We start from the raw sequence: 72,089 nt of genomic DNA, 5'->3' as shown, positions 1-72,089 counted from the left end.
TACTGGTGATTGGGTTATGGTGCATAGCTGGATCTAAATCAAGGAGGAAGTTGAGCGCTAGAAGAAGGATAAGTTCTATTGATGGGTCAAGATCTTAAGGCTTGATGAGAAGTATCTTTGTGTGGTTTTGATCTTTTATATTTGGTGCATGTATTGATCTGTAAATCTGATAATCTGGGTATAACTGATGTCTGAATAGTTGAAAAGGGTAAATTATCTTTTACAGATCTGTACACAGGTTCAGTATAGAAAAGGTGCATATACATGCTGGTGCGGTAATTCAAAACTGCGTATACACAGGTTTGCCTTCATATAGAAGCGTATGCACGCAGGTTCTACATATTGAAGTAGCGTACATCTCATGAAATATGTTTTAGCTACTTCTGTTTACTATTGCAGTGTTCTAGGTTTTGGTTGGGTTCTGGTACTGTTATTGTATTCTGGTTACAACATTCAGAGAAGTGATTGTTGATTCAATTTTGGTTAGTGTAAGGGAGATTGGTTGATGCAGATATATTTTGATGTTTGATTGATGCTATTGATGGATCCAGTCTGAAAATTTATGAAACGTGGTCCCTATAAGAAAAGAGAAGGTTGTAGCCTTTTGTAGGTCAGCACCTACGTACTAGTACATCAGCGAGTACAAGAGCTAAGGGGGTTGTAGCTCCCTTCTAGGAGAATCTGGAGAACGAGAGAAGGTTGTAGCCTTCTGCAGGTAGAAGCCTACGTACTGGTATAAGACTGCACCAGTACAGAAATATTGTAGAAAGAAGTTTCTTATTTAAAGAAGATAGAGACGAATTGCAGCAGGTGGTGTTCACCCACATTGGATTTCCACCTTATATCTTGTGTTCTTGGTGTGATTTCCTGTACTATTTACTACACTTGATTACTGTTTTATGGTTCTGATACACAAATTAAGATCAACTGACTAAATTATAAGTCTGTAAGATATACACAGTTTTCTCTAAACACAGTTGCGTATATACGCAGGTTGAATTAACAGAAGTAGCATATATCAATCTGTTTATGGAAATGAAAAATTGTTAAATTTCTAATACTGATTCACCCCCCTCCCCCCTTTCAGTATTATTTCCAACAAGTTTAATGTTTTCACAAATGGTAAGCACGGAGGAGCCAGAGAATTCCACCCACCAAGAGTAGAATTTCCGATATTTTGAAAAGAGTATCCTGGATTTGAAGAGGAACCAAGTTTCCATGGATTTCTTGTAGAAGGAGCTGAACCATAAGGATATCCTTGTGGCCTGGAAGTATTCAGAGGGTATCCACCCCTTGCTGTAGGGTTACCATACATAGGATAGTTTCCACCTAGCGGGACATTGAAAGAAGGGGATAACCCCTGATAAGGATTCCATGCACCAACTAATGGAGGAAAGACCTGTGAGGTCTTAGTGAAAGGGAAGGGCATACTCCCCTGTTGAGCAAATAAATGGGATAAATTCCCATCCCCTAACCCACTAACGGAAGGATTTGGCCATCCTTGAGCTCCTTGGAAAGGATTAACATTCTGAGCCTGCCCTAAGTTCAATGATGGATTGGAAGGAGGTATATGACCACTTCCAAAAGAAAAACCTCGAAAGGATGTTGAACCACTTGCAATGAAGTCATATATGTGGAAACAACAAATGGAAAAGTTGAGGGAACTGAGGGAATCCCACTATGTGACATCCCATAAGGATAGGTACCAGTGAAAGAAGCGAAAGGTTGGGTGCCCCCACTCGAAACCGGAATGGAGGTAGAGCCAACAACTATTGTACTAGGTGTAACAATAGAGATAGCAATAATACCCCCTCCTACAACTGAAGGATGGGTTTGCACACCAGAAGTATTTGCAGCCATGGTTACACCACTAACATTGGCCATCTAGAAAAAAGAAGGAGAGTGAATAGGGCTTGCCAGCCTATGAGTCGGGGTGCCCACGTATGATACAACATACGAAATATGAGAAGGAAGGGGTGTTGAAGGAGTCACGAGGGACTCAGGAATGACTTCAATATCAATATCGTCTTTCGATTGGAAGAGCACCCTGCAAGGACTGAAGTGTTTCCATCCAAATTACGAACCACACTAGGTTCATCCTATTAAATAAGAGCCCCTAAAGCTGGATTAATATCCGATGTGTCCATTTCTACTAGTTGAAAATAACTAGCAGAACTTATCCTACGCCTTCTAGATGAAGGCTCAACACTCGTAGGTGAAAGCCCACGAAGCCTCCTAGACTAATGAACATGTTGATAAACCACTTTTAAATATTAAGAGAACTTTTTAAAGACAAAAAATAAAAACTTATGGAGAAATCTAGGAGCAGAGAGCACTCACTAAAAAAATCCCTAAAGATATAAACAAACAAGCGGCTTCCAGGTATTTCCATTCTGAGTGATTAGACTCGGACACCAAAATACAAGAAAATGAAGATAAGGACCCCCGTTAGATATTTTGTGATAATTACGGCCCAAGCCTACCAGCGAAGGTATCTGAAACAATTACGCTTGCCTCCAGACAATAACCTTTGTTGGTGCAAGTACCCAAGCTTTGAAAGGGAACCCTTCAGAAGTACTATGAAAGTGATACAACATCTGTCTTAGGTATCACGAGTATCCCCCCCCACAGTCACCTGTGTGGTCCCCAGGATAGGTAACTAATATCACTAGTTCGTATCGGAATCCGGGCAAAACGGTCATGGTTGCGAGATCCAACAAGTAGGAGAGGGGGTATCTCTCTTTCCCTATCTTCACTCGTCCTTGTGCTTAACTCATGTGTTAGAAGAGCTTTCCCGGAAAACTTAACGAGATTGGATTTTTCACTCTTTAATCAACTTCTATGTTTCATTTTAGAGTGGCATTGGAGAGTTAACTCTCCACGCACCTATTCCAAGTCCTTGAATGTCCTAGACTAGTTGATGTATCTATGACAAAAATAAAAGTCTAGTTCATTTTAATTAAGCACTTATTTTAAGTGGTTGTTTTTTAAGTCAGGGGTAGCGGAAGTGAAACTTATGATGTTTTGACACAAAAGAAATCAATATAAAACTAGGCTACATGCGATATGCAACTTCTTTTTCTTTGATGAAAAGTGATCTCTACAGGGTTCTACGAGAAACTTGTGAAAACAAAAATTCTTTTTCTCTTTTTAAACACGCTCACACATTCATCATATATCTAAAGAGACTAAAAAGAAATGCCTATAATGTACACTACTTAATGCATACTAGATTGCCTAAGTGCAAGATTATAGGGAATGCTTTTAGAAACAACAAATGTATTATCCTAAAGTCAAAATTTTTCCGAAAGAAGGAGAACCAAACATCCAAGAAAAAGGACTCTCAAGAAAAGAAAATTTCAACTTCAAAGCATGATTCACACATTTATTGGCAAACAAAAGATCAAAACAAAGAAAAGGAAGACACGAACAATGTTTTTTTCTTTTTCTTTTATAATGATTTTGAATAAAAGATTCAAGAAGAAAAACAACTAATGACTTTAAAATCAAAATCAAGTGAAAAGGTGCCAAAGATCATTGGCCGCAACCAATCACTGAAATGATAAGGCCAACAAAAGGGGTAAAAACACTTGAAAGTTCTGATTACAAAGACACACAAAAGATCGAGCAAACAAAATATCTCAGAAAACCTGAAACCTTTCACTGAACCAAAGTTGCAAAACTTTCTCAAATCAACAAAAAGAAGCAAAAAGAGGCAACTTGAATATTGCAAATGAAGTAATGAAAAAATTGAACCTTAAAGCAAGTTGGAAAACAACTGTATGTTCGAGATGTATGGAACAATCAGAAACTTTGCCAAAAGGTTTGAATCCAAACTCAAAAGCACAAAACTTCACCAAAGAGCTGCCCAACGCCATATAAGAGCATCATAACTACATGAGTGCTGAATAATGCTATAACAATATTTCCATTGGTTTTGGGCATAACTAGAGTTTGTTTGCATATTATTGTTTCCACTATTTTTAAGGCTAACTCTGATTCTGTTTTCTATTATAATAGAGATTTCCGGTTAAAGCCAGTATTGAAACAGATCTAGTCTATCGCCAACAAAATTCCTCCATATGGTAAAGGGACATCATAATAAAAGAAAGTTGTTGAATCAGATGTTCCTCACCTATTGGTTTAGAACAAGTAGGTAACAATTGGGGCCATCCTTATCTGCGTAAACTAAACTGGGCAATCCATTTCACTGTGCTCATCTGCATTTTGGCCATGATTCCAATTAAAGCCATCTATGTTATAATTAACTCGACTGTGGAGAGATTTGGGGAAATTGTTAGTATTTTGACCGTGTATAAATACCCATATCTGATTGTAAGAAAGTGGGTTCGAATCTGAGAGAAAAGAGGCAGAGTAATACTTAGGCTTACAACTTATTTGTAAGGAGGGAGTTTGTGATTTCATTTACACTATTGTAGTGAGAGCCGATCCACCTTTGCAGGCAGGGAATTGAGTTGGAGGCATCATAGGACTTGCACTACTGTATCTCTCTATTGTTTTTTGTAACTTGATTAATCTTTATAATAATATTTATTTCTATAATTGGTTGCATAGCACTATTGCTTGCTATGTTATTGAAAATAAATGCTTCAACTTTCAAATATCATTTCTGGTGTATGAATATGTATGTGGCTTTTTCAGCAATACTGATGACTATTTACTGAAATGCTCATTTAGAATATGGTCAAGCTATCTTGCAGGGTTAATCAGAAATGAGATTCGAAATTGGAACTTGTATAAGGACATACCTTTATCTCCTTGAGCTGCTAGCTATCTAACAATTTAATCTTATAGATGTCTTGCTTTCTACATGTCATGTATTTGAACTATTTCAGTATTGTGGCATGAATATTTTTGTCCTTATGCATATGTTTTATTAGGAATTGGAGATGTTTGCAGTTGGATGTCTGTTAACTATTTAATAGGCATTTATTTGTATACATTTGCTCGAACAAGGATTATATATTGGAACTATTTCCCTGATCTATTTCCTTTATCTTATTCCAATTTCAACATACTTCTGTTTCTTTTCCTGTCCTTTTACCTTGCTCTTGATTGAGAGAAGGACCAATCCTTCCTTTAATTAATATAGGTCTAGTATTAGATGCATCTTAGATTATACTTTGCATGTAGTTCTACTTTCTGCATCCTAGAAGTCCTCTTATCAAAGAGGCAAACTTTAGTTGTGGCTTGGCTGAGCCCCAGATCAGCTTAAGGATCACTTTCTTTCCTGATCAACAAGAGGTTTGATTTGATGTCTCTTCTCTATTGGTAGATGAAAGTCATATTTTAAGCCATTGGAGATAGAGAGAAGGTAACGAGACCTAGTTTAACCAGTCGGAGCCACAATTTTAATGGAAGAGGAGTTGCTCTAAGTTCTCGATCGAGTGGTCTCCATTATAATGTTGTAGACAAAGATTTTCAAGCCTTCAACATAGACTTGTAATTTCAAACCAGTACAAACCAATGTTCACGAACCAAATTCAGACTTGTGCGAGCCAAACTAAAGAAGAGAGAACAAGATAATGCTTAATGATGATCTCCAAATGAGGGTCACTTGACTTGTACTTATAACAATCCAAGGTGTCCAATTTCCTTTGGGTCAACTTGTCCTTTTGTGCACATGTGGGTTTCCATATTAAAAAGATATATTTCCTTAACCAAATTTAATTCTTCCAAGGGCTAGAAAGGGTCTTCCTTGATGAGGAAAATTGTCCAATGGAGGGAATTTGTCCCTAAGCTGCCAAATTAACAACTCACCCAAAAGGTTCTCCAAATCCTCTATGGTTAGAGTAGGGGGTTCACAATCACCAATAAGTGTAGGTTGATTGCTTATAGTAGTGGGGATTTTAGGTAGAAATTTCCCTAAGTTGTCCCTAACCCTATGAGGCATGAAATAAATGTGTTTTTATTAGATCTTTTTATATAGACAAAAAAATTATGCAAAATATTTTGTTTTTTTTTTAGGAAATAAAATGGAAAGAAAAAGCAACCCAAACCAGAAACAACACCTACTTTGGCACCACCCTCACAACAACAAAAAAAAGAGTCGAGTCTTCGTATTACAACAAGAATGCTACAACTCCCAGGGCTACCAACTTTAATTTATCAATATAGAGTTTGTACAAATTTAAGAGGCGACAATGTTGTATGCACAATAAGTGAGATTCTACGTAAGCTGCTCCGAGGCAGTCAATCAAACCGAGAAGTACAAAGACCATTTTTTAAACTTAAAGAAGGTAATTTATTGAATCCAACTTTGCAAGGAAGGAAATAATTGAAACATTTCTTGTCCTACTACATGAGAGAAACTTTGATCTACTTGCAAGGAAGGAAATGTTGGGAAAAGAAACCCTAGTCTATTGCAAAAAATAAATGACATGAAAATAACCCTAATCTAGTTGCATGAAGTAAATACCATGGAATCAAGCTTAAACTATTGGATTTGAAGCAAAGTCTATTCTACTTGCAGAAACCAACAAGGGCCCAAGGAAAATCAATGTGAACTATTTCTATGCTATTGAGTTCATAATCAAAATGACTAACCCTAATTATATAAATAAAATCACGGTGATTAAAAGAAGATTTCCAAGAAGTCTCTCATCTCCTCAATCTTGTTTCCAAGGCCTAGAAGACGTTGTGGAAGCGTACGAAGCACAAAATTAACTCAAGAAGCAATTCTGGTCAAATTCTGATGGATTCTGTGAGGCACTACCAGATGCCCTATATTGCTACAAGATTGCATCTGAAAGCATTCTAAGGGATCTAAAAGCAATCTGAAGGTGGGGAAATATGGTAGAAGGTTGGGGGAAGAGTGTGGGGGACCTTTCCAAGCTTATTCCTACTCAATAACCCATCTTGCACAAGGGAAAAAGTCAAACTAATTGTCTCTTGTAAACTTGTATTGTAAGTTTCTATATGCAGACGGTTTAAAGGAATGAATGGAAATGAAAAGAGGGTTCTATGGAAGGCGGAGTCTATGAAATGGAAATGATGTCACTATTCCCTACCAGCAATAACTTTCACCTACACACAAAGGGATTATTCAACTAGCATAAACATCATGATCTAAATATTGTTAAAAATATTAATTGCAGAAAATAAAAATGGAAAGGAAAGAATGAGTTGAATTTAAACTAAGATATAACTATTGCATAAAAAATAAAGACTATAATTTTTTGCTTATCCTTACAGATCTTACAAATGAAATTCTCAAGAGGAATGCTTGATAAATGTGTAGAGGCAAAACTTTTTCATAAAAATAAATTTTGTAAAAAGAGACGCAACTAAGCTAACTACATAAAAAGAAATGTGTAACAAAAATATGCAAGAGAGAGGCTTGAGTTCTTCGGTTGGGCCCTAACCCAAGGGAACTCAGCTCCCTTAAAACACGGTCACTCAAAATGAAGGCAACAATATTCTTTTCATTGATCTAGAAATTGTTCAAATACATAATATGGTTATGGAAATAACATGTAGAAAGCTATAGCTCTAACAATCACTATCTTTCTCCAAAAACTTGAATCCTATGGAGATCATAGGCTCCTTTATTTAAATAAAAATGAGTGAGGGGGCAACCTCCTTGGAGGGATGGTTTCTTCCCTCCAAAACCGCTATAAAACTGGATATAGTCTCTTGAGATTCTCCCAATGGCTGAGTGTAATAATTACCCAATAGCCAACCAAGTCCTATGTGAATTATTGCAGGGAATGAGCCTCCTACATTTCCTCTAGCTAGTATCCAATGTACTCCTGCACGATAAATGCTCCTTGTATTGCATATTTAACATGTTAGGCTAAGGGATATGACAAATATTCCTTAATCTTCCTAAGGAACACATTATAGCTAAAAAATATGTCACCAAATGAAAAGAGAGAGGTTCAAATATGTTGAAGAATGACCATATGGGCTTTGATTTGTACCTATTTAAGAGGATCATCACAAAGATCATACATGTAAGTATGGTTTATTTATTTTCAATTTTGAAATGCTCCAATTCATTTTACTGATTCGGAACTTCTTTGTATTTGAAAGATTAAAGTTGACTTGATGGTTACATTGGATATATGACTTGATTTTGTAACACTAACTGGTTTAGAGTAGGTTAATTAGGTTAGTGTTGTTGTTGTATTAGATTGTTTTCGTTCTCTTGCTTGAATAATGTAAGTATGAAAAGCATGAGATGGATAAGAGCCATTGTCACGACACTATTAAGGGAGTTTACTTAGCTTTCTTTATTTCACTCTCTATATTCTTAATGCAATTTTTATCCTAATATTAACAAATAAGAATACAATGAGTGAAATAATATCGTGAACTTCTCGCTAATTTCATATAAGTGTAATTTTCATGGTTCTCTTTAGTTTTAAGATTAACATCATACTTGTGCATTTGCATTTTATGATTTATTTAATAAAAGCTCAAATCATAAAAACACCTCGCACAATGTTTAATCAAAATTTTACAGTTAATTACATATTTTCATCAATGAGAGAATGAAGGCATACAATGTGTAAGATTTTCAAAATTCGACTTATCCCTAAGAAATGACCTTTCTTATCATTCTTGACTTTTGATTTGATTATGATATTGTCTAATGTTCATTAGTTTTTGACCTATTTTTGCTTTTCTTTGATTTGACATTTGTAGGTTTCCTTGGCCCTTCTCTCTTTGGTTTGAATGGGTATATATTTTAACATTTTTGGGTATGCTTGGCATGAATTAGGCAAACAATATATTCTCTATTATACATAAACATAATTTTATCTTTAATGAACTATTTTATGTGAAGAAGTTTTTCTTGTGTTGTTACTCAATCCTCCTTATAAGTTAAGTTTTTGATTTTGTAAACTTATTATTGGATAATATTTAATGTTTGTCTTAATCTTTCCACCATTATTCAAAAGTTGACTTAGACCAAATAAAAAGGTCTCGACATGATAATTTACTTGTGAGTGTTTGGGGTAACAAGACTAACCAGTAAATATTAGTCATTGAAAAATTTTCATTCCATCCCTTGCTCTTAAGGAGCAGACTTTCCTCCCCATCTATTAAGTAATCCATTAAAGGTTAATTATAATTAGAGTTTATTTTAACATAACAATATTAACTAAGGGATAGGAGGTGTTATCACAAGCCAACCTACCATGATCATGGATCCTAAAAAAAGTGACATTACCCCTATTGGTCACCAAGCTAGGGTAATTGCTTTTGGTTGCAAGACTGAAAGACAAGAGGTCTCATCACGTGCTAACCTATTTACTTTTATTAGTTCTTGTGAATGGTGCTGCCATTTGCCGGTTACGAAGCCAAGATAGTGAACTTCGGTTGGTTTCTAAGAAAACTCACAAGTAATGTAAACATTATAAAAAACTATAAATGTATATCTAGTAGATGGGATAAAGGTATTTCATTGGGCTAAAAGGCATCGTTGTTGAGGCTATATACGCCTACTATCAGTGGTGGTCATGCCCTTGGTATTGAAGTTGATTAACAATATGATTTACTTGGTTGCCTTCTCTTTCCCTAAAATCATTTCCGATGAAGTTTTTTGATCACATTTTTGGGTTTATACTTAACAAGTTTTGAGTTATGGTGGAAATCATTTAAGCATGGTTAAGATTTTAAATTGTCAATTATATAAAATCATAAATGAAAATTTTCGGGTTGCTTGAGGATCAACATTCCACAACGTATATTTTTTATTCCTTGAATTTTATAGGTTTTGATTTATTTTCCCATAGATAATTGGTTCATCCCAGTGTGTCGCCATTTGTTTTCTCGCCAACAAGCCCCCTATATTTTGAAGCCCAAATAAAGGGGCCCCCGTTATAAATTTTGGAAAATTCCACTTTTAATGATACTCAGAAATAAAAAAATTCGAGTTGCTTGAGGATCAATATTCCACAACATCTATTTTTTATTCCTTGAATTTTACAGGTTTCGATTTATTTTCCCAGAGATAATTGGTTCATCCTAGTTTGTCGCCATTTGTTTTCTCGCCAACATGCCCCCTATATTTTTAAGTCCAAATAAAGTGGCCCCCGTTATAAATTTTGGAAAAATCCCCTTTTAATGATACTCGGGTGGTTGATGGATCCTTTTATCCTCACTGTTTGACTTTTGAGCTTCTTGGTCCTTTTGGTTTCAATCATGATTTGCAACATTTCTTTTGTTGTGATCATTAGGGTCATTGCTTTGATGACTTTGCCATGTCTAATTCTCACACATTGATCATGATCACCCCATTGGGTTCACCTTTCCCACAACCTTCGTGACCACAAATTTAATTAGCTTCCTTCGACAATCTTCTAATGAACAAATCTTGATGCATTTACTGACTATTTCAAAGTTTGACTACTTTCGTCACTTTAACATCTTGCTTTGACAAGTTCCTCCCTTGAATTGATTCACGAATTTGGTTTAGCTTAGTTTCTCACAATACCTTCATAATCCAAACCCCTTTAAATATATATATAAATTATTAAATACCGTGCAATAAATTGTAAACACATAAAATACATATATAATAATTTTTTAAGTAGATGTTATACACACAAAAACACACAGTTATATGCACATAATATGTATCATATAACATAATGTAACTAAAGGTGCCTATATATATAGTGAATACAAAAACAAAGGGGTGGGTTGAAAAGTAAAGTGATTGGAACTATGTGAGGAAAACATATTGTGTAATGTTTAAATTTATACTACACCATGTGCATTACGACATCGTCTAAATAATACACAGATTTTGGACTTTATGTAGCAGTGGAACAAATGGTCATGGGGATATAAAGAAATGTGAATTTAGTAAACCTTCATGCAATGTTTTTATGAAATCAACTCCATACAGGTCAATATGTTGAATTCCTATGCAACATAATTAAAACTATAAATCCCATTCTTCGATAAGAAGGAACACACCCACTTCACATTTGTTTATATTAAACAAAAAAAATTCAATTAAAAATGCACATATGCATTTAAAGCATATCCAAAGTTGCAGTATTTAATGAGGCTCAACCAAAGTTCTACATCTGCAACCAAAGAAAGCCTAAAAAACACCACTTAAACCCACTAAAGTTTACTTGGTCTAATTAATTACATGGTTTATGAAGGAGATAGACAAAAGATGGATTTCATATTTCTGTACTCTTGTTTCAAATATCTTTGGTTCGAACTCCCAACTATTTTGTGGTTACTATGAAATATAAACCACACTTGGAGTCACATTATGCGATCAATCCGGAAGAAAAATATAAGTGGCATATTGACATGTTGCTTGGCGCTTTCTACACACAGTCAAACCATGGGATTCAACTACTCTATCGCATATTTGATTCTAATTGTCGTTATCACAACAAACTTATTTCCAGGGGTTTCCATAGATTAGTTTCCAGGGATCTCACCAACCACTATGTGGGTGGAGATTGTTGTCAGGAATGTCAAATATTCACCATAGATTTGAACGACTTATTTTGGTTAGATTTACAAACTGAATTCGATATGCTGAGGGAAAATTTTATCTCAATGGTCTTATATTTTATCGTAAGGATCTTCGATTTCTCAGAAATAAGAATATAATATTATTATTATTTTTTCTTTCCTCGAAAAAAACAAATAGAGCATTTTTATATTGATAGGATTGTTTTACATGTTTGATTGGTCTTTTACTAATGGTGTCAGCACAACTTATTAATGTCTAAAGGGTTAAAAACAACATAGATTTTAGTGACAGCAAAAATACCTTGTCTCCCCGTGAGGTTACATTGCTAAGAGACCAACCACATAAGTATGAAGACAAAGAAAACAGAGGAGTAGTTTCAGCTCAAGCAAATATTCTAAATGGAAAAGAAAAATTAGTAGAGGGCAGAGTTTATAGCTCAAATAACCTTTGTCCGCAGATCGCTCCACTTTGGAAGACCTCGAAGAACATATACCTAGGAAGCATGGGCACCCCACGTTTGGAAAGAAGGTCTGCTTCAGAGTTTTGCTCCCAGTAGATATGTTGGAAAGAGACCTCCATGAAAGAAGACCTCATCTCTGTGCCTAGTTGCAAAGTGAGGGAACATCTAGAGAATGTCGGCCTTGAATCCATCTGATCACCAAGAGGGAATCTCCAACAACCTTGAGATTGTCTAAGTCCAGCCATTTGCAACATTGGAGGGCACCCCATAAAGCCAACAACTCAGCCCGACAGTTATCCCCAGCACCAGCGGACCAATAGAATTTGTAGTGGGCAGAGGGATCCAATTTGAGTAAGACACCACAACCACAACCACCATTCGAGGAAGCACCATAAAAAAAGCAAATCGGGAATCTGCCATCCAAGTCAATGAATGAGATGGATTGGATGGGGCTTTGGGGAACTAGGGGCCGACCTCCATGAAGAGAGTCATGGCATTACTTATGACTTTACTTATCTTAGTATTTATTTGTTTTTGTGGGATTTGATTCGATTGCAAAGGGAAAAAATTAAGGATGGATCGAACTTGGTTTGTTCCCTCGTAACGGGATGGCCAATTCTTTTATCGACTCCTCAAACATGATCGAATGATGATTTAGTTTTCTAAAAAAAATGGGATTCAAATTTCTTTTGGGAAGTAGAGTGTAGATTGTTAAACATAGTGGAAACCTCTTGCACATGGAGTATTATAGAAATTTAGATGGAAAGTGTAATTAGGTGGTGGGATCAATGCTTGTAGGAGCTCTGTAGGATAGGATAGCGCACATAAGAGGTAACAACATCCCATACATCATTTTTCACAATCAATTCATATTCCTCAGCCATAGCATCCTTCCAAACTTGTTATTTTACTGCTTCTTGAAATGAGGATGGTTCGTCTTGAATCGTAGTGCTCATGGCTGCAACATATCCCTAATACCTGCACGGTTGCTTCCTTTCTCTGAATGATCTACACATGGGAACATATTTCTTTCAACATTTTGTAGAGTATTGCATAGCCAAAGGGTTCTCTTCCTAGTAGGAGGATCACTTGGAGGAGTATCTAACTAATCCAAAGGCTCCATGGGATCATCATCAATATTAGACTCGGGTACAGAAGGACCATCTAGAATATCCCAGTCATCATTCTCTTCCTTGGGAGGAGGGGGTAGAGGAAGATCTCTTTCTTTTCTAAGAATTGCATCTTCATCGAATGTTACGTCCTTGCTAATTTCGACCTTCCTCTGACCAGGAATATATATTATATATGCTTTATAATTTTCACAATAACCCTCAAACATACTATTTCTTTCTTTAGCTTCCAATTTGTTCCTTTTGTCCTTTGGAACATGAAAATATACAAGGCATCCAAATACATGAAGATGGCAAATATCAGGCTTGATACATGGGGTCTTTTTTTCTAACGCTTGATGAGGCGCCCTATTTTGAACATACACAACAGTACATGTAGCTTCGGCCCTACTGTCACTCACTACTAAATGTGTTTTCAGCTATGAAAAGGGAGAGAAAGAGCAGTGAATTTTGAAGCCATATCCCAAGCCACAAAAGCTCTAGAAGCTAAGTCGGACCCTCTCCATTGCATAGCACTCATGATAAATCAAAGAGGAAAAGACCAAGAGAAGGCTAATCACAATCGTAGTTTCCTAAGAGAAACGACGGGGGAAAGATAGGGAAACTTGCGATCAGCGATCACCGATATCGGCAATTGCAAACGTCATACGTCCCAAGCTCATCGCGAATTGTAATTGGCAATCAGAGGTCCCAGCACTCAAGACATATTGCGGGGTAAAACAACGATCGTCGATATCGCACTCCAGGAGCGCATCGCAAATCGAAATTAGCGCTCGGGGGTTTCAGGGTATCGCACATTGGCGAATTGGCGTGACAACGGGGTTACAACTCCAAAACATTGCGACATCGTGATGTTGCGATATGATAGTGTGAAGCGTCCGGAGGGCCAGAAAACGATTAACAAAGAAAATTAGCGAAAAACCAAGGGCAGGTAGACCCCTTTTCTCTCTCCTCAGGGGGCCACGTGGCAGAGCACCATTGGATCCAATAATGACATGGGGTAGTTGACGTCAGTATGACGTGGCAGTATGGTTATGGTGTGGCGGTACAAAGGATGTGTGGCATGTAGATTCAGCGTTTTAATGGGTTGAAAGGGGCCAAAATAGGGTGACACGTGTCACCACTCACAAAGAGACACGTGGAACTAATGACATCATCGATCCTGTAGATCGGTTATCGCACAGGCCAAAGTTACTCCTTCGCTGTAATCCCTTCTATCTTGCAATTGCGATATGCGAGAACTCTCTCAGATGTGATATTCTATAAAATAGACTTAAAGGATTGTCGGGTCTGTCCCTTTTCAAAGGCTACATATTAACGAAACACCCCCCATCTCAGGACGACCCGGATTGAATTCGCTCAGATCGACGGCTCCCAGGCCTTTTCGACCGCCCGCCATGTTTCGCTTTATCAGTGGGGGGGGGGGGGGGGGTGGGTCTAAAAAAACGGTTTCCCTGCCAAGCCCCACCGCTATGTGTCCCTCTCATATCATTTCACACCCCCCCTCACTTACCACTTACCGCTCATGCCCCCCTCTGAAAACCACTCATCCTCACACTCTCTCTCGCCAAAGGCCCTAGCGCCCGAGAACTAAGCACCTCGTCACAGCCCCCTGGTTATACAAGAAGAAATCTAGATAGGGGCTAAACCAAAGGGGCCTAAGGAGCATCAGAACCCGCTGTTTTGCAACGCCTTTAAGAGTAAAAGTCCTGCTGCCGTAAAGCCCCGATAGTATGGTACAGGTTTTTGAAGGTGGATTGGTTGGAAACTAAAGCAATGAATGAATTATGGTGCAACAATAAATCGGTATGGGTGGCTCAAGAGGATTAATGGCTCATCATGGAGCTCCAGTCAGATACGAAATGAGGCACTATTTGGACTAACTCTGTTTATGCTCAGTGACATGCAAACACAGTTGATCACTATCAGCTACAAAGAGTGGGGAAGTCAGGCAATTAAGATGAAAGCGATGGGAACCATCCAAGTTGCAAGAAGAGGCACATTAGCATGGAGACATGCCCTGATCAAAAGCCTTCACAGGAACAGCAGAGGGACACTTCCTCCCATCATCTTTTAGTTTTCTCTATTTTACAGTTATTCTGTAATTTCTGTTTGTTTCCAAGAAGGGAAACAAATCCCTATGAAATCATTTTGGGGCAGCAGAGCCTTACACGTTGAGACAACTAGTCTAGAAGACAGCTCAAGCTCGAGCTAGGATATTTGTTGTAATTGTTAATTCCAGCTCCCCCTCTTCTTATAAATAGGGGGAAAAAGACTTAATAGAGGTTTCAAAATTATACACCTACAGATCTGATTACTATGATTCCACTTTTGGTTCTACATGCCTGTCCATGAGGCACTTGAGTGATATCTGGTTTAGTGTAAATGAATTGGTATGTTGGACTCATATTGGATTAATGAAACTATTTGGTGATTCCAATCAGAGCAATGCACAATATGTTTTCCCCTCTATCAATCTCATTTTCATATATGTTTTCTTCTTCTATTGAAATTGTGTAATGAAGCTATCGGTCTCATGCTTTCATGTTTGTATATTTTGCTTCTATATAGAGAACAATACCTGTGCGTATTACAGATTTACTTGTGTTATTCAATAGCCTACAGTACCTGTAGTAATTACAGATTTACCTGTGTTATTCCATAGCCTGTAATACATGTATGAGTACAGATTTACTTACACTATTTAGTGATAAGTGTACTCATGATATATAGATTTTGGGACCTTAATTAGCGCTCTACTGTTTTTGTCATATCATCTCCTTAGTCTTCCATACTTTTGATCAAATATTGCTGCTTAGGATTGTGTCTTGTTTATAGCCCTATGCATCAGATTCCCCTCCTCTTTTTCCTCCTCTTCATTTTACTACAACACCAATATTGAGGCTGCCTGTTGTTGTGTGTTGGCCTCCATAAAAGACATTTCTCTTTGAGGTTGCCCGATTTACCCCCTAAAAGTTTGGATCCATGTATTGGCTTGAGTTTACCTTATAGAGGGACTATTGAAACAAACCCCCTTTGTAATATTTTAACTACATGACAATTGGAATGCAAGAGAAACCCCACTCATAATCTTCCATGCACTCCTCTCTTTAAGATGTCCTAGGCACTGGTCTACAATCAACCCAAAGGTTGTCTCTGGGAAGCTTTCTATGACCCCTGAAGCACTCGTTTTGTAGGTGCCATTAAAAGCCACAATAGGCCCAAAGGAACTTTGGCACCTTTTGATCATGGAGCATAGCACGAGCAACTTTTAATATAGACATGTTCTTCCTTTCAACTAGACCATTATTTTCAGAGTATATGGCACACTTGTTTCCTTATTGATCGCTTCTTTCTTGCAAAATGCTATGAATTCGTTTGATATGTATTCCCCTCCATTGTCGGATGTGAAGACTTTTATTCTCTTTACTGGTTGATTTTTTATCAAGGCTTTGAATTCCTTGAACATTTCAAAGGCTTCATCCTTGTGCTTAAGGTAGTATATCCATGTCTTTCTTGACAAGTCATCAATAAAGGTGATGTAATAGAGATGACCACCAACAAAATGTATAGTCATTGGACCACATATATCATAATCAACAAGATGGAGGATGTCATTTGTCCCGTTCTTACTAGAGGGAAATGGTCCCCTTGTTTTCATTCCACTTGCACAACTTGGACAAACTCCATCATGATGAGCTTGAACATCGGGGATACCTAAGACCAATTTCTTCAATTTCGAAAGTGCATCATAATGTAGATGAGCCAGCTTGTGGTGCCATAACTCGCTCAAATAATTGATACTACGAACCAATTTTAGAAGAGGTCTTCCAGTGACTCTATAGAGTCCTTCAAATATTGATCCTAATGTGAATGCATTTCTCATAGGTGAATCAGTAGGCCAAGCCAATAATTTTCCTTTGATGAAGGCAACCCTCATCCATTTATCTTCCAATGCGGATATAGATACCAGATTCTTCATTAATCCTGGTACATACATAACATCATGTAGCAGAACTGATTCCCCAGAATTCAGCTGAAGTTTGATGGACCCAAAGCTTCTCACGGGATGAGTGGAGTTGTATCCAAGGGTGATCTTCAACTAAGTCTCCCTCTCTACCATATTAGAGAGGACTTCCTTATATCCAGATAAATGATGAGTGGCCCCACTATCATCCAACCAACTATCCCACAAATCGTGGAGAATAACTAGTAAGGGAAAAAATAAGAATGTATTCATATTTATTTACAACATTACTTTCATACCTGGGAGCCCTTGAAATCTTTTGAGGAGGGTGATCTTCTTCATGGTCACTTGAGGAGTCTCTTCTCCTTCTTTCATATCTTCTATCACAGTTATTCCTTTGATTGTCTTTTCTTCTTTTGTTATTGTTGTAGCTTCTATTGTTGTAACGTGGCCTCTTTCTCTTCTCGAGACAGTCACGAGCATAATGACCTTTCTTGTGGCAATTGAAGCATGCAATATGAGATAATGATCAGTCATTCCTTCCTTTAATGTTTTTAGAAGAAGGCTTCCTTGATGGAACTCCTTTTGCCTTCTTCCTTCTATCATGAGTAATATATGCAACGAGCTCTCCCTATTCATGCTTTTGAATCCTTCCTCTTGCTATCATCCTTGATTCTTCTTGAGTAATCTTCCCAACAATTTCATCAAATGACAGAAGGACATTGTTGTTGCTGATTGTAGTAATGAAGATTTCCCAAATAGGAGGGAGACCTCTAAGAGTCACAACTACTAGCTCCCTGTCAGGCACATTTTCTCCAACTCTCTGCAATTGATCTCTAAGACGAGAGATCCTCATAATGTAGGATTGAACAACTTCTCCTTTGTTCATCTTGGTTTCCTTGAGTTGATATTTCAAGGTGATGATCTCATTCAAGTTGTTGATTTCATACATGTCGGATATCTTGTCATACATATATTTAGACTTTCTTAAATTCCCAACATATGCAAGTAAATGATCTTGTAAACCATCAGCTATAATTTGCTTTGCTTTGGACTCACCTTTCTTGTACCTGTTCTTGAGGGAAGCGGAAGCATTTTCTGGAGGCTTGGGCATCCTTCCTTGAATGTATTCTAGCACATCATTGTTGTCAGCTATGATCTCCAATCTGACTTTCCATGCATAAAGTTTGATGCATCACCCAACTTTTCATGCTCCTTGAAGGTAGAGGACGAAATCTTGACCTTGACTAGGCAATTTGCTTTCAGAAAATGAGGGCTTCAATTATTGTCTTATTTTGGGTTTTTCTTTCACCTCAACTCTGATACGATGTTAAATTTTCTTATTGTTCTATGCTGTATGAGTTAATTTAGCCCAATTTACTTCATTAACAATGCATCCAATTATTAGCAATATAACCAATCATAAACGTAATTGAAGAAAGAAAAATATATGCGGTGACAAATAAGACAACAACATAACCATAAGAGATAGAAGATTGGTCCACGACCAGGGAAAAATCCCACAAGGGGGAAACCCTTTCAAATCTTCTTTAATAGATCGTCATAAAACGCTTTCAGCAGAGAGTACAATAAGCCCAATACATATGTTTGCAATGTATATTTACAAATCAGATCTATAGATCTATATAACAAAAGAGAGAAACCCAGATCCACTGAAGCCAACTGAATCCAACTAGAGCCAAAATGTCAAACCCTAGATCTGAACCCTAGATGCTCTCATCAAAACTGACTGCATGCATGCGAAACTCCCTGTACGGTCTCTCAGACACTTTGTGAGGACGTTTGTGACTGCTCGGACGCTCTCAAGAAGACTCTGTGCAAGCGTCCCAGGTAAAACACACCAAAAACCCTTGGACACTCCCTTACAGTTGTTGTGCGTGTGTCTGTGACTGCTTGGATGTTCTTAGGACCACTCTGTGCGATGGTCTGGGGACTAATGCAGCTCGATTTGTCTGCGAACCCCTAGATGCTCCCATAAGCCTATGTGCTACCATATGGGGTTCTCTGGACGTTGTCTTGACCACTATGTCCCAGCATCCAGGGACTAAAATGCCCATTTATATGCCAGTGTCTAGAAATCAGAAAACTCTAATTCAGAGCGAGCCTCATGCCTGTGATTTCAGACCCTTGCACGAACTCCTTATGTCGAACTTGTGCAAACCAAATCAAAAGAGAAGAATAGAAGATGGCTTGATCATTGTGATGAAGTGAGCTTGATGTCGCTTCGATTTATAGGATTTATTAAGGGTCCACTTAGGGTTAAGGCCGACCTAAGCAGTTACACATGTGGTTAGGGCCGACCCTTTCCATAATACATGTATGAATAAAATAATTCAAAACTTAACTTCCGCTTGACCAAATTAGGTGATCTTTAGGTCGCTTTTGGTCCTCTCAAAAAGATGAATTTAATGCAAGCATCATTTTGGTCATCTAAGCTGTCTAATGTGGAATTTGACTCTAGTTGCAAAAAGTAACGGGGCCGAAATGGAAAGCCTGCTTCCAGGCACTCCATTGGCGAATCATATGCGCCAATAAGGCAGAGTACGCCTTCAAGGATGTAGCCTCCTCATAGTACTTGATGAGGCCTACATTCCTTAAGAGCGCTTGGGTCCCTGTAGTGATAGAGCAAGGGTATAAATCCCTCTCCCTCTCTCTGGCCTCCCATGTTTGGACCATATTGTATGGGTTCGCTTGCTGCTCCTGTTGCTACTCCCTCTACTGACGTCTCTACTACATGATTGACATATAAAATATATCAGCCTCATACATAAAATACAATATTTTTTATTAAATGAAACATGTATTTATAAATATGGAAACATAACTTTCAATTATAAAAAAAACAAACCATTGGTGCGCTCAAAACACAGTCATGCACTGGCTCCGGTGCGATACCAAACATAACTACACCGACATCGGTGCGCACATAAGTATGGCGCACTGTTGTTAGCTCATAAATTTATTTTTTCATAGCGGGGCGTCACACTTATGCATCGATGCGAACATATAGCCATTTCACATTGACACATAACGTTCAGGTTATCAAATGCACTGAGCTATAACTATATTTTTAAATATATTTTCGTTGTGTGTTTGGTAAATATAATCGCACTGGGAGTAATGCATCGACATACAATTTATCATATTCTTGGTGATTTTTTATTTACGAAATGCACTGCAACAATTGCGGTGTGTTATGTTCACGCACCAAAATGCAGTGCACCCTGTAAATTTATAGGGTGCACAACTATCTGTGCAAGACAAATATATTGAACGCATTATGCAGGGAGATTTGTTTTTCAAAAACAATGGAAAAATTAACCTAAATTGCAATTTTAGTCTGCTAAAAAATTAAATTAGAGAGAAAAATAGACATTACCTGGACATTTGGTCATCAGGGAGACATTGCGGACATGTTATGGAGAAAAATAATTTTTAGCAAGGTTTGAAAAAATTAGAAAGTCAGGCAGTGAACATAGTACAGAAGGATGGTGAGCAAGAGAAGCACTAACGTTAGTGAGCTTGCATGAGGCAAGAGTGGCACTGGTGCTTCAAAGCTCTCCAGCATTGTAGATGGTAAAAATGAAATTTACGACCGGGAGGGCTTTTTTTATTTAACCCTCCTCTGATGCGTTATGCTAACCGCACTAGTGCAAAATAGATCGAAGAGCACCGCATTTTTTTTAAATTAAAAAATCTTTCTCAATGCTTTTCTTAGGACGCCCTAGGGTGTTCTAATACAGGTACCACATCGGTGCTTTATTTGACTTAACAACTGCCTAGCACTGCTCTTTTGTAAATGCCCCAGGGCGTTTTAGTACCTTTATCAGACCGGTGCAAACTATAGCAGTGCTACTTAGTGGTATGCACCAGGATGTTTTACTACGTGAAGGGCATCAATGCCATCAATTATTCAAGCACTGATTCGTGGTGTTATTTAGCACACCATGTTTTTATTTTATTTAAAAAATAAAATAAAATAAAATCTACAGTGCACCATGTTATATGTAGCACTGACGATTTTATTGATAGTAAAGCTTCGGTGCATTTGTATATGTTAGACACACTGTCCAAAAAACATCTGCTAAAACATCCGGCCATCCACCTACGCTAGTGACCTCCGCTACAAACGGATTTTTGAGTTATTTTTATAGGGTCTTCCACAAAAACCTCCGCTAGAAGGTCTTTTCCTTGTAGTGAGATGTCCTCACACACAAAATGTGCTTCATTTATATCTTTCAACAATGTTCCTCTTCTCTTAACACCTTCATGAATTCTTCTCTCTTTCAATAATGCACTATATCCCTTTTTCTCCTTTAGCATACTTAATTTGCTCTCCTCTATCTTTGTAGTGTCTTTAGAAACTCCCTTTCTTTAACTCTTTTCAACGATCTTCTCTTCTTCATCTCTCAATAGTTTCTACCCATTTTGGTACCAAATTATGTTGACGTGGCTATAGGGTTTAGAGTGTAGTTCTTCTTTTGATTTACATAACTACCCCATGCTAAATCACCTGCTTATTTTGATGCCAACAATATTCATACATTCTCATAAACCAACAATATTCATGCATTCTTTCTTCTTATTGTACATTCATAAAACCTTATCATCTTAAAATCACTTTTCCATTTTTTCTCTTTCTTTAAAATACAATCAAATTCCAACATGCATGGTTGACCTCCCATTATTTCACCCTTTTTATGCCCATATGGTGAACCATGACCTTCTTGATGGTCTAAATGGTACTCTTACATTAGAGGCTATAATAAAGTTGTTGGGGATAACCAAAAAAAAGTTAAGCATTACAAAAACAAGCCATTTATATTTCTAAGTCGAATCCCAAAACAAAAAGAATCACTTCTCTTACCAGTAATATATATATATATATATATATATATGATCCCATAGATAATAAATTGGTTTGATCTTTTATCTTTCAAAATTTCACTATCCTAACACTCAATCAAAACGCTATCTTAGTGAGGCCATAAGTCAAACTAGATTTGAGTGTTTTGTTTATATAATTCCTGGTGACCCTAATGCAAGGACAGCACCATGTAAACATTAGATATTTGAACCGAAATGCAAGAAATTCAACTTTGAAATTTTACCTAATTTGCATTTTTCAACAGACATATATATAATATGTATATGCAAAATATAAAGAATAAACCCATTGAATAATATACGTTGGTGATAGGTTTTCCAGTCTAAAAAATTATATACTGTCTGCCTTTTTTCTACGTGTTGTGGACTTGCATATTCCAGGGGTTCTTGGATTTTGGGATCCAACAAAACGGTAATTCTGAAAATGGGACCTATTATTGTATTGGGTGCATAATATGGGTCATAGCGGGCCTTCAAAATAAGTATTCGCCTTGTGAACTACTAAAGCACTCAAGCTGAAAGAGGGATCCGTTGTATTCTTGTCCCGTGAGGCACTGAAAACAGTTGTTGGATGTATATTGCTGTCAAGACAAATGAGCATTAGGGTTGTCTCCTTCGTTTTGCTGGCCTTCTTGGCTTCCAACATAACTGGAAGCAAAAGGGAATGCAATGAAATATGTGGGAATGTGTCAATTCCGTACCCTTTTTATGTCAATTCATGGCGTTGTGGGCTGAACAGATTCAGATTGCAATGCTATAACAACGATACTGTGAGGATAGAATTGAACAAGCTTTACTATAGTGTCCTCTCTTTCGCTTCAGATGGGATCATCATCGATCCTCTCCGATCTTCCTGTTCGCAGAATCTCAAGGGCTTCAGTGTGAAAGGCATGAGCAATTATGCAATTTCTGTCAGCAACTTTGTGCAGTTCTCCGACTGCAAGAACACAACTGGTTGTCTGTTGAAGTGCAATATCCCTAGGCAGAGCAGGAATGAACAATGCATATTTGGCAGGACATGCTGCTATCCGCTTCTAAATGAGACGATATGGCACCGCGGAGATGACGACTTTGCTCACTTCTCCAAGTTGCAGTGTCAGGGTTTCATTAGCTGGGTACTTACGCCCACAACCTCCCGTTTAGATGCAGAATATGGGCTGAAGCTGGAGTGGGGTATTTTGGGCTCCTGTGATCATGTTCTCTGTCACCCTAATGCTGTCTGCCAGCACGCAGTAGCTGTAAAAGGCAGTGTGAGGTGTTCTTGTAAGGATGGCTATCAAGGGAACGGATTTGTTCAAGGCACCGGATGCGTAAGAGGTATTATTCCTGGCGACTTTTCCTTTGGTTTTTTGGGTTTTGGTTTGTGTGTTTTTGTTGCATGATTCACCTAGGTACATAAATTAAGAATTTTGAGGTTAAAAGTAGAACTTGGGCGTAAATCACATAAAGATAGACATTTGTCGACACGTTTCAAACCAACCAGTGTGGTTCATCGTCACTATAAGTTGAAGAAACAGATCCAGGGTTGCATGCTAAATAGTCTGAGCAGAGCCTCCAACTGCTATCTTGACCAATGGCTAATTTTGACCAACGGACCGGAGTCAAAAAGTCAAATTGATAATTTAATGGGAGTTAGTTATCATACCTTAAATTATATAAAAGAAATAGTTATAGATGGTTTACAGTATTAGTTAGTTAAAAGGTAACATTAAAAATTGTAAATTATATGGGAATTATTAGATAAAGACCTAACTTCTATCTATCTATATAAATATATATAAGGTAATTTAGGATGATAGTTAGTTAGAGTAACTATATATTACTAGAAATTTAAAATTAAATAGATAAAGATAATTTTAGATGGTGTTTAAGTTATTAGTTAGTTAAAAGGTATAATTTAAAAATGTAAATTAATGGGAATTAGTTAGATTAAAGACCTAATATATATATAAATATATATATAAGGTATGATAGTTAGTTATAATTACTAAAAAGTTAAAAATAGATAAATATATATAAAAATATATAAATGAAATAATTTTATATGGTGATTACGTTATTAGTTGGTTAAAAGGTATAATTTAATACTTAAAAATTGTAAATTAAATGAAAATTAGTTAGATTAAAGACCTAACTTTCATATATATATAAGGTAATTTTAGGATGATAGTTGGTTAAAATAATTATATATTACTAATAAATTAAAATTAGATGGATAAATAATTAAAAGATACATAAAAATAAAAATGAATAAAACTCAATTAAGCCTGACCTTTGTTACAACACTGACCTTCCTAGCCTTTTACAATGCCAAAATTATAGTGAACTCGGGAGGCTTCTCTCCAAGCTTTTTGAGCATAGGAATAAAATCTTAAATCAAAATAAATAATTTGTCTTTTTAGGTCCGACCTTCCTAGCCTTTTACAATGCCAAAATTATAGTGAACTCGGGAGGCTTCTCTCCAAGCTTTTTGAGCATAGGAATAAAATCTTAAATCAAAATAAATAATTTGTCTTTTTAGGTCCGATAGATCATTATTTGGTCTCAGCGGATGTTAACCATCATCATCATCATCATCATCATCATCAAGAATGTAAAAAAAATAAAAATAAAAAAATAAAAATAATAATAATAATAATAAAAATAAATAAATAAAATAAAAATTAATAGAACTTTAAAAATATATATATATAAATAAATAAAATAAAAATAAAATTAATAGACCTAAAATAATAATAATAATAATAATAATAAATTAATTAATTAATAATAATAATAATATATAATAGTTACCATTATAATCATTAATATCTATCAGAAAGAAATAAATAGAAAGAGTGACCTCAGAGTATTTTGTAAATAGAAATTTAGAAAAACAGTTTGCTTCTCCTAGAACTTAACATGTATTAATATGAAAAGACAAAAAGGGCTAATGAGTCATAACAACTATTGAGCAAAATCTCCAAACATCTAAGTCATCTGGAAATCACCCTCATCCAAAAAATAAATAAAATTAATATTGTAATTAATTGTAATTTTTTTCTTCTATTTATTAGGAATTTTTGTTTTTAATTTAAAATTTATTATAATAAGAAAATTAATCAAAATAATTATTAAAACTAAATGGTTTAACAAATACATCAACAGAGATTTATTTTAATTATAGATTTATTATGGATAAAAAAAAAATCAAATCCCAACTTTTACAATATAAATATTTGTACTTTGAAAAAATCTCTCTGGTTAAAAACACACATATATATATAATCCCTTTTTATATAGAAACATATATTTTATTTAAAAAAGATATTGAATTTATATGTAATATTAATTTTTTTGGTTATTAATATTTTTTTAATATTACTTATTATATTGAATAATGAGGAAATTACATCTCATATTTGCATGTATAAAATAATTATTGACAATAGTTTTTTTTCAAATATTATATATTATTGAATATTAAATTACATACCTCTCTGATACAATGATATACAAAACAGCTCTTGAAACTATTAAAATCCTACTTCATACTAAGGATTGTGGAGCACATCTTTATTTTTTAAAACAAATAAAAGGTCATAAGAATATTTACAAAATGATTTTCCACACTAATAGCATTTTGTAGCAAATCCTCGTATTTCAAAAACAAATAAGGGGGCATGGGAATTTTTTCATGCTGCTTTTGGAAAAGATTTTTTGTGATATGAACATTGGTACATTGATAGCTTAAAAGTCAACCTTTCACCGCGAGTCCCTTTGCTTAGCCACTCTAAAAAAAGAGAGAAGAACGTATGATCTATGTAATTGGACACATTGAGCAAAATAATGAATGTGCAAAATAAAATAATAAGTGTGGTTAGAATTTATATTTATCTTCACGAAAGAATTAAAAATTTAAAAAAAAAATGTTTATCAATTAATATAAATAACCATCATTCAAACATAGTATTATAAATAAATAAAAAAGTGTGGTTAGAATTTATATTTATCTTCAAGAAAGAATTAAAAATTGAAAAAAAAAAGTTTATCAATTAACATAAATAACGATCGTTCAAACATAATATTATAAATAAAAAAAATTATTAAAAATTTCACCAAATATTTTTTTAATAATTATATTATATTAAAAATAAATTAAACATATATATTTTTAATATTTAAAAATATTTTAATGAAAACCATTTTTTAAATTAACAAATTGATAAAAAACTTAAATATATTATTTTATTAAATATTATTTAATATTTAAAAAAAATAAAAAAAATATTTTTTAATATCCCACAAAGATATAAACCGACAAACAAACATAGTATTATATGAGAATTACACTCCAAATTTAAAATATATACAACTTGTGACTTTTAAAATATATGAAACATGAGTTGAGTATTTTAATAAAACATCAAAGTTAATATTACTCTAAACCTCCCAGTGTTTTTTTTTTCATTTCATTAAAAAACATAAAAATCAATTTTAAATTTTTGTAAATGAATTTTATTTGGAATGTTCACCTACACTACTATGGTTTTACTTTCTTCTACTATTGACATTTAATTTTTATACAAAAATTTAAAATGAATTTTATTTGGAATGTTCACCCACACTACTCTGGTTTCACTTTCTTCTACTCTTGACATTTAATTTTTATACAAAGATTTATTAATTTTTTAATATTAATTTGTAAGTTGTTCCTATTATTACAATTAAAATTTTAATTATATGATTGGATTATTGTCATTGATTTGTTTTTAATTTTAATTTATATGATCAAATTTGTGTTTTTGTAAATGGTAATTTTTTTTTTATAAATAAAATTAATTTATTAAAAATATTAAACACAATATACTAAATCAATAATTAATATAATGCTTTTCCATTTGATTTGATGAAAAAATTAATTCAATAAACAAATTAAAAACTCAAAAGAGAGTGATCCATCATCATTAATTTACTACATAGTTGTTAACATTTACACACTCACTAGTTAAACCAACACACTAGACTTTCAGTTTCCATATTCTAGTTACTTTAGGGTATGTTCACTCATTATATTATTAGTGGTTTCTATATTTTCTTTTCCCGTCTCTGTTTATCTGAAGTGAAGTTATCTTACTCTATTGTTTCTGTTTCATTTCTGTGAAGCAATGGGAAATGTAAAGACTGTATCTGCAAAAGCTATAAAAGGTAAATTGCTTAACTTAAAACCAGATCCATTCGGTATCTTTGAATTTTTTTAATACTCAGTTTTCTAATTACCTTTTTCAACATTGAGTCTAGAGATATCCATTCCAGTGTTAGCCGTGATCAGCATAGTAGTGGTTTCTTGCATATTGGTTCGGCGTCAAATGTGCTGTAAGAGGAGTGCGAGTGAGGACCAGAGCATTCAAGAGTTTATGGACCCCGTCGATTCTGGATCTCCGTCAGTCGAAACTTTCTTAAATTATTATTCGTCACAAGTACCCACCAGATATTCCTATTCTCTCATTAGAAGATATACAAACAATTTTGCAGACAAGCTTGGGAAAGGCGGTTTTGGAACAGTTTATAAAGGGAAGCTCCCCAACGGACGTCTCATAGCTGTGAAGATTCTGGATGAATCAAAACAGAGTGAACAACAATTCATTGCAGAAGTGGCTACAATAGGAAGGACCCACCACGTTAATTTGGTGTGTTTATTGGGTTATTGTTCCAGTGGATCCAAAAGAGCTCTGGTGTATGAATACATGGTTAATGGCTCTCTGGACAAGTTTATCCATGGAGACCACCAAGATAAGTTGGATTGGAAAGAGTTGTATTCAGTTGCACTAGGTACAGCTCGCGGCATTTTATACCTGCACGAAGACTGCAGTAACCGCATCTTACATTGTGACATAAAACCCCACAATGTTCTACTTGATGCAAATTTTTTGCCTAAAGTTGCAGATTTTGGTCTAGCCAAAACAACGAATAGAGAAGAAAGTCATGTTTCTGGAGCTCATGGAGGAACACTAGGCTACGCTGCCCCAGAGATGTGGTCAAGAATGTATGGACCTGTGACCGATAGATGCGACGTTTATAGCTATGAAATGTTGATTATGGAAATGGTGGGAGGAAGGAAGAACTTTGACCTTGATAATAAAGAGAGCAGATCAAGCCAATTCTTCTATCCAGAGTGGGTGTTTAAACGAGTGGAAAAGGGTGAATTTGGAAATTTGAGAAAAGGAAAGATGTCGGAGGAAGATGAAGAAATGGCCAAAAAGTTGAGTTTAGTTGGACTGTGGTGCATCCAGTTCAATGCTTCTCGTCGTCCTCCGATTAGCAAAGTAGTCCAGATGTTAGAAGGACTAGTAGACATTACCACTCCTCCATTTCCATTTCCAGTTGATACACCTCTGCAGCCATCTGCATCCCACCCATCTTCTTCTTCATGTCTTGCTCTGGAGGTTTAGATCAGAAACCCCACAAGCAGGCAGATTGACAACAAAACCTTCAGGTAAGCTAATATAACTTTAAACCAGGGCAGAAGTACCACATTTGTTTTGCCTGCTCATGTATCTCTCTGGAGTCTCAATTAGGGAATTGAAATACTTTCTCATATTAAATGGTTTATAGATTAGAAATCCCACTGCCAGGAAACCCACAGCAAGGCAGCTGGACAAAATCTTCAGGTAAGGTAATATAATTTTAAGCCAGGTCAGAAGTACCACATTTTTTGTAAATGTAAAGACTATTCACTTTAAATAGTTTTCATATGGCAAATATTTGTTGTGTTTACAAGGGTTTCATTATAATCCTCACTCTGTTCCTGCGTATCTGCTTCTTATTGAAGGGCAAGCTGTAATTGTTGATCGGGCAAATCTGTCTGATTAGCGTAGGAATATTTATATCTACTTGCAACTCTCTAAAGTTTTCAATTTAAAAAAAAATTAACTTAGCATATTGACGGTCCGTAGATACAATATTATATATCATGGATAAGTCAAAACAAGAGTCTTGAAATTACAATGCAATGGTTAGTCTACAAGCTTTGAATTTGGATCTCGGACTGTACATATGTGCGTCCTCTGTGCTTATATTTGGATCTTGGACTGCACATATGTGTATGTGCATCCTCTGTGTTTCGCTCAACTGTTTAGGCTGAGATGGAGAACAACCTCTGTGCTTATATTTGGATCTTGGACTGCACATATGTGCATCCTCTGTGTTTAGCTCGACTGTTTAGCCAATATTTTACTTGCTCAGGCTACCTAAAACCAAGAATCTATCAACTCTGATTATGAATTTGATGATTTATGCTCTGGAACACTGTACTTCAATCAATGAAATGAAAAGCGATTTTTCTGTTTTTGAAAAACATGACGTTGTCTTTGAAACAGAGGCTACATGTGAAAATGTGCAATTATTGCAATCTAGTAAAATCCTTCCACAGTGCGCATCGAATTCCTGGCAGAACAAAAGCAAGCAAAGAGAAAAACATGCCAGAATTGCGTGGTGCCAGTGTGAAAGTTATTTTAATTTTGTCTCATCTTAAATTATTATGGATGGTTATTTCAATTTTGTTTGTATATGCTAACTGATTTGTTAGGGTTAAAAAAAAATCATGTAAGATTATTTAAAATGTTCCACTAAATTTCCCATGTGCTTCATAATATATACCAATTACCACTCCATAGCAGTGGAGTAGCGATCTCCATTGTGCGCGAGAATACGTCCAATTGAGTTATTAGTTTTGGAGATAAATTACACAGAAAATTCTGTACCGTTCTACCAAATAATATTTCGTTCGTTTAAAATATATGACTACCTGTATCACCACTTCTGGTGTAGCTAGGCTCTTCTAAATAACTCTGGAGATAAATTATACAGAAAATTATGTAACTAGGCTCTCCCAAAAAATATTTCTTTCGCTTAAAATATAAGGATCTACGACCAGGATAACCACTTCTGTTGTAGCTAGGCTTTTCTAAATAATTCTGCTTTCATTTAAATGACTAACCGGATAACCACTAATACACAGTCCAATGAAATATGCAGAAAGTGATTATCCCCATGAAAATGAGTGCATTTTTTTTTTCAAAAGAAAAAATGGGCCATCTTTCATTAGAAACAAAAATAGCTACATTCTCTACAAGTCTGTGGATCCCCAAATTATTCGGGAAACAAAAAGAAACTCTAGGAGGGAAGAAAAACAAGTAATGCAAGAGAGGCATCACCATTTAACTCTCAAACTGGAAGAGACCAGAAACACATAAGGACTTCACAATTCTTGATATTTGCCAACTGATAACTAAATACCAAAAACAGAGAAAAAAAACTGGTTACATTTACAAAACATAGTCTGAAGACAAAGAAACCAAAAAGAGCCTACAGTCAAGGGTGGACCGAAATCGCAGCCAAAGCAGAAAAGGAAAAAAACCACCACTAATCTTTAGAACTTTAAACTCCAGGAGCTGCAGGAAGATCCATCGACGAAGGAGATGAAACAAGTTTCACCCAGCGGAGCACATCTACCCCGCTTAGAGAGGTGGGTGGTCTGCGACCATGTTCTGCTGTCGGAATCTACGAGAGAAAGTGATGCTCTTGAACGACTCCAGTAGGGCTCAAATTTGTTGCTTCCAATGATGAAGGGAAGGCATGCGAAATGAAGAGAGACCCTGTGCCCACTCAATTGCACTCAATAATTGATTTAGAGTAACCAAAAACTATGAACTCCTCAATAGCCAGCCAATAAGCACACCGCACGATACTCCAAAGAGTTAATAATTACGCCCTATTGTTAGAACCCTCACCCCATGCCAGAGGAAACTATAGGATTGGCCAGTATTCAAGACTATATATGTCCCACATCCGCATATCCCTTCTGAGGACGCACCATCATAAAAGCCCACCAGCGAGGATGACTCAATAACCTCGCAATGACAAGATCTGCTTTGTGGCTTTGACCTCCAAGGCTTGATCTCCTGAAAGTATGCCACATTCTTCAAGCTAACAAACCTCACATCAGGGACAACATGGTCCAAAATGGTGTCATTAATGCACCTCCATATTCCCCAATACATATAGAATAGGAGCGAACTGAACTCTTTTTGTCCCTCAAACCACTACGAGAGACACAAGTTGATGGAAGGTCTATCCACATCTGCTTGTAAGGTGAGAGACTTAAATACCTCTTTCCATATTGAAACTGCAAATTTACAAGAAAAAGGTGCACCACCTCTTCATTCTCCCTTCCACACAAACAACATATGCTAGGCCCTTGGAAACCTCTTTTAATAAGGTTCTCTGATGTGAGAATTCGATTGTCCAAAACCAATCACATGAAACACTCCAATTTCAGGGGACTTCCCAACATCACAGTGGTGGTAACCATGAAATGATGATTAGTGATCTCTACCCCTTTGTGATATATGCATATGCTTCTTTAACTGATATTGTCCATGTACAAGCCCAAACAAACTCCACAATGAAAGAGCATCGTATGAATAATAAAATTACTTATTTATACATGTGCAATCTAAGTACGAGACAATTGTGGCTCGGTAAGTTATTAATTGTAAAAACAGAATGTAAAACTAATTTCATATTGTAAAATAAATTAATTTTGTCTCATCTTAAATTATTATGGATGGTTATTTCAATTTTGTTTGTATATGCTAGCTGATTTGTTAGGGTTAAAAAAAATCATGTAAGATTATTTAAAATGTTCCACTAAATTTCCCATGTGCTTCATAATATATACCAATTACCACTCCATAGCAGTGGAGTAGCGATCTCCATTGTGCGCGATAATACGTCCAATTGAGTTACTAGTTTTGGAGATAAATTACACAGAAAATTCTGTAACGTTCTACCAAATAATATTTTGTTCGTTTAAAATATATGACCCCCAGGATCACCACTTCTGGTGTAGCTAGGCTCTTCTAAATAACTCTGGAGATAAATTATACAGAAAATTATGTAACTAGGCTCTCCAAAAAAATATTTCTTTCGCTTAAAATATAAGGATCTACGACCAGGATAACCGCTTCTGTTGTAGCTAGGCTTTTCTAAATAATTCTGCTTTCATTTAAATGACTACCCGGATAACCACTAATACACAGTCCAATGAAATATGCAGAAAGTGATTATCCCTACGAAAATGAGTGCAATTTTTTTTTCAAAAGAAAAAATGGGCCATCTTTCATTAGAAAGAAAAGTAGCTACATTCTCTACAAGTCTGTTGATCCCCAAATTCTTCGGGAAACAAAAAGAAACTCTAGGAGGGAAGAAAAACAAGTAATGCAAGAGAGGCATCACCATTTAACTCCCAAACTGGGAGAGACCAGAAACACATAAAGACTTCACAATTCTAGATATTTGCCAACTGATAACTAAATACCAAAAACAGAGAAAAAAACTGGTTACATTTACAAAACATAGTCTGAAGACAAAGAAACCAAAAAGAGCCTACAGTCAAGGGTGGACCGAAATCGCAGCCAAAGCAGAAAAGGAAAAAAACCACCACTAATCTTTAGAACTTTAAACTCCAGGAGCCGCAGGAAGATCCATCGACGAAGGAGATGAAACAAGTTTCACCCAGCGGAGCACATCTACCCCGCTTAGAGAGGTGGGTGGTCTGCTACCATGTTCTGCTGTCTGAATCTACGGGAGAAAGTGATGCTCTTGAACGACTCCGGTAGGGCTCAAATTTGTTGCTACCAATGATGAAGGGAAGGCATGCGAAATGAAGAGAGACCCTGTGCCCACTCAATTGCACTCAATAATTGATTTAGAGTAGCCAAAAACTATGAACTCCTCAATAGCCAGCCAATAAGCACACCGCATGATACTCCAAAGAGTTAATAATTATGCCCTATTGTTAGAACCCTCACACCATGCCAGAAGAAACTATAGGATTGGCCAGTATTCAAGACTATATATGTCCCACACCCGCATATCCCTTCTGAGGACGCACCATCATAAAAGCCCACCAGTGAGGATGACTCAATAACCTTGCAATGACAAGATCTGCTTTGTGGCTTTGACCTCCAAGGCTCGATCTCCTGAAAGTATGCCACATTCTTCAAGCTAACAAACCTCACATCAGGGACAACATGGTCCAAAATGGTGTCATTAATGCACCTCCGTATTCCCCAATACATATAGAATAGGAGCGAACTGAACTCTTTTTGTCCCTCAAACCACTACGAGAGACACAAGTTGATGGAAGGTCTATCCACATCTGCTTGTAAGGTGAGAGACTTAAATACCTCTTTCCATATTGAAACTGCAAATTTACAAGAAAAAGGTGCACCACCTCTTCATTCTCCCTTCCACACAAACAACATATGCTAGGCCCTTGGAAACCTCTTTTAATAAGGTTCTCTGATGTGAGAATTCGATTGTCCAAAACCAATCACATGAAACACTCCAATTTCAGGGGACTTCCCAACATCACAGTGGTGGTAACCATGAAATGATGATTAGTGATCTCTACCCCTTTGTGATATATGCATATGCTTCTTTAACTGATATTGTCCATGTACAAGCCCAAACAAACTCCACAATGAAAGAGCATCGTATGAATAATAAAATTACTTATTTATACATGTGCAATCTAAGTACGAGACAATTGTGGCTCGGTAAGTTATTAATTGTAAAAACAGAATGTAAAACTAATTTCATATTGTAAAATAACAATCCCGAAGGATTAGTTAACATTCCCCCCTTAATCTGAAGGAACATCTGACATGCCGAGTAACATTCTAAACTTTTCAAACTTTTTACGTCCTAGTGGCTTTGTAAATATCTCTGTGATCTGTTATGAAGTAGGAAAATGTGTCAGATGAATAACTTTGGCCTCTACATAGTGTCGAATCAAGTGATATTTGGTGTTAATATGCTTTATTCGATCATGAAACTTGGGATTCTTGGCCAACTAAATTGCAGAAGAGTTGTCAACGAGCAGTGGAGTTGAATCCTTTTGTTTCTCCTGCAAGTCTTCAAGTATTTTGCGAAGCCAATGATTTCTTTTGTAGCTTGAGCTGTTGCAACATATTCGGCTTCGGTGGTAGAATCAACAGGAACATATTTCTTGCGTGATCTCCAACTGATGGCTGCTGATCCAAGACTCATCAAATAACCAGAAGTAGAGACTCCATTCTCCTTATCTCCATCAAAATCAAAATTTGAATAGCTGGTGAGATGGAAATCTGCAACTTTGGAATATTTGATGCCATATGTTTGAGTGTCTTTCAAATACTTGAGCACTCGCTTTGTTGCATTCCAATGACCTTCACATGGCTGATGCATGAACCTGGAAAGTATCCCTACAACAAAAGTTATGTTAGGTCAAGTAGTAGTTAGAAAATTCAAACTTCCAACAAGTTGCTTGTACTTTGTTGGATCTTCAAACATACTTCATTCAGTGGAAGTAAGCTTCAAATTTTGCTCCATAAGTGTAGCGACAGGATTACAATCATGCATTCCAAATCTTTCCAATAGCTGTCCAATATATATTTTTTGAGAAATGAAAATGTATTTGGCTTTTTGATTAACTTCAATCCCTAAATAATAATGTAATAACCCCAAATCTGTCATGTCAAAAACTTTCAATAATTCTCTTTTAACAGACGTTGTATAGTCATCATTGTTTCTTGTGATCATCAAATCATCTACATACACAACCAAATATACAACTGACTTTCCAATTTTCTTAACAAAAAGAGTTACATCATCCAGATCAAATAGGAGCAAATGTGTGTGTAGCCAACACCTTCCTTCTGAGCGTAACTTTTTGCTACAAGCCTTGCCTTGTATTTATCAAGCGAACCATCTGCCTTGTATTTGATCTTATACACCCATTTGCAACTAATAGGTTTGACACTTGCAAGAGGATCCACTAACCTCCAAATTCCATAAGCGCATCATATTCCTTTTTCATTGCATCCTTCCATTCATCACAATTAGCAGCGTCTTCAAAACAACTAGGTTCGCTAATTGTACAATGACTGAATTCACAGTCATGAGAACCATTACCTGAATCACCTTTAGAATACATTCTTGTTTCAAAATCATCATACTTGCTTGGAACTTTTTGAGCACGTGTAGATCTTCGTAAAGGTTGTTGAAGTGGCTGTGATGGTTGCTCATCCAAAAGTACAGGTTCTTCAGGGACACTTTCTGACCCTGCAGAAACAACACTATCCTCCAAATTTTCTTTAGCAGTAACATCTTCATCATTCTCATGAGTCAAATATGGAAAAACCACAGACTAATCCAAAATGGAAACACCCCCTTCAGTATGTGGAACATCATTATCATATTCAAAATAGAACTTTTTAGATGCAAATTTCTCCAAATGAGTCAGTTGCATATCAACAGTGGAATTATCTTTTATCTAATTCAAGAAAAATAACATCTCTGGAAAGAATGAACTTTTTATTTTCTTCATCATACAATACGTATGCTTTGGAAGTACTAGAATAATCCAAAATATACATTTTTGACTTCTTGCTCCCAATTTATTTCGTTGTTGCTTAGGAATCAAAGCATGCCATTTTGATCCAAAAAATCTTAACTGTTGAACAGTTGGGAGTCTCTCATACCAAAGTTCAAAAGGAGTCATGTTGTTAATAACAGAAGAAGGACAATGATTTCTAATATAAGCTTCACAAAGAATTGCTTCGCCCAAAAACATCAATTTCACATTCTTAAAAAACATCATAGATCTAATCATATTAAGCAAAGTTCTATTCATTTGTTCTACGATGCCAATCTGTTGTGTATTATAAGGTATGGTAGTTTGATGTTTGATTCCATTGTCCTTCAAATATTTTTCAAAAGAATGAGAAGTATACTCGTCACCATTATCAGTTCTGAGAATTCCTATATTCTGCTGAGTTTCAGTTTTAATCATCAAATGAAAAGTTTTAAAAACTTCAAACACTTGTGACTTATCCTTCAACAAATACACTCAACACATTCTCGAGTAATCATCAATAAATGTCAGCACATATTTATTTCCATTGGCAGTTGCAACAGGCATAGGTCCACATAAATTTGAATGTATAAGACCTAATTTTCGTGAAGCTCTAAAAGAAGAACTATGAAAATGTTGTTTACAATGTTTTCCCAAAATACAAGCATCACAAGGTGTAATCTTTCTTGGAACTATAGGAAGACCTTTAATACCTTGCTTTTTCATAATTTTGATGCTGCCATAATTGATGTGACCAAATCGAGTATGCCATAACAAGCCGAGAGACAAGATATCACTTTGTTGCGCCAAAAGAGCAGAACTTTCACGAGAATTAGTAGATAAAGTATCATTTAATTTTAAAAGCGTACCTTCTTCCACATCGGTCATAACAACTGCATGATTAGATGCTCTTCTTATCTTGATGATGCCATCAAATTTATGAATAGAATGCCCCTACTACCAAATATGGATAAGAGACATCAAATTTCGTTGAAACTGTGGAATATAAAGTACATCATGTAGAACATAATCTGCAAAATTCGGTATTTTCAAACGAATAGACCCAATGTCGGATGGTTTAATTTGAGACTTGTCAGCAAAGTAAATAACACCATCAATATCATCACTAAAAGTTTCAAAAAAATCACTGCCTAAATGTCATATGACAAGTGGCTCCAAAATCCAAAATCCAACTATCTCACCATGAAGAAAATGCAGTGTTGAAAACATCATTAATATTAAAATTACAATGAGCAACAATGTAATGTGAAAAATTTGATGATTTTCCCTTACCTGGTGGTAATTGATCTTTCTTTTCATTCCACTGTTCTCTCCTTTCACTGACTTTCTCCCAAGGGATTTTACAGTTTACAGTAGTATGACCAATTTTACCTAAAACTTTTGATAGTTGGTTTATCATTAAAATTTCTTTGTTGTTTGTCTCCCTGATTACTTTTGCCTCCCATGCCTCTATAATTTCTCCTAACATGGTCTTTATTACTTTTATCACCTCTAGAATTTTCAACATGATACTTCTGATCCTTTTATGCAAGGCACAAAGTTTCTACATTAATGTTAGTTGGGGGCTCTTTCTTCCCAAAGGCATTTTCTGTCTCTACTAGTTTGTTTACAAGTCTACCAAATGTAATGTCTTTTAACTACCCACTAGCTTGGAGAGATTCCAAATAATGTGAATAGACAGGGTAAAAGACTTTTATAAAAGTTGTAAGCTGTAAATCTACTTTAATTCCAGTGACTTCTATATCATGAAAAATGGGATTTATTTCAGAGACGCTCTTGAAATGATCATTATCTTTCATCTCCAAATTAAACAACTTTAACAATAACTGAATAATTTCGAGTTCTGAGTGTGAACCATATAGTTCTTTCAACTTCTTTAATGTTTCGAATGTAGTATCACAGGAAACAATATATCATCTTACCTCTTCTATCACCGATGCAGTTATTAATGCATATGCCTTGTTGTCTTTTGTCTCCCAAATTGCACGCTGCTTCTCGTTATCAGGTGGCTTCGATGCAATTTCTTTTCCATCACTATCCTTCTTGCCTTAACAAACTTCCCACAAATCGTTAAAAACAAGGGCACTTTTAAACTTTCTAAACCACTCTTGATAATTTTCCTTTCCATTAAGAACAACTCCAACTATGGAAACTATTGAAGTCATAATTGTTATGCAACCAAATATTCTTCAAATCCTTTCAAATTCAAAATATATGCAATACTTCTGAAAATATATAAATTCCTTTCTCCTCTTGTTTCAAACAAAGTTGGCTTTGTGGTTTAATGGTAAGTTTCAAAAATAGCCTAGCAAAGAGTTAGGTTCAAATCTTATTAGCCTCCAAATATTTTATTTTACCAATGGCCTCTTAAAAAAATATGTATTTCAAATCACCAAAAAATTGACCACTCTTCAATTAAAAATTTAATTCAAACCACCAAAAAATATATATCCTTCATTTTAAGTATCCTTCAAAAATTTATTTTATTGTAATTAAACTTTGGTTTGTTGTAGTAAATGTAAATACTATCCTTTAGAAATTTTACTCTCATTAAACTCTTGTTTACTTCCGTAAATGCAAATACTATCATTTAGAAATTTTACTATGATTAAACTCTTCTTTACTACAGTAAATACAAATACTATCTTTCAGAAATTTCACTGTAAGTAGACTCTCGTTTGAAGCAGTAAATGCAAATAAAGTTTCCCCAAATTAAAACAACAATTGGCCCTTGGATGCACAGAACTAAGACTTTAGCAAACAATCCAACGATTATTGGCATTCGAATTAGCCTTGGCAATTTTTATTGAGAACAACAAGCACTCAAAACTCCAACATGTATTCCAACTTCCAAGAATATGTTAAAAAAAACCTTTATACCATTGAATTTCTCGAATCATCTTTCATTATGACAAAAAGTTATAAAACTTACAAAGAGTCGATAGTTTGGGTGTCCCACTAGGCTAACCTTCTGTTGCATTCAACTATCGTCACAACCTTCATGCTACGCGTCTCCTTTACACCATAGACCTTAAATACATGGAGTTTAGAAACAACTCAACCGGGGCTCTGATACCATTGTACAAGCCCAAATAAACTCCATAATGAAAGAGCATTGTATTAATGATAAAATTACTTATTTATACATGTGCAATCTAAGTACGAGACAATTGTGTCCCGGTAACTTATTAACTATAAAAATATAATGTAAAACTAATTACATATTGTACAATAACAATCCTGAAAGATTAGTTAACATTCCCTTCAGACTCACGCCTTCACCAAGCTAAAAGGTCCTCCTTCTCGGACAACAAGATGTTCGCGTGGCAAAGCCTATATCTGTATCTCTCCCACTCGTCCTTAAAGGCCACTGGCAACCCGAGATCTCTAGCATGCACCCAACTTCAAGGGCCCAACAAGGATTGTTGTTGGCAGTTGAGATGGCTAAGAAATCAACGACCCAATCGATTAAGAAAGTGAATGATGGGCATTGAGAGTATGTGGGCACCATCCATTCCTTTAGTAACATTAAGGCCTATAGCTATCTTATCCCACTGCCAACCTACCACCTCAGATTCCCATAGAGCTAATGCTAGGCCTTCATCAAATTTCTCTAGATGTGTGAAGCCTCCCTTTTCTCTAGAGATCCAACACTAATCCAAGCCTCTAGAGATAGGAGATTAAGATATTTTTCTCTTATCACCTGTTGCCATAATCCTACACCTTTGAAGGTTCTCCGAAGATTTTTGACAAGCAAACCTAGATTAAAGCTTTTTGTGTCTCTGACCCCCAACCTCCACCCGCTTCACTCCTAGAAACCATTGTTAGATGTATTAGGTGAAAAATTTTAGACCTACCAGTGCCTTCCCAAAGAATATTGGCAATGATAACATCTATTCGTTTGATAACAACTTTAGGTAATTTGAAAAGGTGCATCCAAAGGAAGTAAATGCCTTGAAGCACAACCTTGGTCATGACCAACCTCCCTCTCAACGTGAGCCACTTGACTAGCCTCCCTCCCAACATGAGAAACTTGTTTTCCCAAAAGGGCCGCTTATGTTCAATATTTTTTATTATCCATTTTCAATCCTGACATTTATATTTGCTTGGCTTTAATAGAAAACCCAAAATACCTTAAGCCTCTTAGTACACAAACATTTTACAAACTAGTTATGTCAATTTGATTTCATTTAAAAAAAATGGAAACAAAGATCTAGATAATCACTCATACACAATCCAATGAAGCATATAGAAAGAGATCATACCCACATAAATACATATATAAGAATTTTACAAACTATTTAGGTTGATAGGCATTTTCATTTTGGAAATAAGATGGAAGTTCTCAGGTTGGATGGTCAATTTGGATTAAATTGTTGTGCCGCTATTTTATTTATTAGAACATTCAATTTTTAAATACTTAAAACTCATCATCTAGGTTTTAAATATATAAAGATTCATGTTATTTTTTTATTTTTTATTTTTCCCGGATTGTAAAGTTTTTTGAAATTTGATCAATAAAAGAAGTTAAAAGAAATTCAAAGTTTGATTTCTATTTACAAAATATTTAAATTTTACAATATTTCAAATAACTATTTAATGAATCTTATATATCAAATTTCCAAAATATTTTAAAATATATCATCATTAGGGTAATTTTGAGGTCTAAAATGGGTCTCCTAAGAAAAATATACAACCAAACTAAACTTTAATAGACCCAATGTGATTCGCTATTATGATGTCAACCATGGTAGATGATTCACCATTTTTGGAGTGAAAACATAAAAAGATTAAAAAATAATAAAATAATAAAACTACTTTTCAACTCATATTTTCAACTTATCTCTCTAAGGTTTTTACTCAAATTTCAAGCGAGAGTACTCGTCAGATGCAAAATTTGATTCCTCATCCAAGGAGTACCCATGTTGCATATTTTCGATAGACCCTGGTACACAAAAAATGAGAAATACATGAAAATACGTGATTACAATCACGTTTTTCATGTATTTCTTATTTTTCATGTAGCAGGGTCCATCAAAAGTACGCAACATGGGTACTCCTTGGATGATGAATCAAATTCTACATCCAGCGAGTATTTCTGCTCAAAATTTGAGTAAACCCATGAGATAAGTTGAAAATACGAGTAATATAAATTTATTTTATTATTTCCACTATTATTTTATAATTTCCTTAGGAGGCCCATTTTAGACCTCAAAATTCCATCATGTTTATTATAATGAATCTTATCTATCAAATTTCAATTTTTTTTCCAAAATATACCATCATATTACATGCAAATCACTCCCACCACCTAATCATCACCTTCCACTGCAACCTTTTCAATCTTCATCGACCTATCAACCTGTTGTTATTGCTCATCACCTCTCGATTCCCAACCCATTGTCATGGTCATCACCTTGTACCATAACCCTTGTAATTGTCATCACCTACCGACTTTTTACCAATCACGGGTTAAGTGTCCATGCTAATATTTCTTGAAATCGGCATGCTTTATACAAGCCGAAAAGGTCCACTGTATAATTGATTGAATACATGAAATATATTATTAATAATACCATGACATAGAAGCAATTATCCAAGTTTCAAGGTGGAATATATAATTGATTGAATATATATATATATATATATATATATATATATATATATAGTTCAATAGGTTATTTTTATTTTTTTTTAAATTGTGAGATTTATTATTAGTTGTTTTTTTTTCCTTTTTTGAGAAGGAAAAAAACATTGGTTTTTATTATAATAAGCTAGTACATAATGTCACCATTTTTCCAGATACATGATGTTTACCAACTAGCATTATGTGTCTGTATAAATAAACCAATTTCTGAACATTGTTAAACATAGCCAGCGTCAAAACATAGAATTATAACATATTGAAAACATAAATCTGAACATATATATGTAATTCCATCATAAAGATATGTCCCATAATATTAAAAAACAAACAAACAAACAAAGAGAATATAAATATACCAGTTCCCATTTAGTGCACTGAATGTGCTAAGGCCATCCAAAGGAAGCAATGTCATAGATCAACACCCGAGGAGAGCGATGTCGTCCTCAACGATGATGTTGTTGTGTACCTGGAGACAAAAGTGTATCAAACCAACAACAACATTGATTCCTTTCTTCGACATAACGTCCGCTGTGGAGTTGTATTCTCTGTGGATATGTTGAAAGGAAATATGTTGGAATGATAGTTTAAGTTTTTCAATGTGATTGAGCCAACCCTTCAGATGAGGATGAGAAAATGGAGGTAGATCCATTCATATCGTTAATTAGAGCTTGTGAGTCGTCGAGGATATGAATGATTTGGACATCTAATAGCTGTGCAAACCATAATAAACCCTATAAAGCTATGATTTCAGCGCTCATATTGGTGCCATTGCCCCCCGACCAATATAACTTGTATCGTTATTCATTGTCCATATGCAACCACTCACCGCAACCACATGTACCAGCTTATGCTGCTCCATCAAAATATCCTACAGGGAAAGTGATGTGTGGAGGGGTGTTTCTGAAACTTAAATCCTTAACCTGTATCATATTTTTCTCCTAAGACTCCATCCAATTTGTTATGTTATTAACAATTTTGTTTATGTTAAGTGGCATGTCCTCAAAGATAATGGCATTCCTAGCCTTCCAGATTTCTCAAAAAACAAAAAAAGGAATAGCTTGTTGTCTTCTGCGTCTCCCACTCCACCAAAATAGACATGAATCCATAGAGGTGTGGTTTATAAGAGGGAATGCAAAAAGATTTGAGATCTAGTTCCATACCTAGACTACGATTGGACATTCCAATATCAAATGTTGGTTTGTTTCTGATGTAGTAATGCATTGGGCACATTGAACAGGTCCACTTAAGCCTCTTTTCTTTAAGTTCTCCTATGTCAAAGATTTGTTTTTCCAAGCCAACCATGTATATAAAGTGATCTTGCTGGGAATATTTATCTTCCAGACCTTTCAAAACCAACATTTGTGCTTAAGGTTTAATGAGATACATAGAATGTATAGGTATGTGTATGCCACTAATATAGAACCCCGGTGGATAAGGCCCTCCCACCTGATATGATCTCCTCCTTCATTTTTGCAAATACCTGATCTATGTAAGGCGACGATATATTTTTCCCAGGTAGCTGGTGATGAACCCGTCAATCTGATTTCATCAACTTTTCTCTAGAAAAGAACACTGTTAGTCCATGTTCTAATAGTGTGTGCCAGATGTATGATTCATCTTGCATTTAATCTGAAAATTGTGTCACTTGTTCTATCCAAGTCCTCGTCCACTCCCATCATGTAGTCTCTTCCAATGATGATATTGTTTCCTGTACCAAAGGTACAACATGTGCGTTTTAAAAGCCAATGTTTGCTATTATTAAAATTGATCTATATGGGAGATCGTGTCTTTTTTCCAATGAGACCGTCTCTCATCCACACTTTTGCCTTCAAGTCTCCCAAATAATTTGTTCGAATGATATCTCTCCATAGACACTCGCTAAAGAGTGCATGCCATAAAGACTTTATTAAGAGTGCCCATCCAAAAAATCTTAAGTTTAGGATTCCCCAGCCTCCATATTGCTTTAGAATCGTGAGCCTTTCCAGCTTAGTCAGATGATATTTGTGGATTTTTCCAGAGCCTGCCCGAATGTAATTTTCCGTAATACCACATATTTTATTGATGATAACAGTGGGGAGACAATATAGGTGTGTGCAGTACACTACGAGCTGTTGTAATACCGATTGCACTAGAGTGACTCTACCCCCCATTGTCAAACAATGATGCTCCCATCCAGAAATTTTCCTGCGGAATTTTCCCTTAATCCATATCCAATCATTGTTTTTGTAATTGTTTGGCTTGATTTTGAAACCTAGGTAATTCAAAGCACCACCTATAAGTTGAGTGGCCACTCCAAAAATGTTGGCAATGTGTTCAATCTCCTCGCGATTTCCTTCTACATATAAGAGAATGGACTTTTCTTTGTTTATCATAAGTCCAGACACTTCACCGAATCTGCATAGGATGTGATGAAATGTTGTCCATTGCAATCTAGATAGCATCCTGAAAATCTGAATGTCATCAATGAAGAAACTGCGGGAAACCTTTATACCTCTTCTCGATGTTAACCCTTTTAAAATGTTCTCCATCCTTGCAGCTCTGTCTGTGTGGCTAAGGCCATCCATGACTAGTATAAATAAGAGGGGCGATAAAGAGAATCCCTGGCGTAATCCCCTTGTAGCACCAAATTTTTTTAGGGATATCCATTTATGATGACCACATATTGTACATTTGTACATTTCCATTCCAATTATTGAAAGGGTGATGCGTAGGAAAGCCTAGTCTACGCAAGCATACACTTTCTGCAAGTCCACCTTCATAACAATCGCAAGAATATCTTATCTCTTTCAACAATGCACTCTATCCCTTTTTCTTCTTTGGCAAATTTAATCTGATCTCCTCTATCTTTGTAGTGTCTTTAGCAACTCCCTTTCCTTAACACTTTTCAACAATCTTCTCTTCTTCATCTCTCTATAATTTCTACTCATTTTGGTACCAAATTATGTTGACGTGGCTATAAGGTTTAGAGTGTAGTTCTTCTTTTGATTTACATAACTACCATGCTAAATCACCCACTTATTTTGATGTGAGCAATATTCATGCATTCTTATAAATCAACAATATTCACACATTCTTTCTTCTTATTATACATTCATGAAACCTTATCATCTTAGAATCACTTTTCCATCTTTTCTTTTTTAAAATACAATCAAATTCCAACTTCCATTGTTCACTTCCCGTTATTTCACCCTTTTTATACCCATATGGTCCACCATGACCTTCTTAATGTGTCTAAATAGTGCTCTTACATTAGAGGCTATAATAAAGTTTTTAGGGATAATAAAAAATTAAGCATTAGAAAAACACACCATTTATATTTCTAAGTTGAATCCCAAAGCAAAGAGAATCACTCATCTTACAAGTAATATATATATATAACTAACGCATACATCACTTATTAATACCTCAATAAAAACTATCCTTAAAATTAATAGTCTCAATTATAATAAATTGGTTTGATCTTTATCTTTCAAATTTTCACTATCCTAATACTCAATCAAAACGCTATCTTAGTCAGGCCTTAAGTCCAACTAGATTTGAGTGTTTTGTTTATATCATTCTTGGTGACCCTAATCCAAGGACAACACCATGTAAACATTAGATAGCAAACATCTATTAGATGTTTGAACCGAAATGCAAGAAATTCAACTTTGAAATTTTACCTAATTCACATTTTTCAATCGAAATATATATAATACGTATATGCAAAATATAAAGAATAAACCCATTGAATAAGATACGTTGGTGTAGGTTTTCCAGTCTAAAAAAATATATAGTGTCTGCCTTTTTTTACGTGATTGTTAGTATTGTGGACATACATATTCCAGGGGTTGGTGGATTTTGGAATCCAACAAAGCGGTAATTCTGAAAATGGGACCTATTATTGTATTAGGTGCATAATATGGGTCATAGCGGGCCTTGAAAATAAAGTATTCGACTTGTGAACTACTAAAGCACTGAAGCTGAAAGGGGGATCCGTTGTACTGGGTCCTTCTCTTGTCCCGTGAGGCACTGAAAAAGGTGTTGCATGTATATTGTTGTCAAGACAAATGAGCATTAGAGTTGTCTCTTTCGTTACTCTAGCCTTCTTGGCTTCCAACATCACCGGAAGCACAAGGGAATGCAATGAAATATGTGGGAATGTTTCAATTCCATGCCCTTTTTATGTCAATTTAAGGCGTTGTGGGCTGGATAGATTCAGATTGCAATGCTATAACAACGATACTGTGAGGATAGAAATGAACAGGATTTACTATAATGTCCCCAGTTTCCCTTCAGATGGGATCATCATCGATCCTCTCCGATATTCTTGTTCGCAGAATCTCAAGGGCTTCAGTGTGAAAGGCATGATCAATTATGCAATTTATGTCAGCAACTTTGTCCAGTTCTCCGACTGCAAGAATACAACAGGTTGTCTGTTGAAGTGCAATATCCCTACGCAGAGCAGGAAACAACAATGCATATTTGGCAGGACATGCTGCTATCCTCTTCTAAATGAGACGATATGGCACCGCAGGGATGATGACTTTGCTCACTTCTCGAATTACTGGCAGAACAAAAGCAAGGAAAAAGAAAAAAATTCTAGAATTGCATGGTGCCACTGTGAAAGTTATTTTAATTTTACCTGATCTTAAATTATTATGGATATCTATTTCTATTTTGTTCGTATATGCTAACTCATTTGTTAGGGTTAAAAAAAAGGAAGGCAAATCATGTAAGATTATTTAAAATGTTCCACTAAATTTCCCCTGTAATTATGCCTTACTGTTAGAACCCTCACCCATGCCAGAAGAAACTATAGGATTGGCCAGTATTTAAGACTATATATGTCCCACACCCACATATCCCTTCTGAGGATGCACTATCATAAAAGCCCACCAGTGAGGACGACTCAATAACCTTGTAATGACAAGATTTTCCTTATGGTTTTGGCCTCCAAGACTCAATCTCCTAAAAGTATGCCACATTCTTCAAGCTAACAAACCTCACATCAGGGACAACATGGTCCAAAATGGTGGCATCCCTGCACCTCCATATTCCCTAATAGATATAGAATAGGAGCAACCTGAACTCTTTTTGTCCCTCAAACCACTACGAGAGACACAAGCTAATGGAATATCTATCCACATCTGCTTGTAAGTTGGGAGACTTAAATACCTCTTTCCATATTGAAACTGCAAATTTACAAGTAAGAAAAAGGTGCACCACCTCTTCATTCTCCCTTCCACACAAACAACATATACTAGACCCTTGGAAACCTCTTTTAGTAAGGTTCTCTAACGTGAGAATTTGATTGTCCAAAACCAAACACATGACACTTCAATTTCAGGGGACCTCCCAACACCACGGTCATTGTAACAATGAAACGATGATTAGTGACCTGTGCTCCTGTGTGATATATGCATATGCTTCTTTAACCGATATTGTCCATGTACAAGCCCAAATAAACTCCACAATGAAAGAGCATCGTATTAATGATAAAATTACTTATTTATACATGTGCAATCTAGGTACGAGACAAGTGTGTCTTGGTAATCTATTAACTATAAAAACATAATGTAAAATTAATTACATATTGTACAATAACAATCTTGAAGGATTATTTAACATTCCCCCCTTAATTTGAAGGGACATCTAACATGCCGAGTAACTTTCTGAACTTTTCAAACTTTTGATGTCCTAATGGCTTTGTAAATATGTCTACGATCTGCTCTGAAGTACGACACTATGTCAAATGAATAACTTTGGCCTCTACATAGTGTCGAATCAAGTGATATTTGGTGTTAATATGATTGCTTCGATCATGAAACTTGGGATTCTTGTCCAACTAAATTGCTGAAGAGTTGTCAACGAGCAGTGGAGTTGAATCCTTTTGTTTCTTCTGCAAGCCTTCAAGTATTTTGTGAATCCAAATGATTTCTTTTGTAGCTTGAGCTGCTACAACATATTCGGCTTTGGTGGTAGAATCAACAGGAACAGATTGCTTGCATGATCTCCAACTGATGGTTGTTGATCCAACACTCATCAAATAACCAGATCTATAGACTCCATTCTCCTTATCTCCATCAAAATCAAAATCTGAATAGTTGGTGAGGGTGAAATCTGCAACTTTGAAATATTTGATGCCATATGTTCGAGTGTCTTTCAAATACTTGAACACTCGCTTTGCTGCATTCCAATGGGCTTCACATAACTAATGCATGAACCTGGAAGTATCCCTACAACAAAAGTTGTGTCAGGTCGAGTAGTAGTTAGAAAATTCAAACTTCCAACAAGTTCCCTGTACTTTGTTGGATCTTCAAACATACTTCATTCAGTGGAAGTAAGCTTCAAATTCTGCTCCATAGGTGTAGCAACATGATTACAATCCTGCATACCAAATCTTTCCAATAGTTGTCCAATATACTTTTTCTGAGAAATGAACATGTATTTGGGTTTCTGATCAACTTCAATCCGTAAATAATAATGTAATAAACCCAAATTTGTCATGTCAAAAACTTTCAATAATTCTCTTTTAATAGACGTTATATAGTCATCATTGTTTCTAGTGATCATCAAATCATCTACATACACAACCAAATATACAACTAACTTTCCAATTTTCTTAACAAAAAGAGTTGCATCATCTAGATCAAATAACTTATAATTCAACTTGAGAAGGTGTTCAGTTAATTTTTCATACCATGCATGAGATGCTTGTTTCAGTCCATACAAAGCCTTCACTAACTTACATACCTTTTTCTCTTTTCCTTTGACAGCAAAACCTTCGGGCTAAAACATATAAACATCCTCCTTCAAATCTCCATTCAAAAATGTTTTTTTAATATCCATATGGTGTATCTTCCAGCTATTCTGAGCTACAAGAGAAAACAAAGTTCTAATTGTGCCCCATTTTTCTGTAGGAGAAAATGTCTCTGTGTAGTCAACACCTTCCTTCTGAGCGTAACCTTTTGCTACAAACCTTGCCTTGTATTTGTCAAGCGAACCATCCGCCTTTTATTTGATCTTATACACCACTTACAACCAGTAGGTTTGACACCTGCAAGAGGATCCACTAACCTCCAAGTTCCATTCTTAATAAGTGCATCATATTCCTTTTTCATTGCATCCTTCCATTCATCACAACTAGCATCTTCTTCAAAACAACTAGGTTTGCTAATTGTACAATGATTGAATTCACAGTCATGAGAAACATTACATGAATCACCTTTAGAAGACATTCATGTTTTAAAATCATCGTACTTTCTTGGAACTTTTCGAGAACGTGTAGATCTTTGTAAAGGTTGTTGAAGTGGTTGTGATGGTTGCTCATCTTGAGGTACAGGTTCTTCAAAAACACTTTCTGAACCTGTAGAAACAACATTATCCTCCAAATTTTCTTCAGCAATAACATCCTCATCATTCTCATGAGTCAAAGATGGAAAAACCACAAACCGATTCAGTATGTGGATCATCATTATTAGATTGAAAATAGAACTTGTTAGATGCAAATTTCTCCAAATGAGCCAATTGCCTATCAATAGTGGAATTATCTTGATCTAATTCAAGAAAAATAAGATCTCTCGAAAGAATGAACTTTTTATTTTCTTCATCATACAACTTGTATGCGTTGGAAGTATTAGAATAACCCAAAAATATACATTTTTGACTTCTTACTCCTAACATATTTTGGTGTTGTTTAGGAATCAAAGCATAACATTTTGATCCAAAATCTCTAAAATGTTGAACAGTTGGGAGCTGATCATACCAAAGTTCATAAGGAGTCACGTTGTTAATAACAGAAGGAGGACATTGATTTCTAATACAAGCTGCACAAATAATTGCTTCGCCCCAAAACATCAATTTCACATTCTTAAAAAACATCATAGATCTAATCATATTAAGAAAAATTCTATTCATTCGTTCTGTGACGCCATTCTGTTATGGATTATAAGGTATGGTAGTTTTATGTTTGATTCTATTTTCCTTCAAATATTGTTCAAAAGCATGAGAAATATACTCGCCACCATTATCAATTCTGAGAATTCCTATATTCTGTTGAGTTTCATTTTTAATCATCAAACGAAAAGTTTTGAAAACTTCAAACACGTGTGACTTATCCTTCAACAAATACGCCCAACCCATTCTCGAGTAATCATCAATAAATGTCAGCACATATTTATTTCCATTGGCAGTTGCAACAGGAATAGGTCCACATAAATTTGAATGTATAAGACCTAATTTTCGTGAAGCTCTAAAAGAAGAACTATGAAAAGGTTGTTTACAATGTTTTCCCAAAATACAAGCATCACAAGGTGTAATATTTCTTGGAACTGTAGGAAGACCTTTAATACCTTTCTTTTTCATAATTCTGATGCTGTCATAGTTGATGTGACCAAATCAAGCATACCATAACAAGCTAAGAGACGGGATATCACTTTGCTGTGCCAAAAGAGTAGAACTTTCACGAGAATTAGTAGATGAAGTACCATTTAATTTTAAAAGTGTACCTTCTTCCACACCGGTCATAACAACTGCATGATTAGATGCTCTTCTTATCTCGATGATGCCCTTAAATATATGAATAAAATGCCCCTGCTGCCGAATATGGATAAGACCTCGTCGATATCGCACTCCGGGAGCGCATCGCAAATCGAAATTGGCGCTCGGGGGTTTCAGGGTATCGCACATTGGCAAATTGGCGTGACAACGGGGTTACAACTCCAAAACATTGCGACATCGTGATGTTGCGATATGAGTGTGAAGCGTCAGGAGGGCTGGAAAATGATTAACAAAGAAAATTAGCGAAAAACCAAGGGCAGGCAGACCCTTTTCTCTCTCCTCAGGGGGCCACGTGGCAGAGCACCATTGGATCCAATAATGACATGGGGCAGTTGACGTCAGTATGACGTGGCAGTATGGTTATGGCGTGGTGGTACAAAGGACGTGTGGCATGTAGATTCACCGTTTTAATGGGTTGAAAGGGGCCAAAATAGGGTGACACGTGTCACCACTCACAAAGAGACACGTGGCACTAATGACATCATCGATCCTGTAGATCGGTTATCGCATAGGCCAAAGTTCATCCTTCGCTGTAATCCCTCCTATCTTGCAATTGCGATATGCGGGAACTCTCTTAGATGCGATATTTTATAAAGTAGACTTAAAGGATTTTTGGGTTCGTCCCTTTTCAAACGCTGCATATTAACGAAACACCCCCCATCTCAGGACGACCCGGATTGAATCCGCTCAGATCGACGGCTCCCAGGCCTTTTGACCCACCGCCATGTTTCGCTTTATCAATTGGGGGGGGGGGGTCTGAAAAAGCGGTTTCCCTGCCAAGCCCCGCCGCTACATGTCCCTCTCATATCATTTCACACCCCCCTCACTTACCACTTACCGCTCATGCCCCCCTCTGAAAACCACTCATCCTCACACTCTCTCTCGCCAAAGGCCCTAACGCCTTAGAACTAAGCACCTCGTCACAGCCCCCCGGTTATACGAGAAAAAATCTAGACAGGGGCTAAACCAAAGGGGCCCAAGGAGCATCAGAACCCGCTGTTTTGCAGCGCCTTTAAGAGTAAAAGTCCTGCTACCGTAAAGCCTTGATAGTATGGTACAAGTTTTTGAAGGTGGATTGGTTGGAAACTAAAGCATTGAATGAATTATGGTGCAACAATAAATCAGTATGGGTGGCTCAAGAGGATTAATGGCTCATCATGGAGCTCCAGTCAGATACGAAATGAAGCACTGTTTGGACTAACTCTGTTTATGCTCAGTGACATGCAAACACAGTTGATCGCTATCAGCTACAAAGAGTGGGGAAGTCAGGCAATTAAGATGAAAGCGATGGGAACCATCCAAGTTGCAAGAAGAGGCACATCAACACGGAGACATGCCCTGATCAAAGGCCTTCACAGGAACAACAGAGGGACACTTCCTCCCATCATCTTTTAGTTTTCTCTATTTTACAGTTATTCTGTAATTTCTGTTTGTTTCCAAGAAGGGAAGCAAATCCCTATGAAATCATTTTGGGGCAACAGAGCCTTGCACGCCGAGACAAATAGTCTAGAAGACAGCTCGAGCTCGAGCTAGGAAATTTGTTGTAATTGTTAATTCCAGCTCCCCCTCTTCTTATAAATAGGGGGAACAAAGACTTAATAGAGATTTCAGAATTCTACACCTACGGATCTGATTACTATGATTCCACTTTTGGTTCTACATGCCTGTCCATGAGGCACTTGAGTGATATCTGGTTTAGTGTAAATGAATTGGTATGTTGGACTCATATTGGATTAATGAAACTATTTGGCGATTCCAATCAGAGCAATGCGCAATATGTTTTCCCCTCTATCAATCTCATTTCCATATATGTTTTCTTCTTCTATTGAAATTGTGTAATGAAGCTATCAGTCTCATGCTTTCATGTTTGTATATTTTGTTTCTATATAGAGAATAATACCTGTGTGTATTACAGATTTACTTGTGTTATTCAATAGCCTACAATACCTGTAGTAATTACAGATTTACCTGTGTTATTCCATAGCCTGTAGTACCTGTATGAGCACAGATTTACTTACACTATTTAGTGATAAGTGTACTCATGATATATAGATTTTGGGACCTTAATTAGCGCTCTATTGTTTCTATCATATCATCTCCTTAGTCTTCCATACTTCTGCTGAAATATTGTTGCTTAGGATTCTGTCTTGTTTACAGCCCTATGCATCAGATTCCCCTCCTCTTTTTCCTCCTCTTCATTTTACTACAACACCAATATTGAGGCTGCCTGTTGTTGTGTGTTGGCCTCCATAAAAGACATTTCTCTTTGAGGTTGCCCGATTTACCCCCTACAAATTTGGATCCATGTATTGGCTTGAGTTTACCTTAGTGAGGGACTATTGAAACAAACCCCCTTTATAATATTTTAACTACGTGACAATTGGAATGCAAAACAAAAACCCCACTAATCTTCCATGCACTCCTCTCTTTAAGATGTCCTAGGCACTGGTCTACAATCAACCCAGAGGTTGTCTCTGGGAAGCTTTCTATGACCCCTGAAGCACTCGTTTTGCAGGTGTCATTAAAAGCCACAATAGGCCCAAAGAACTTTGGCACCTTTTGATCATGGAGCATAGCACGGGCAACTTCTAATATAGACATGTTCTTCCTTTCAACTAGACCATTATTTTCAGGAGTATATGGCACACTTGTTTCCTTATTGATCTCTTCTTTCTTGCAAAATGCTATGAATTCGTTTGATATGTATTCCCCTCCATTGTCAGACGTGAAGACTTTTATTCTCTTTACTGGTTGATTTTTTATCAAGGCCTTGAATTTCTTGAACATTTCAAAGGCTTCATCCTTGTGCTTAAGGTAGTATATCCATGTCTTTCTTGACAAGTCATCAATAAAGGTGATGTATTAGAGATGACCACCAACAAAATGTATAGTCATTGGGCCACATATATCATAATCAACAAGATGGAGGATGTCATTTGTCCCGTTCTTACTAGAGGGAAATGGTCCCCTTGTTTTCATTCCACTTGCACAACTTGGACTAACTCCATCATGATGAGCTTGAACATCGGGGATACCTAAGACCAATTTCTTCAATTTCGAAAGTGCATCATAATGTAGATGAGCCAGCTTGCGGTGCCATAACTCGCTCAAATGATTGATATTATGAACCAATGTTAGAAGAGGTCTTCCAGTGACTCTATAGAGGCCTTCAAATATTGATCCTAATGTGAATGCATTTCTCATAGGTGAATCAGTAGACCAAGTCAATAATTTTCCTTTGATGAAGGCAACCTTCATCCATTTATCTTCCAATGCGGATATAGATACCAGATTCTTCATTAATCCTGGTACATACATAACATCATGTAGCAGAACTGATTCCCCATAATTCAGCTGAAGTTTGACGGACCCAAAGCTTTTCACGGGATGAGTGGAGTTGTCTCCAAGGGTGATCTTCAACTAAGTCTCCCTCTCTACCATATTAGAGAGGACTTCCTTATATCCAGATAAATGATGAGTGGCTCCACTATCATCCAACCAACTATCCCACGAATCTGGTGGAGAATAACTAGTAAGGGCAAAAATAAGAATGTATTCATATTTATTTACAACATTACTTTCATACCTGGGAGCCCTTGAAATCTTTTGAGGAGGGTGATCTTCTTCATGGTCACTTGAGGAGTCTCTTCTTCTTCTTTCATATCTTCTATCACAGTTATTCCTTTGATTGTCTTTTCTTCTTTTGTTATTGTTGTAGCTTCTATTGTTGTAATGTGGCCTCTTTCTCTTCTCGAGATAGTCACGAGCATAATGACCTTTCTTATGGCAATTGAAGCATGCAATATGAGATAATGATCAGTCATTCCTTCCTTTAATGTTTCTAGAAGAAGGCTTCCTTGATGGAACTCATTTTGCCTTCTTCCTTCTGTCATGAGTAATATATGCAACGAGCTCTCCCTCTTCATGCTTTTGAATCCTTCCTCTTGCTATCATCCTTGATTCTTCTTGAGTAAGCTTCCCAACAATTTCATCAAATGACAGAAGGACATTGTTGTTGCTGATTGTAGTAATGAAGGTTTCCCAAATAGGAGGGAGACCTCTAAGAGTCACAACTACTAGCTCCCTGTCAGGCAAATTTTCTCCAACTCTCTGCAATTGATCTCTAAGGCGAGAGATCCTCATAATGTAGGATTGAACAACTTCTCCTTTTTTCATCTTGGTTTCCTTGAGTTGATATTTCAAGGTGATGATCTCATTCAAGTTGTTGATTTCATACATGTCGGCTATCTTGTCATACATATATTTATACTTTCTTAAATTCCCAACATATGCAAGTAAATGATCTTGTAAACCATCAGCTATAATTTGCTTTGCTTTGGACTCACCTTTCTTGTACCTGTTCTTGAGGGAAGCGGAAGCATTTTATGAAGGCTTGGGCATCCTTCCATGAATGTACTGTAGCACATCATTGTTGTCAGCGATGATCTCCAATCCGACTTTCCATGCATAAAGTTTGATGCATCACCCAACTTTTCATGCTCCTTGAAGGTAGAGGACGAAATCTTGACCTTGACTAGGCAATTTGCTTTCAGAAAATGAGGGCTTCAATTATTGTCTTATTTTGGGTTTTTCTTTCACCTCAACTCTGATACGATGTTAAATTTTCTTATTGTTCTATGTTGTATGAGTTAATTTAGCCCAATTTACTTCATTAACAATGCATCCAATTATTAGCAATATAACCAATCATAAACGTAATTGAAGAAAGAAAAATATATGCGGTGACAAATAAGATAACAACATAACCATAAGAGATAGAAGATTGGTCCACGACCAGGGAAAAATCCCACAAGGGGGAAACCCTTTCAAATATTCTTTAATAGATCGTCATAAAACGTTTTCAACAGAAAGTACAATGAGCCCAATACATATGTTTGTAGCGTATATTTACAAATCATATCTATAGATCTATATAACAAAAGAGAGAAACCCAGATCCACTGAAGCCAACTGAATCCAACTAGAGCCAAAATGTCAAACCCTAGATCTGAACCCTAGATGCTCTCATCAAAACTGACTGCGTACATGCGAAACTCCCTGTACAGTCTCTCAGACACTTTGTGAGGGCGTTTGTGACTGCTCGGACGCTCTCAAGAAGACTCTGTGCAAGCGTCCAAGGTAAAACACACCAAAAGCCCTTGGACACTCCCTTACAGTTGTTGTGCGTGTGTCTATGACTGCTTGGATGTTCTTAGGACCACTCTGTGCGATGGTCCGGGGACTAATGCAGCTCAATTTGTCTGCGAACCCCTAGACGCTCCCATAAGCCTATGTGCTACCGTATGGGGCTCTCTGGACGTTGTATTGACCACTATGTGCCAGCATCTAGGGACTAAAATGCCCATTTCTATGCCAGTGTCTAGAAATCAGAAAACCCTAATTCAGAGCGAGCCTCACGCCTGTGATTTCAGACCCTTGCACGAACTCCTTATGTCGAACTTGTGCAAACCAAATCAAAAGAGAAGAATAGAAGATGGCTTGATCATTGTGATGAAGTGAGCTTGATGTCGCTTCGATTTATAGGATTTATTAAGGGTCCACTTGGGGTTAAGGCCGACCTAAGCAGTTACACATGTGGTTAGGGCCGACCCTTTCCATAATACATGTATGAATAAAATAATTCAAAACTCAACTTCCGCTTGACCAAATTAGGTGATCTTTAGGTCAATTTTGGTCCTCTCAAAAAGATGAATTTAATGCAAGCATCATTTTGGTCATCTAAGCTGTCTAATGTGGAATTTGACCCTAGTTGCAAAAAGTAACAGGGCCGAAATGGAAAGCCTTCTTCCAGGCACTCCATTGGTGAATCATATGCGCCAATAAGGTAGAGTACACCTTCAAGGATGTAGCCTCTTCATAGTACTTGATGAGGCCTACATTCCTTAAGAGCGCTTGGGTCCCTGCAGTTATAGAGCAAGGGTATAAATCCCTCTCCCTTTCTCTGGCCTCCCATGTTTGGACCATATTGTATGGGTTCGCTTGCTACTCCTGTTGCTACTCCCTCTACTAACGTTTCTGCTACATGATTGACATATAAAATATATCAACCTCATACATAAAATACAATATTTTTTATTAAATGAAACATGTATTTATAAATATGGAAACATAACTTTCAATTATAAAAAAAACAAACCATTGGTGTGCTCAAAACACAGTCATGCAACGGCTCCGGTGCGATACCAAACATAACTACACCGACATCGGTGCGCGCATAAGTATGGTGCACCGTTGTTAGCTCATAAATTTAATTTTTCATAGCAGGGAGTCACACTTATGCATCGATGCGCACATATAACCATTTCACATTGACACATAACGTTCAGGTTATCAAATGCGCTGAGCTATAACTATATTTTTAAATATATTTTTGCTGTGTGTTTGGTAAATATAAACGCACTGGGAGTAATGCATCGACATACAATTTATCATATTCTTGGTGATTTTTTATTTACGAAGTGCACTGCAACAATCGCGGTGTGTTATGTTCACGCACCAAAATGCAGTGCACCCTATAAATTTATAGGGTGCACGACTATCTGTGCAAGACAAATATATTGAATGCATTATGCAGGGAGATTTGTTTTTCAAAAACAATGGAAAAATTAACCTAAATTACAATTTTAGTCCGCTAAAAAATTAAGTTAGAGAGAAAAATAGACATTACCTGGACATTTGGTCATCGGGGAGACATTGCGGACATGTTATGGAGAAAAATAATTTTTAGCAATGTTTGAAAAAATTGGAAAGTCAGGCAGTGAACATAGTATAGAAGGATGGTGAGCAAGAGAAGCACTGACATCAGTGAGCTTGCATGAGGCAAGAGTGGCACTAGTGCTTCAAAGCTCTCCAGCACTGTAGATGGTAAAAATGAAATTTACGACTGGGAGGGCTTTTTTTATTTAACCCTCCTTTGATGCGTTATGCTAACCGCACTAGTGCAAAATAGATTGAAGCGCACCGCATTTTTTTAAATTAAAAAATCTTTCTCAATGCTTTTCTTAGGACACCCTAGGGTGTTCTAATATAGGTACCACATCGGTGCTTTATTTGACTTAAAAACTGCCTAGCACTGCTCTTTTGTAAATGCCCCAGGGCGTTTTAGTACCTTTATCAAACAGGTGCAAACTATAGCAGTGCTACTTAGTGGTATGCACCAGGATGTTTTACTACGTGAAGGGCATCAATGCCATCAATTATTCAAGCACTGATTTGTGGTGTTATTTAGCACACCATGTTTTTATTTTATTATAAAATATAACAAAAAAAACAAAAAAAAAATCTACAGTGCACCATGTTATATGTAGCACTGACGATTTTATTGATAGTAAAGCTTCGGTGCATTTGTATATGTTAGACACACTATCCAAAAAACATCTGCTAAAACGTTCGGCCATCCACCTACGCTAGTGACCTCCGCTATAAACGGATTTTTAAGTTATTTTTATAGGGTCTTCCACAAAACCTCTGCTAGAAGGTCTTTTCCTTGTAGTGAGACGTCCTCACACACAAAATGTGCTTCATTTATATCTTTCAACAATGTTCCTCTTCTCTTAACACCTTCATGAATTCTTCTCTCTTTCAATAATGCACTATATCCCTTTTTCTCCTTTAGCATACTTAATTTGCTCTCCTCTATCTTTGTAGTGTCTTTAGAAACTCCCTTTCTTTAACTCTTTTCAACGATCTTCTCTTCTTCATCTCTCAATAGTTTCTACCCATTTTGGTACCAAATTATGTCGATGTGGCTATAGGGTTTAGAGTGTAGTTCTTCTTTCGATTTACATAACTACCCCATGCTAAATCACCCGCTTATTTTGATGCCAACAATATTCATACATTCTCATAAACCAACAATATTCATGCATTCTTTCTTTTTATTGTACATTCATAAAACCTTATCATCTTAAAATCACTTTTCCATTTTTTCTCTTTCTTTAAAATACAATCAAATTCCAACATGCATTGTTGACCTCCCATTATTTCACCCTTTTTATGCCCATATGGTGCACCATGACGTTCTTGATGTGTCTAAATAGTGCTCTTACATTAGAGGCTATAATAAAGTTGTTACGGATAACCAATAAATTTGTTAGGGATAACAAAAAAAAGTTAAGCTTTACAGAAACAAGCCATTTATATTTCTAAGTTAAATCCCAAAGCAAAAAGAATCACTTGTCTTACAAGTAATATATATATATATATGAATGATCCTACAGATAATAAATTGGTTTGATCTTTTATCTTTCAAAATTTCAGTATCCTAATACTCAATCAAAACGCTATCTTAGTGAGGCCATAAGTCAAACTAGATTTGAGTGTTTTGTTTATATAATTCCTGGTGACCCTAATGCAAGGACAGCACCATGTAAACATTAGATGGCAAACATCTATTAGATGTTTGAACCGAAATGCAAGAAATTCAACTTTGAAATTTTACCTAATTCGCGTTTTTCAACCGACATATATATAATATGTATATGCAAAATATAAAGGATAAACCCATTGAATAATATACATTGGTGATAGGTTTTCCAGTCTAAAATGTCTGCCTTTTTTCTACGCGTTGTGGACTTACATATTCCAGGGGTTGTTGGAATTTGGGATCCAACAAAACGGCAATTCTGAAAATGGGGCCTATTATTGTATTGGGTGCATAATATGGGTCATAGCGGGCCTTGAAAATAAGTATTCGCCTTGTGAACTACTAAAACCCTGAAGCTGAAAGAGGGATCCGTTGTATTCTTGTCCCGTGAGGCACTGAAAACAGTTGTTGGATGTATATTGCTGTCAAGACAAATGAGCATTAGAGTTGTCTCCTTCGTTTTGCTGGCCTTCTTGGCTTCCAACATAACTGGAAGCACAAGGGAATGCAATGAAATATGTGGGAATGTTTCAATTCCGTACCCTTTTTATGTCAATTCAAGGCGTTGTGGGCTGCACAGATTCAGATTGCAATGCTATAACAACGATACTGTGAGGATAGAAGTGAAGAAGCTTTACTATGATGTCCTCAGTTTCCCTTCAGATGGGATCATCATCGATCCTCTCCGATCTTCCTGTTCGCAGAATCTCAAGGGCTTCAGTGTGAAAGGCATGAGGAATTATGCAATTTCTGTCAGCAACTTTGTGCAGTTCTCCGACTGCAAGAACACAACAGGTTGTCTGTTGAAGTGCAATATCCCTATCCAGAGCAGGAATGAACAATGCATATTTGGCAGGACATGCTGCTATCCGCTTCTAAATGAGACGATATGGCAGCGCGGTGATGACGACTTTGCTCACTTCTCCAAGTTGCAGTGTCAGCGTTTCATTAGCTGGGTACTTACGCCCACAACCTCCTTTTTAGATGCAAAATATGGGCTGAAGCTGGAGTGGGGTATTTTGGGCTCCTGTGATCATGTTCTCTGTCACCCTAATGCTGTCTGCCAGCACGCAGTAGCTGTAAAAGACAGTGTGAGGTGTTCTTGTAAGGATGGCTATCAAGGGAACGGATTTGTTCAAGGCACCGGATGCGTAAGAGGTATTATTCCTGGCGAGTTTTCCTTTGGTTTTTTGGGTTTTGGTTTGTTTGTTTTTGTTGCATGATTCACCTAGGTACATAAATTGAGAATTTTGAGGTTACTAAGATTTTATCTATTTACTCAGAGTATTTGTAAATAGAAATTTAGACAAACAGTTTGCTTCAGCTCGAACTTGACATACATTAGTATGAAAAGACAAAAAAGACTAATGAGTCATAACAACTATTGAGCAAAATCTCCAAACATCTAAGTCATTTGAAAATCACCTTCATCCAAAAAATAAATAAAATTAATATTGTAATTAATTGTAATTTTTTTCTTCTATTTATTAGGAATTTTTGTTTTTAATTTTAAATTTATTATAATAAGAAAATTAATCAAAATAATTATTAAAACTAAATGGTTTAACAAATACATCAACAGAGATTTATTTTAATAATAGATTTATTATGGATAAAAAAAAATCAAATCCCAACTTTTACAATATAAATAATAGATTTGTAATTTGAGAAAATCTCTCTCATTTAAAAAACACATACATATATATAATCCCGAAACATATATTTTATTTAAAAAAGATATTGAATTTATATATAATATTAATTTTTTTGGTTATTAATAATTTTTTAAAATTACTTATTATATTAAATAATGAATAAATTACATCTTCTCATATTTACATGTATAAAATTATTGACAATATTTTTTTCCAAATATTATATATTAATTCAATATTAAATTACATACCTCTCTGATACAATGATATACAAAACAGCTCTTGAAACTATTAAAATCCTACTTCATACTAAGGATTGTGGAGCAAATCTTTATTTTTAAAAACAAATAAAAGGTCATAAGAATATTTACAAAATGATTTTCCACACTAATAGCATTTTGTAGCAAATGCTCGTATTTCAAAAACAAATAAGGGAGCATGGGAATTTTTTCATGCTGCTTTTGGAAATGATTTTTGTGATATGAACATTGGTACATTGATAGATTAAAAGTCTAGCTTTCACCGCGAGTTCTTTTGCTTAGCCACTCTAAAAAAAGAGAGAAGAACGTCTGATCTATGTAATTGGACACATTGTGCAAAATAATGAATGTGCAAAATAAAATAATAAGTGTGGTTAGAATTTATATTTATCTTCAAGAAAGAATTAAAAATTGGAAAAAAAATGTTTATCCATTAATATAAATAACCATCATTCAAACATAATATTATAAATAAATAAAAAAGTGTGGTTAGAATTTATATTTATCTTTAAGAAAGAATTAAAAATTGAAAAAAAAAAGTTTATCAATTAATATAAATAACCATCGTTCAAACATAATATTATAAATAAATAAAGTTATTAAAAATTTCACCAAATATTTTTTTTTTAATAATTATACTATATTAAAAATAAATTAAACATATAGTTTTAATATTTAAAATTTTAAAAATATTTTAATGAAAACCATTTTTAAATTAACAAATTGCTAAAAAAATTTAAATATTTTTTTATTAAATATTATTAAATATTTAAAAAAATATATATTTTTTAATATCCCACCAAGATATAAACCGACAAACAAACATAGTATTATATGAGAATTACACTCCAAATTTAAAATATACAAAACTTGTGACTTTTAAAATATATGAAACATGAGTTGAGTATTTTAATAAAACATCAGAGTTAATATTACTCTAAACCTCCCAGTCTTCTTCTTTTCATTTCATTAAAAAAAACATAAAAATCAATTTTAAATTTTTGTAAATGAATTTTATTTGGAATGTTCACCCACACTACTCTGGTTTTACTTTCTTCTACTATTGACCTTTAATTTTTATACAAAAATTTAAAATGAATTTTATTTGGAATGTTCACCCACACTACTCTGGTTTCACTTTCTTCTACTCTTGACATTTAATTTTTATACAAAGATTTATTAATTTTTTAATATTAATTTGTAAGTTGTTCCTATTATTAAAATTAAAATTTTAATTATATGATTGGATTATAGTTATTGATTTGTTTTTAATTTTAATTTATATGATCAAATTTGTGTTTTTGTAAATGGTAATTTTTTTTATAAATAAAATTAATTTATTAAAATATTAAACACAATACACTAAATCAATAATTAATATAATGCTTTTCCATTTGATTTGATGAAAAAATTAATTCAATAAACAAATTAAAAAGTCAAAAGAGAGTGATCCATCATCATTAATTTACTACAAAGTAGTTAACATTTACACACTCACAAGTTAAACCAACACACTAGACTTTCAGTTTCCATATTCACTAGACTTTCAGTTTCCATATTCTAGTTACTTTAGGGTATGTTCACTCATTTTTATTTATTTTTATTTTTTTTAAGTTGTGGTTCGGGTGGAATATCGGGGTGAGTCTATTTATTTATTTATTTTTAATTTATTGGGTGAATCTATTTATTTATTTATTTTTATTTTTTTTAAGTTGTGGTTCGGGGTGGAATATCAGGGTGATTTTTAATTTATTTTATTTTTTTTAAGTTGTGGTTCGGGGTGGAATATCAGGGTGGATCTACATTCACGGCAAATAACAAGCCTAACCCCAAGGGCGTCGAAGAGATTTGACCCTGTGACCTCCCAACTGAGAAAGTACTTAGCAAAGGAAACTCGACCAATTGAGCTATCCCTTTGGGCTTAACTATGTTCACTCATTATATTATTAGTGGTTTCTATATTTTCTTTTCCCGTCTCTGTTTATCTGAAGTGTCTGTTTATCTGAAGTGAAGTTATCTTACTCTATTGTTTCTGTTTCCTTTCTGTGAAGCAATGGGAAATGTAAAGACTGTATCTGCAAAAGCTGTATCTGCAAAAGCTATAAAAGGTAAATTGCATAACTTAAAACCAGATCCATTCGGTATCTTTGAATTTTTTTAATACTCAGTTTTCTAATTACCTTTTTCAACATTAGGTCTAGAGATACCTATTCCAGTGTTAGCCGTGATCAGCATAGTAGTGGTTTCTTGCATATTGGTTCGGCGTCAAATGTGCTGTAAGAGGAGTGCGAGTGAGGACCAGAGCATTCAAGAGTTTATGGACCCCGTCGATTCTGGATCTCCGTCAGTCGAAACTTTCTTAAATTATTATTCGTCACAAGTACCCACCAGATATTCCTATTCTCTCATGAGAAGATATACAAACAATTTTGCAGACAAGCTTGGGAAAGGCGGTTTTGGAACAGTTTATAAAGGGAAGCTCCCCAACGGACGTCTCATAGCTGTGAAGATTCTGGATGAATCAAAACAGAGTGAACAACAATTCATTGCAGAAGTGGCTACAATAGGAAGGACCCACCACGTTAATTTGGTGTGCTTATTGGGTTATTGTTCCAGTGGATCCAAAAGAGCTTTGGTGTATGAATACATGGTTAATGGTTCTCTGGACAAGTATATCCATGGAGACCACCAAGATAAGTTGGATTGGAAACAGTTGTATTCAATTGCAATTGGTACAGCTCGCGGCATTTCATACCTACACGAAGACTGCAGAAATCGCATCTTACATTGTGATATAAAGCCCCACAATGTTCTCCTTGATGCTAATTTTTTGCCCAAAGTTGCAGATTTTGGTCTAGCCAAAACAACGAATAAAGAAGAAAGTCATGTTTCTGGAGCTCATGGAGGAACACTAGGCTACGCTGCCCCAGAGATGTGGTCAAGAATGTATGGACCTGTGACCGATAGATGCGATGTTTATAGCTATGGAATGTTGATTATGGAAATGGTGGGAGGAAGGAAGAACTTTGACCTTGATAATAAAGAGAGCAGATCAAGCCAATTCTTCTATCCAGAGTGGGTGTTTAAACGAGTGGAAAAGGGTGAATTTGGAAATTTGAGAAAAGAAAAGATGTCGGAGGAAGATGAAGGAATGGCCAAAAAGTTGAGTTTAGTTGGACTGTGGTGCATCCAGTTCAATGCTTCTCGTCGTCCTCCGATTAGCAAAGTAGTCCAGATGTTAGAAGGACTAGTAGACATTACCACTCCTCCATTTCCATTTCCAGTTGATACACCTCTGCAGCCATCTGCATCCCACCCATCTTCTTCTTCATGTCTTGCTCTGGAGGTTTAGATCAGAAACCCCACAAGCAGGCAGATTGACAACAAAACCTTCAGGTAAGCTAATATAACTTTAAACCAGGGCAGAAGTACCACATTTGTTTTGCCTGCTCATGTATCTATCTGGAGTCTCAATTAGGAAATTGAAATACTTTCTCATATTAAATGGTTTAGATTAGAAATCCCACTGCCAGGAAACCCACAGCAAGGCAGCTGGACAAAATCTTCAGGTAAGGTAATATAATTTTAAGCCAGGTCAGAAGTACCACATTTTTTGTAAATGTAAAGACTCTATTCACTTTAAATAGTTTTCATATGGCAAATATTTGTTGTGTTTACAACGGTTTCATTATAATCCTCACTCTGTTCCTGCGTATCTGCTTCTTATTGAAGGGCAAGCTGTAATTGTTGATCGGGTAAATCTGTCTGATTAGCGTAGGAATATTTATATCTACTTGCAACTCTCTAAAGTTTTCAATTAAAAAAAAAATAAAAAAATTAACTTAGCATATTGACGGTCCATAGATACAATATTCTATATCATGGGTAAGTCAAAACAAGAGCCTTGAAATTACAATGCAATGGTTAGTCTACAAGCTTTGAATTTGGATCTTGGACTGTACATATGTGCGTCCTCTGCTTATATTTGGATCTTGGACTGCACATATGTGTATGTGCATCCTCTGTGTTTCGCTCAACTGTTTAGGCTGAGATGGAGAACAACCTCTGTGCTTATATTTGGATCTTGGACTGCACATATGTGCATCCTCTGTGTTTAGCTGGACTGTTTAGCCAATGTTTTACTTGCTCAGGCCACCTAAAACCTAGAATCTATCAACTCTGATTATGTATTTGATGATTTATACTCTGGAACACTGTACTTTAATCAATGAAATGAAAAGCATTTTTCTGTTTTTGAAAAAAATGACGTTGTCTTTGAAACAGAGGCTAGATGTGAAAATGTCCAATTATTGCAATCTAGTAAAAACCTTCAACAGTGCGCATCGAATTCCTGGCAGAACAAAAGCAAGGAAAGAGAAAAACATGCCAGAATTGCGTGGTGCCAGTGTGAAAGTTATTTTAATTTTGTCTCATCTTAAATTATTATGATGGTTATTTCAATTTTGTTTGTATATGCTAACTGATTTGTTAGGGTTAAAAAATAAAATCATGTAAGATTATTTAAAATGTTCCACTAAATTTCCCATGTGCTTCATAATATATACCAATTACCATTCCATAGCAGTGGAGTAGCGATCTCCATTGTGCTCGAGAATACGTCCAATTGAGTTATTAGTTTTGGAGATAAATTACACAGAAAATTCTGTACCGTTCTACCAAATAATATTTCGTTCGTTTAAAATATATGACTACCTGTATCACCAATTCTGGTGTAGCTAGGCTCTTCTAAATAACTCTGGAGATAAATTATACAGAAAATTATGTAACAAGGCTCTCCCAAAAAATATTTCTTTCGCTTAAAATATAAGGATCTACGACCAGGATAACCACTTCTGTTGTAGCTAGGCTTTTCTAAATAATTCTGCTTTCATTTAAATGACTACCCGGATAATCACTAATACACAGTCCAATGAAACATGCAGAAAGTGATTATCCCTATGAAAATGAGTGCATTTAAAATGGGCCATCTTTCATTAGAAACAAAAGTAGCTACATTCTCTACAAGTCTGTTCAGAGAATGTTGATCCCCAAATTCTTCGGGAAACAAAAAGAAACTGTAGGAGGGAAGAAAAACAAGTAATGCAAGAGAGGCATCACCATTTAACTCCCAAACTGGGAGAGACCAGAAACACATAAAGACTTCACAATTCTAGATATTTGCCAACTGATAACTAAATACCAAAAACAGAGAAAAAAACTGGTTACATTTACAAAACATTGTCTGAAGACAAAGAAACCAAAAAGAGCCTACAGTCAAGGGTGGACCGAAATCGCAGCCAAAGCAGAAAAGGAAAAAAACCACCACTATTCTTTAGAACTTTAAACTCCAGGAGCCGCAGGAAGATCCATCAACGAAGGAGATGAAACAAGTTTCACCCAGCGGAGCACATCTACCCCGCTTAGAGAGGTGGGTGGTCTGCGACCATGTTCTGCTGTTGGAATCTACGGGAGAAAGTGATGCTCTTGAACGACTCCGGTAGGGCTCAAATTTGTTGCTTCCAATGATGAAGGGAAGGCATGCGAAATGAAGAGAGACCTTGTGCCCACTCAATTGCCCTCTCAATAATTGATTTAGAGTAACCAAAAACTATGAACTCCTCAATAGCCAGCCAATAAGCACACCGCATGATACTCCAAAGAGTTAATAACTATGCCCTATTGTTAGAACCCTCACCCCATGCCAGAAGAAACTATAGGATTGGCCCGTATTCAAGACTATATATGTCCCACACCCACATATCCCTTCTGAGGACGCACCATCATAAAAGCCCACCAGCGAGGATGACTCAATAACCTTGTAATGACAAGATCTGCTTTGTGGCTTTGGCCTGCAAGGCTCGATCTCCTGAAAGCATGCCACATTCTTCAAGCTAACAAACCTCACATCAGCGACAACATGGTCCAAAATGGTGTCATTAATGCACCTCCATATTCCCCAATAGATATAGAATAGGAGCGAACTGAACTCTTTTTGTCCCTCAAACCACTACGAGAGACACGAGTTGATGGAAGGTCTATCCACATTTGCTTGTAAGTTGAGAGACTTAAATACCTCTTTCCATATTGAGACTGCAAATTTACAAGTAAGAAAAAGGTGCACCACCCCTTCATTCTCCCTTCCACACAAATAACATATACTAGGCCCTTGGAAACCTCTTTTAATAAGGTTCTCCGATGTGAGAATTCGATTGTCCAAAACCAATCACATGAAACACTTCAATTTCAAGGGACTTCCCAACACCACAGTGGTGGTAACCATGAAATGATGATTAGTGATCTCTGCCCCTGTGTGATATATGCATATGCTTCTTTAACCGATATTGTCCATGTACAAGCCCAAATAAACTCCACAATGAAAAAGCATCGTATTAATGATAAAATTACTTATTTATACATGTGCAATCTAAGTACGAGACAGTTGTGCCTTGGTAAATTATTAACTGTAAAAATAGAATGTAAAACTAATTACATATTGTACAATAACAATCCCGAAGGATTAGTTAACATTCCCCCTCTTAATCCGAAGGAACATCTGACATGCCGAGTAACATTCTAAACTTTTCAAACTTTTGACGTCCTAGTGGCTTTGTAAATATGTCTGCGATCTATTATGAAGTAGGAAAATGTGTCAGATGAATAACTTTGGCCTCTACCTAGTGTCGAATCAAGTGATTTGGTGTTAATATGCTTTCTTCGATCATGAAACTTGGGATTCTTGGCCAACTGAATTGCAGAAGAGTTTTCAACGAGCAGTGGAGTTGAATCTTTTTGTTTCTCCTGCAAGTCTTCAAGTATTTTGTGAAGCCAAATGATTTCTTTTGTAGCTTGAGCTACTGCAACATATTCGGCTTCGGTGGTAGAATCAACAGGAACAGATTGCTTGCGTGATCTCCAACTGATGGCTGCTAATCCAAGACTCATCAAATAACCAGAAGTAGAGACTCCATTCTCCTTATCTCCATCAAAATCAAAATCTGAATAGTCGGTGAGATGGAAATCTGAAACTTTGGAATATTTGATGCCATATGCTTGAGTGTCTTTCAAATACTTGAGCACTCGCTTTGTTGCATTCCAATGACCTTCACATGGTTGATGCATGAACCTGGAAAGTATTCCTACAACAAAAGTTATGTCAGGTCAAGTAGTAGTTAGAAAATTCAAACTTCCAACAAGTTGCTTGTACTTTGTTGGATCTTCAAACATACTTCCTTCAGTGGAAGTAAGCTTCAAATTCTGCTCCATAGGAGTAGCGATAGGAATACAATCATGCATTCCAAATCTTTCCAATAGCTGTCAAATATAGTTTTTTCTGAGAAATGAAAATGTATTTAGCTTTCTGATCAACTTCAATCCCTAAATAATAATGTAAGAACCCTAAATATGTCATGTCAAAAACTTTCAAATTCTCTTTTAACAGACGTTGTATAGTCATCATTGTTTCCTATGATCATCAAATCATCTACATACACAACCAAATATACAACTGACTTTCCAATTTTCTTAACAAAAAGAGTTGCATCATCCAGATCAAATAACTTATAATTCAACTTGAAAATGTGTTCAGTTAATTTTTCATACCATGCACGAGATGATTGTTTCAATCCATACAAAGCCTTCACTTACTTACATTTTTCTCTTTACCTTTGGCAGGAAAACCTTCGGGCTGAAACATATAAACATCCTCTTTCAAATCGCCATTCAAAAATATTGTTTTAACATCCATATGGTGTATCTTCCATATATTATGAGTTGTAAGAGAAAATAAAGTTCTAATTGTACCCCATGTTGCTATAGTAGCAAATGTGTGTCTAGCCAACACCTTCCTTCTGTGCGTAACTTTTTGCTACAAGCCTTGCCTTGTATTTATCAAAAGAACCATCTGCCTTGTATTTGATCTTATACACCCATTTGCAACCAATAGGTTTGACACTTGCAAGAGGATCCACTAACCTCCAAATTTCATTCTTAATAAGCGCATCATATTCCTTTTTTCATTGCATCCTTCCATTCATCACAATTAGCAGCTTCTTCAAAACAACTAGGTTTGCTAATGATAGTTTAAGATCAGGAAAGGAGTGATGCGGACTTCGCGAGGGTTTACCGTGCGTACAGGGTTTGGTTAGGGTTTCTGTAACCCTGCAGACGCTGGTAACCCGCTCCGTTTACCTTCACCTCCTTGCTGACGCTGGTATCTGGCTCCGTTTTACCTACCTGCGCACTTCCACCGTCGGATACCCTACCTTTCCTGTCGCCGTCCGGTTTCTCGACATTCGGGGGTTCACGTCAACCTGAAGCTGTTTAACGCCTTCACTATCCGAGTACTCGACACTTGGGGGGTCATTTCGTTTACCTGTTGCTGTTTATCGTTTACCATTGCGGCGGTTTCAACCTTCAACCGCTACATGTCGTTTTCGCCGGGATTCACTGCACCGCAAAGCGCTCACCGTTCTGAGGCGCAAATAGCTATGGAGGACCTGGAGACCGTGGACTACTCAGCTGACCCCTTGGAAGGGGTTTCCATCTGGCGAACCCCCAATGCCAGCTCAGAAGGTATGTTTTTCGATGACTTCTCTGGGGTTTACACTCAGTTTTCGCATGGTGAATCTTCCAGATCCCTGCCGGTGGTCCTCCCGGACGAACCCCCCACCTGGCCGGCTCTTTCGACGCCTCCCCTCTCTCCGGCGACCCTGGGTTTCGTTGCTGGTAGCCTTAACCCTACCCTAGGGTTTACCCCTCAGACTGTCAGTTCATCTCACCGTCTTCCGCACAACCCTAACCTGGTTCTTGCCTCAACTGGTCCTGTGGGTTACCTTGGCCCCTCGTCAGGCTGTTTTTCCTCCGTACCCCCACTCTCGGGCCCCATTTCCGGTTTCTCTCACGTTTCTCCTACTGGTGTCCCTGCAACTTTTCAACCTTCGGCACCAGCTCATATCCCTCCTCCGGCTTCTAGCTATCCGCGGAACCCTATCCCCCCTGGCGGCTCTAAAAGGAAAACTAAGTGTTTCAAATCTAGAGAAGCTGATTATTTTCTCAGACTGGAAGAGGACATTCACTGGGGCGAAGCGATGGATTTTGTGGACCGCGTTTTGGTCGGGCGCATCAGGGGTCGCAGCTATACGGCGGCACGCTTGAAGGCTTGGGCTACTGAGATTTGGGGGCATCATTTGGTTGATATCCCGTTTGTACAGACATTTGTGAGGGGATGGTTTGCACTCAGGTTCGCGCGTGCCGATCACACTAACTGGGTTCTGTCCTCACATTGGCACTTTGACCACGCGCCTGTGCTCCTCAAGCGATGGACACCCTTATTTGATCTTGAGACGGAGCAGATTGGGGTTGGCCCTATCTGGATCCGGCTACCTGGACTCCCTCTTCAATACTGGTCTGAAGAAATTTTCAAGCGCATAGGCAATGCACTCGGAACTTATATGGGCTATGATAAGTCCTATCTACAGACGGGCATGATGGCTTATGCCAGGATTCTCATTCACATGGATACTCGGGGAGGACTTTATGAATTCATTACTATTCAGTGGAGAGATTCAGCGCGCAGGCAGATCATTGACTATGAGGGTATCCCTTATCGCTGCCGCATATGCCACAAAGTAGGGCATCTCTACAGAGACTGTCCGCTTCTAAGGAAAGCGCAAAGGAATGAGCAAGAAGAGGTCGCTGATATCAACCGGTCGACACCTCTGGATCAGCATCCGGTTCAGCCTCCTGAGACCCATCAGCGCTCACCAGGGGAAGATGCGCCTCAGGATGGGCCTGGACCTGCCAATTTTGAGACTGCTGCACCTCCCCCGGCACCGCCATCGTCCTCAGAGGCTCAGGAGCACGCACTGACCCCTCCGACGGACACAGCGGTTACGGGTATGTCATCTCCACCTAACTCTTTGACATCTTATGCATCCTGCATTTCATCGGTCTCCGCTCACTCTGCTCCCCCTGTTTCATTATCTTCACACTCTCAAGCACATTCATCACTCACCTGCACGATCCCGCCCCCTCTTCCTTTGGCTCCCCCCCCTCTGATTACTTCGACCTCTGCATTATCCAATCCATCTCCCCGTTATTCCCTTCGTCCTCGGATCAAAGACAGAGGACCGGATGTCATTGGTCTTGACCCTGTTAGTCCCCCCTCTTTCCACAAGACCACTCGTGGTCGTCCATCCCGTATCACTAAAGCAAGGCAGACTGCGGATGAGGAGGTCGCCCTTGGGCGACAGCACACCATTTTTGGGGCCCTTAGAGCGAAGGATGGCCCTCCCCCACCTTCCTCATGAAAATCCTCTCTTACAACTGTAGAGGGTTTGCTAGTTCAGCCAAAAAACTAGCACTCAGGGGGTTATTAACCTCGGATCGTCTGGATATTATTTTTCTACAGGAGACCCTCTGCCAAGCGGACCACCTCACTCGCTCTCTTTCTACTTGGCTCTCGAACTGGACTTTCCATGCACTTGATGCATCTGGCAGATCTGGGGGTCTGGCTATTGGGGTCTGCAACAAGACTATGGACATCTGCAATTTTTGGGGAGGCAAGGGGTTCATAGGCATCGACATTCATGAACATTCACTTGAAAGGGATCTCCGCTTAATAAATGTCTATGGACCCTGTTCTAATCGTCTTACTTTCTGGAGATCCCTTCTTGAAAGGGGGATCTTTCAAGCTGATAACATTATTTTGGGAGGGGACCTTAATTTCTCCCTGGGCTATTGTGAATCATGGGGGCATATGGCCCAAGTGGATACTCTCTCTGATTCCATCTCCTCCCTCCTGGAGGACCACCACTGGGTTGACATACCCTCAGCTAGACTCCAGTATACCTGGACTAATAATAGGAGTGGAGATCAGAGTTTGGCCAGAAGACTCGACCGTTTCCTCATTAAAGAACGGTTATACAGTGATCTACCCAGAGCTCGACAATGGGTAGGATCGGGAGGCTTATCGGATCACAGACCTATCTTTCTGGAGGTAGATGGTCTCACTCGCAAAATTAAGAGCCCCTTCAAATTCAATGCTGCATGGCTACAAGATCCATCATTCATTCAGCTGGTCCATGAATACTGGCAAAATAACCCGATCCGGGAAGAAGAGGATCTGTCTACTGGCTTTGTCAGGAAGTTAACTGAACTCAAGCTGATTACTAAAAAGTGGGCACATCAGAAGAGGATCCAGGATAACCACACTCTCATGGAGGCCGAAAGGATCATCACTGAGTATGAAAACTCTTCATCTGGAACTTTCAACTCCCCGGAGAGTAAGGAGCAGTATAACCATCTGCTTGCTAAACGATCTCAAATTTTGAAGGAAAGAGAAGAGAGCATGAGATTGAGAAGTAGGGCTATTTGGCTCACCGAGGGAGACAATAATACAAAGTTCTATCATAAATTTGCCAATGGTCGGAAAGCCATCAATACTATTTGGGAATTAAAAGATGAGCAGGGCCTCACCATCTCCAATCAGCAGAATTTAACCAGGCTGGCCACCGATCACTTTAGAGGTATCTATAAGGCGCCAGGGAATGTTAATATACTGGAGATCATGAGAGTGGCTGAACTTTTTCCCAGATATGTGGATCAGGATAATTCGGAAGAGATTTTGAAGGAAGTGACCATGGATGAGCTGGAAGCAACTCTGAAATGGTTTAAAAAGGACAAAAGCCCTGGTCCAGATGGATGGACCATTGAATTTTACATCTCTTTCTTTGACATTCTGGGACATGATTTATTGAGTATTGTGGAGGACAGCAGGAAAAGAGGTCGGATATCATCAGCCATCAAATCCACTTTCATCGCCCTCATACCTAAGACTGATGATCCGACCTCCTTTGATGATTTCCGACCCATCTCACTCTGTAACTGCCTTTACAAAATTATTGCCAAGATTATAACAAACCGTCTCAAGCCCATCCTCTCTCAGCATATATCATCAGAACAGTTTGCATTCCTCCACCACAGGCAGATCCATGAGGCCATAGCCACAGCACAGGAGCTCATGCATACTCTACATATCAAAAAGCAGAAAGGCATGATTCTCAAAGTAGACCTATCTAAGGCATTTGACAGAACAAACTGGTTGTACCTTAGAATGCTGCTCACTCATCTTGGTTTCCCATATGATTTTATCAAATGGATGATGAGCTGCATTACTGATGTATCTTATAGCGTCCTCCT

At 36.6% G+C, this 72,089-nt stretch overlaps 3 protein-coding genes across 3 annotated transcripts; all 3 read left to right on the top strand.

Moving 5' to 3' along the window:
- The first annotated feature begins 22,529 nt into the window (after positions 1–22,529).
- Positions 22,530–23,323, top strand: LOC149258214 (probably inactive receptor-like protein kinase At2g46850). The gene has a single exon (XM_089406718.1). It carries the CDS (start codon positions 22,535–22,537, stop codon positions 23,321–23,323), a length of 789 nt encoding a protein of 262 aa, XP_089262844.1. The 5' UTR covers positions 22,530–22,534.
- Positions 23,324–26,957: 3,634 nt separating this feature from the next.
- Positions 26,958–29,611, top strand: LOC149258213 (PR5-like receptor kinase). The gene is made up of 2 exons (XM_089371036.1): positions 26,958–27,128; positions 27,222–29,611. The coding sequence occupies exons 1-2, from the start codon at positions 27,089–27,091 to the stop codon at positions 28,370–28,372; spliced, it is 1,191 nt and encodes a 396-aa protein (XP_089227162.1). The 5' UTR covers positions 26,958–27,088; the 3' UTR covers positions 28,373–29,611.
- A 28,661-nt stretch (positions 29,612–58,272) lies between these two features.
- On the top strand, positions 58,273–63,243 carry LOC149258212 (uncharacterized). Its single transcript, XM_089406682.1, has 3 exons — positions 58,273–59,134; positions 61,943–61,999; positions 62,093–63,243. The coding sequence occupies exons 1-3, from the start codon at positions 58,411–58,413 to the stop codon at positions 63,241–63,243; spliced, it is 1,932 nt and encodes a 643-aa protein (XP_089262808.1). The 5' UTR covers positions 58,273–58,410.
- The last annotated feature ends 8,846 nt before the right edge of the window (positions 63,244–72,089 follow it).

This window comes from Pinus tabuliformis, chromosome 6 (genome assembly GCF_031772625.1).
Source record: "Pinus tabuliformis cultivar Carrire ecotype Pingquan chromosome 6, CPIR1, whole genome shotgun sequence".
Taxonomy (NCBI): Eukaryota; Viridiplantae; Streptophyta; class Pinopsida; order Pinales; family Pinaceae; genus Pinus; species Pinus tabuliformis.
The sequence above is the reverse complement of the archived record's forward strand: the minus strand, read 5'-3'. Positions and strand labels throughout refer to the sequence as shown.

Coding starts and splice junctions, on each gene's coding strand:
- LOC149258212 (XM_089406682.1), top strand. CDS start 58,411: ATGAGCATTAGAGTTGTCTCCTTCGTTTTGCTGGCCTTCTTGGCTTCC. Junction 59,135..61,942: donor AGGCACCGGATGCGTAAGAG/GTATTATTCCTG, acceptor CTTTCTGTGAAG/CAATGGGAAATGTAAAGACT. Junction 62,000..62,092: donor ATCTGCAAAAGCTATAAAAG/GTAAATTGCATA, acceptor CATTAGGTCTAG/AGATACCTATTCCAGTGTTA.
- LOC149258213 (XM_089371036.1), top strand. CDS start 27,089: ATGGGAAATGTAAAGACTGTATCTGCAAAAGCTATAAAAG. Junction 27,129..27,221: donor ATCTGCAAAAGCTATAAAAG/GTAAATTGCTTA, acceptor CATTGAGTCTAG/AGATATCCATTCCAGTGTTA.
- LOC149258214 (XM_089406718.1), top strand. CDS start 22,535: ATGAGCATTAGGGTTGTCTCCTTCGTTTTGCTGGCCTTCTTGGCTTCC.